Source organism: Cajanus cajan, chromosome 11, assembly GCF_000230855.2.
Source record: "Cajanus cajan strain Asha chromosome 11, NIPB_CcT2T_4, whole genome shotgun sequence".
Taxonomy (NCBI): Eukaryota; Viridiplantae; Streptophyta; class Magnoliopsida; order Fabales; family Fabaceae; genus Cajanus; species Cajanus cajan.
Genome location: NC_138527.1, coordinates 33,185,172 through 33,257,260, shown reverse-complemented (window position 1 = coordinate 33,257,260; position 72,089 = coordinate 33,185,172). Strand labels below are relative to the sequence as shown.

At 33.8% G+C, this 72,089-nt stretch overlaps 6 protein-coding genes across 6 annotated transcripts; 3 read left to right on the top strand and 3 right to left on the bottom strand.

Annotated features, from left to right (window-relative positions):
- The first annotated feature begins 4,138 nt into the window (after nt 1-4,138).
- LOC109801388 (cinnamoyl-CoA reductase-like SNL6) lies at nt 4,139-6,963 on the top strand. The gene is made up of 5 exons (XM_020362444.3): nt 4,139-4,449; nt 4,535-4,692; nt 5,924-6,115; nt 6,218-6,555; nt 6,654-6,963. Exons 1-5 carry the CDS (start codon nt 4,320-4,322, stop codon nt 6,736-6,738), a joined length of 903 nt encoding a protein of 300 aa, XP_020218033.1. The 5' UTR covers nt 4,139-4,319; the 3' UTR covers nt 6,739-6,963.
- An 11,879-nt stretch (nt 6,964-18,842) lies between these two features.
- On the bottom strand, nt 18,843-19,499 carry LOC145953514 (uncharacterized). The gene has a single exon (XM_083067484.1). It carries the CDS (start codon nt 19,497-19,499, stop codon nt 18,843-18,845), a length of 657 nt encoding a protein of 218 aa, XP_082923610.1.
- Nucleotides 19,500-36,143: 16,644 nt separating this feature from the next.
- LOC109800443 (RING-H2 finger protein ATL29) lies at nt 36,144-37,317 on the top strand. Its single transcript, XM_020361223.3, has one exon. The coding sequence runs from the start codon at nt 36,254-36,256 to the stop codon at nt 37,268-37,270; it is 1,017 nt and encodes a 338-aa protein (XP_020216812.2). The 5' UTR covers nt 36,144-36,253; the 3' UTR covers nt 37,271-37,317.
- Nucleotides 37,318-46,193: 8,876 nt separating this feature from the next.
- LOC109801063 (E3 ubiquitin-protein ligase Os04g0590900) lies at nt 46,194-48,526 on the bottom strand. Its single transcript, XM_020362042.3, has one exon. The coding sequence runs from the start codon at nt 47,534-47,536 to the stop codon at nt 46,475-46,477; it is 1,062 nt and encodes a 353-aa protein (XP_020217631.1). The 5' UTR covers nt 47,537-48,526; the 3' UTR covers nt 46,194-46,474.
- A 2,744-nt stretch (nt 48,527-51,270) lies between these two features.
- On the bottom strand, nt 51,271-55,110 carry LOC109799786 (RNA-binding (RRM/RBD/RNP motifs) family protein). Its single transcript, XM_020360409.3, has 4 exons — nt 54,755-55,110; nt 54,123-54,221; nt 52,885-53,181; nt 51,271-51,618 (listed from the first exon to the last, which is right to left on the bottom strand). Exons 1-4 carry the CDS (start codon nt 55,037-55,039, stop codon nt 51,475-51,477), a joined length of 825 nt encoding a protein of 274 aa, XP_020215998.1. The 5' UTR covers nt 55,040-55,110; the 3' UTR covers nt 51,271-51,474.
- A 5,940-nt stretch (nt 55,111-61,050) lies between these two features.
- TRN2 (Tetraspanin family protein) lies at nt 61,051-62,867 on the top strand. The gene is made up of 2 exons (XM_020362370.3): nt 61,051-61,725; nt 62,096-62,867. The coding sequence occupies exons 1-2, from the start codon at nt 61,228-61,230 to the stop codon at nt 62,405-62,407; spliced, it is 810 nt and encodes a 269-aa protein (XP_020217959.1). The 5' UTR covers nt 61,051-61,227; the 3' UTR covers nt 62,408-62,867.
- The last annotated feature ends 9,222 nt before the right edge of the window (nt 62,868-72,089 follow it).

Genomic DNA, 72,089 nt, shown 5'->3' with positions numbered 1-72,089 from the left:
GTCTCAATTTGGTTCCCAATAAATTAAATCATTGCAATTTGGGACTTCCGTCTAAATAATTTAAACAGAGTTAACTGAGGTGAATGCCACGTAAGTGGATCACAAAATACTGGAATACACCTGGAACTAGAACGGCCCGTTCTGAAACCAGAACGGCCCGTTCTGTTGGTGTGTTAATGTTGTACCTGGAATGGGTCGTTCCAGGTGCAAAATTAACACACCAACAGTGTAACCAGAACGGGCCGTTTTGGTTCCAGAATTTAATCTTTAATTTTTATTTTATTTTTGCTAATCTAATAAAAAAAATTCAATAAAATCCAAGTTATCGAAAATAAAAATTATCACGGGCGAATATTTACTAAAGTACAAATCATTTCAAACACTAGATTTGGTAATATTGTTAATGGGATTGATAATTTCAATTTCAAAACATTTGGGCTATATAGTGTATCATTAAGGACGATGCAGTGTATCACTAAGGACAATGGTAACAAGTTTTATTTCATTGTTAGTCAAACTGGAGTGAACCACTTACTACTAAATTGACACTATACAGTCAAGGATGAAACGAAATGGTGTTTTCCCTTGAAATCATTGACGATGTACCCCAACAATAACAACATGTTCTTGAGGAGGTACAACTTGAATTTTTGTGATTTAGGGTTTTCTTTCAACGTTATCCAGATGATTTCCTTTCTCAATAATTTCTTTGAACTTTTTTAGTATATGTTATGTTCTGAATTTTTGTTTTCAATTTCTGAATCATGTTTCTGTCTTTGAATTTATGATATATTATGAATTTTTATTTTCAATTTTTGAATCAAATTGTGGCATTTTAGTCAAGATTTTGAACTGGATAAGTTCAAATCAAAGAAGGATTTTAGAAGATCTTAATTTGATTTTTTTTAGTTTTATTCATAAATGAATATTAATTTATTGTATTTTTTATTTATTATATTTTTATTAATATAGATATAATAAAAAATATATAATTAAAAACATGAATTTGGCGTTCTGGAACGGGCCGTTCTGAATTCAAAACGGTCCGTTCTAAAAGCACCACGGCCCGTTCTAGAAGCAGAACGGCCTGTTCTGGTTTCAGGACGGCCCGTTCTGCTACACTCATGTTGTGTTAAATTTGCCTTTGGAACAGCCCGTTCCGGTTGCAAAATTAACACACCAATAGTGCATCCAGAACGGGCCGTTCTGGTTTCAGAACGGACCGTTCTGGTTCCAGGTGTATCCATGCAATTTGGCGTCTACGTACACATCCACGTGACATCTACGTGGCCAACAGTTAACCCCGTTTAAATCATTTGGAAGGAAGTCCCAAATTGTAATGATTTTAATTATTGGGGACCAAATTGAAACCAAAAATTAAAGTGAGACTAAATTAAAACAAAAAAATATTATAAGGGACGAAAATAGGTATTTAACCTTCATATAATAATAAAAGAGAGGTGAAAATAAATAATAAATATTAATGAATGAATAATATAATATAGAGATGTCTATATGTCATCATTCTTAAAATAATACATATTATGTAAATATTTTAAGGCAGATTACTATTCTTTATTTTTAAAACAATATTATCTTTGTATTAAAGGTAAATATTTTAAGGCAAATTATTATTTTTCCAATTATTTTGCTAAAATATTTCTTTTGTTAAAATAATCAATAAACACACGTTTTATTACAATTTTATATCTTTATGTAATTCATGGTTAAAATAAATTTAATATGATTGTAATTTTTTTTTACATTATATTCTCATTTACATAATAATTTTTTATTCACTTGGGTTAGCATGAATAGTGAGAAATTCACATCGTTTAATTAAGTAACTATAGATTGAATTCTAACTCTTGTGAATGCAAAAAAAAAAAAAAAAACTCAAGTTTGAAGGAAATATTTATCTATTTGGTGTTTGTCACACCCTCAAAGGAGATTTTCCCTGTGTTGGAATACTCTTTGGTAATTAACTAAAAAAGTATTATTATTTTTTTGTTTATCTGACCAAATTATTTTTATTTTCATGTAATTGAACTATTTAAATTAATTTAAATATTAGTATGTTATAAGGGCCCATAAGAGATTTAACTATTCATTTCAAGAATCAACTTCTTAAAAAAGGTTTTCAATAACTGGGCTCATAGAGCAACACAATATAATATCTTTACAATGGGATATCAAGCTTTTTAAAACATCTCCTTTAGTCTTAAGTCATTCAACACGACACAACTTAATGCCTTAAGCATCCTCAATATCACCGCCTCGAACATTTTAACATACAACTCTCAATAGTTAAATCTACAATATACATTATCCCAGATCAATGTATAAAAAACTAGCACCATATATCAACATACAATATGTAATGAATTCAACTAACATATACATATTCAACTCTTATTCAAGAAAACTAACATGTTTTCCTTAGGCAACTAACATCGAAAGACATTCTCCTCACACCTAGCATGAAATGAGACAAAGAGTCTTTGGTTCATCCACGTTTGACGCTAATATACTTGCGCTAGATGTGAATGAGGCAAAACTTCCTTGTGACAATCATGCTTAGCGTGGTTAACACCCACTTCTAGATTTGTTCAAACAGAAAGCCTCTACCTAACTCACACCTAATGTTACTACACGAGCATCCAACATCATTTAGGCAAAGAGCTTATGTCTTGATTATGCTGACATCACTCAACTAGGATCTGACATGACTAAGTCGAAGAGCATCCACACTTGATGTCCCTTAACCCACGTCTGATGTGACCAAGTCATAGAGCTGTCCTTTAACTCACGCCCAATGCTACCAACCTCACGCTCAACGAGAGTGAGGTGAATAGTCTCTAACCTACATCATGTCCAATGCGATGATAAATTTTACATTTGGTAGATTCACGTTTTGGTCAAAACCACCTAAAACTCAAAAGAATCCAAGCATGTAGAGGCATAAATAAACTTTACACATCATAAGCAATTCATTTCTCACCTAAACAACTACATGCACCAAGAATCGACCATTATTCACCCAAAATCTCCCTAAACATATTTAAAACTCTCAAAATCCCATAACACAAGGAATTTATCACTTAGTCATCAACACAACCACAATTTTGATATAATCCTGCAACATACAAGTTCAACAATCAACAAAACTTTAGGTTCTAGCTTCCTTTAACTCCTGTTCAAAGAGAAAAGAGGAGAACGAAGAAGAAAATGAGCTTCTCTAAGGAAACTCTACATGACACGACAAGCTCTGATTTTTGGCTCCACTAGCCTAAATCAACAACACAACTACTCAAGATCTTTAAGGAAGGATTTTACATCATCAACATACTCAAAAGAGGGAAAAAAATCTCTATAGCTCCATAACTGCTCTATTTAACTCATCTTTAACTTTCTTAAGAAACTGAACTTATGAAGTCCAATTTTTAAGAAAGGCCTTATATACCTTTTCTTTATTGGTTACTTAAACCTCTACCCCAAAAACTCTTAATGACTAAAACTTATCAAAAGTTTATAAATTCTCAAAATTTCTCAACAATTAAACAGTAACTCACCACAACACATAAATCAATAAAATAAAAAATAATTAATAAAAATGCAGTGTTACATTACCAAAATAATTTTTTATTATTATGACCATAACCAATTATTCATTTATCTGATTATTGTAATAATTTAATTTTCACATAATTTTTCTAAAAAAATCTAATAATCTGGAAAATAAATAAATAAATAAATAATGAGAGAGATTGAAAAATTAAATATTTAAAATAATAAGAATATAATTTGAATTCATTCATGTTAATAGTAATTTAAGAAAGAAGATGTAAATACAAGAAAAAATAACTAATTTATTAAAAAGGTTTTAGAATACTCCTAAAATGTTTCTAAATTTATGAGTTATTCATAATAATAATAGCTATTTAGTTAAAAAAAAGAAGAAAAAAAGAGTCCTAAAAAGTCAATAAAAATAAAATTGGGAATATTATTATTTTGGTATGAAAAAAGAGTTTGGGTAGTTTTTGACCAATGAGGCTGACCTATCTATCTTTGTTAGGGGTGCGCGTGCGAGTCCATCTATCAAACGCCACGGCAACGCAACTACCTCCTTCCTACTCATCTACCCCCACACTCTTTCAATGCTAGCCGCCCTTCCTATTTCCTATTTATAAATATAAATCCTACACTCTCTTCTCTTCTTACTCTTATTTCCCTTTCCATAACTCAACAACACAATATTATTATTATTAATAACAATTATAACATACACTTCCTTCTACTCATTTCTCGCATCGATTTCCATGGCCCCTTCCTTCGACACAACCTCTCACACAGTATGCGTCATGGACGCTTCCAGTCATTTCGGCCTCACCCTCGTCCAGACACTCCTCCAAAGGGGCTACACCGTTCACGCCTCCGTTCAAAAATACGGTAATTCTTAATTAATTATACCTTCTTTTTTCCCTCTTTAATCATCTCTTTATGCTTCTTAATTTCCTTTACTTCAATTTCTCAGGGGAAGAAAACATCTTCAAAGGGGTTTCCGCCAATCCCGATAAGCTCAAGCTTTTTCGATCTGACCCATTTGATTACCATAGCATAGTCGATGCACTACGAGGTTGCTCTGGTTTGTTCTACACCTTCGAACCTCCCCTTGACCAGCCAAATTATGATGTAAGCACCATTTTCTTTTTTGCTTCCCATTATTTCCTGTCTTTTTCCCGTTACTTCCGAATAATCATTTTATATTATATTATCTTATACGCTGTTCAAATATGTTACAATACTCTCCTCTAAACAATTCATTTCAAACCAATAATTTTGTTTTTTTATATTTATATTAAAAAGAACCAAACCATCTAGCCTCGCAATATTTCTTTTATGAGGAAAACAGTTCATCCGTGTTTTTTGCCTTTTTGGGTGAGAAATTACGGAGTTTTTTTTACGTTAAACTAACGTAAGAAACTCGATTTATTGGTGTATGTGGTGGGCACGATTTTCCCGATCGAGTTTCTCACTTACTTACTTGTTAGCTGCTTCTGGATGGGTTACTCAACCCCCTTCGTTTCCACAAATTAAGTCCGTGACAGAGAAGTAAATTAATGTAGTTGTTGTTTTGAACTGGCTAACCTTCTTAATAACTCGTAAATAATAGCACTATAGTGGTAGCTTTGGGCCGGTTAACCTTCGTAGTCAATTCTTAATTATTTCATTCATATGTCCTAATCACTTGCGCTGGTTTAATTTTGAACCATGTGCTTGTTTGCTTATTTCATTCATTGTACGGTTATATTATTATTATTATGTTTAAATACTCAAATATGGACAATCATGTAATATTGGAAGATTTAAAAGCAAGATGAAACGCATATACAATGGATTAAATTATTATGTTAACCACTTGAGAATAATATAAATTTAACTTTTTCCACTCATTGCAGCGGTATGATTAGTTATTTTTTAGTGAATTGCAATCAAACTATGCACAAGTTTTATGCGGATGAGCATATATATTTGTTATTTTCTAAAGAACATTTTATTACGTATAGTTGCATTACTTATCAGAATCTTCTTGAGTTCTTGTACATAGATTGATATAAAATAAAAGTTAAGTACTCCATAATTTTTTTGTAGGACATCTCTTAAAAAACCTGACTGGAAGTTTTTTGTCCCATGTGTTTAATTTATGGCAAGCATTTTTGACAGTCTGTTTGACCAAAAACCAAACGTTTGGTAGAAAAGTTATTGGTACGGTTTAATTGTTACCAGAGTTGAGAAAACGCGTTAAAATAGATGTTTATAATTAAGTTTATAAATGAAATAAAAATATGTATGAGTGTTGATATATAGTAGTAATATGTTTTGGAAAGCAGCGTGTGATTAATGATTATTTGTGTTGGTACAGGAATACATGGCAGACGTGGAAGTAAGAGCTGCACACAATGTGTTGGAAGCATGTGGTCAAACGGAAACAATAGATAAAGTGGTTTTCACATCCTCAGCAACAGCAGTGGTGTGGAGAGAGGATCGCAAGAGCATGGAGGCGGATCTAGATGAGAGACACTGGAGTGATGTGAATTTCTGTCGCAAATTTAAGGTATAGTAAAGACATGCGACAAATACCCATAAATAATTTACATGAGGATGAGGGTATGTTGTGAAATGTGAATATATAATAATAAATGAGCTGTGCAAACAGTTATGGCATGGGGTGTCAAAAACAATGGCTGAGAAGAGCGCGTGGGCCTTGGCGATGGACAGAGGAGTGAATATGGTGTCCATCAACGCAGGATTATTGATGGCTGATGATCTATCTCTCAAACATCCTTACATGAGAGGAGCCGCTGAGATGTACGAGGACGGGGTTTTCGTCACAGTTGATTTGAGTTTCTTGGTCGATGCCCACATCTGCGTCTACGAGGATGTCTCATCCTACGGTCGTTATTTGTGCTTCAATCACATCATTAACACCCACCAAGACGCCCTTCACCTCGCACGCAAGTTGGCGCCTTCTGCCTCTTCTTCCTTGCCACAAAGGTCAGAGCCCCCCCCTTTTTTTTTAGTCATTTTGACCTTTCTCTTTGACTCTTCATATGTTCAACTCACATTTTTTTTATTTTTTTATTTATTTGCAGTGGCGACTGCGGTAAGAGTTTTATCGAACAGAGAATTAGCAACAAGAAGTTGAACAAATTGATGGTGGATTTCGAGGAGGCTTGAATTCAATTCGTTGGTCATCTTTTTGGACGGTGATAAGAGCGATGAATCACCCAAGCTGTTTTTCTGCGGGAAAGCATTCGTGTGACAAATGATTGTTAGAAAAAGATTTGTACCTATGCTCCCATATTATAATAATATGTTACGCATTAATGTATTTTTCATCAAATAATCATTTCTTCATTTATTTGAATAATAGATAATACAAAATAATTGTTTATTTTTAAAGTATCATTACACCCGAACATGAATCCGATCTTTTTCTCCGGTGATGTTTACATTATAATTCATTTTTACGCGTGTTTTGCAGTTTGCTTGGCCGTTTAAGGAAGTTAAACATCGTGTAATGCTAGGTAGAGGTGTTCAAATTTACTAAGCGAATTGAGTTGGTCAAATTCAAAAATTTATATAGCTTGAGAAAAAAAATAAATCAATTTGATTTGACCTGACAAATTATGCGGTTATTTTATTAGTATTTGTGTGAGGGGATATTTTATGCGTGTTATTTTTTATAAGATTATTACACAAACATACTTCGTAATAATGAGATATTGTCCGTTTTGGGACTTAGCCTTCACGATTTTATTTTTAGTCATCATCCAAAAAGTCTTTCAATCATTGAAGTATGTTTGTATTATATAAGTTATTATTTTTTGTCTTATTTTATCTTTATGGTATTTGTTTGTATTCCAACATGCACAAAATATAAGTTATTCGTAAGATATTTGATTCAAAACAGTTTAATTTACTTATAAATATTGACTCGTGAAATAGTAAGACTTAATTAAGTGATATATAAATATATAATCTCATTTTAAAAATAAATTGCTTTCATAAACTATATTTCATTACAACTTAACATCGAGAATGAAAAGATAACTGAATACATAATATCAATTAATAGAAAAATATGTTGAGAGTGACATTAGATAAGATGAATATAGTTGTTAATTATTTATATTTGAAATCAACGTTGATGTTTTTTTTCCCGTATATTTCATAGGAAAAAAAAAAAGAAACAACCCTTTTAGCTACAAAAGTCATGATAACTTGGCCCAAGAAAATTAATCAAAGTTTGAGAGGATACACTTCCAACCGTAACTCTCAAGACCAAAAGGCTAAAATATTGAAATCTACTTGACAAAATAATATGGATGATACATAGCCTTCCAATCTTAAGTTTAGTAAGACAAAAACTAAACTCTACTTAATTCGAAAGTATTGAACGGATACACAACTCCCAACCACGCGTCAAAGGCAAAAGGCTAAAGACCAAACTCTGTTTAGGTAAATAATTGAGAGGTACACTACTAGTGATGGTGATAAAGAGAATTTATTCTTTTCTTACTCCCGCTTGTGAATAAAAGAAAAGGGAAATGGTGGTGGTTTATGACTCACATTTATTTTTCAGGTAACATATTCTTAAATAATGAATGATACAATTGATTAAGTCTTTTTATTCATATTAATTAAGATTTGGAATCAATTTTTTTTCTTAATGTTTTGTATCTTGGTTTTAACATGAAGTTTTGTTTTACCTTAATCTAGTTTTTCTTTTTAAATTGTACCTGTCTGAGGACACATTTGTAATTTTCTGGGGGGAAGGGTCGAACGGGAGCTTCAGGTGGATTCTTCAGAGGGGAGATGTACCTGCAAAAGGCACTCCGACGCTCAAGTTAGGACAAACACAATTTTCTAGGATAATGATTGAATAGTGACATACCTCGTTACGTGTGATCTATTTATAATACCTGTCATGGGCCTGAGCATGGTGGGCCTTCTATGACATTTACCAAATTAGGTAATACGATGTTAATCGGCTGATTATGTCTTAATCATGTGCTTGTCCTTGCTAATTGTGATCATTGCCGTAATCTTTGCTTTATCCTTCGGTTCATTACCGAGCAGAAAGGTAAATGCTTGGGTTGCTGGGTGTCCTCGGCCGCTGGCCGGGCCGACAGGCATTTGTTCGGTTATCCAAACTCTATCGGCATTCGGCCGAGCCAATACGTAGCATATGGAGACGCATTGGTTATTCTTATCGGTCATCAGCCGGGCCGAAGTTGCTAGCGAACTCTTCTCTGCGTTCGGCCGTATGCCGAGCCGATGTTAACGTGGAGGTTCATGGGGGTGGTTGTTCAGTCTGCGTGGGTGTCTAACGGAACGGCACGTGTTGGTCCACGTGATTGATAGGATCCTTCCGGTACACAAGCCCCCCAGCCTTGAAGAGTAGAACGACACTAAGGGTAAATATGATGTGTCAGTTGAGGGAATTGCTTGAACATGGGGTGTTTCTTGGCGATACAACTGGTGGGCATTGATGACGCGTGCAAAGGGTTACAACTGTTGGTGGAATGCCAAGGGTTGTAACCGTTAGGCATTGATGACGCGTGCGAGAGGTTACAACTGTTGGTGGAATGCCAAGGGTTGTAACTGTTGGGCATTGATGACGTGTGCGAGAGGTTACAACTGCTCGTGGAATGCCAAGGGTTGTAACCGTTGGGCATTGATGATGCATACGAAGGGTTGCGCGCTTTAGACCGTTGGATCAAGTTGATCCAACGGTGTTCAAGGGGGTGTGGCGTTTGAAATGATTGCAAGGTAGGCCTATAAATAGGCGTGGTGGTGGGGAACCTAATGTGTGTAATCTGTGTGTACTCCGAGCTGAGATCAACTGAGTTGCAACGTTCGAGTAGCTTTCAACGAAGACCGGTTGCGTTCTACATTTAGGTACGTAATGGTAGATGTTAATGTTGTTCATATCGGCTCCTCTGGGGATACAAGTGACTCTGCCGGCGCCGTGTCAAGAGCATCACCGGACCGACACCATGTATCGGCATTGGCTTCCAACGGGTCAGACGATGCGGGATCCGCTTCGGGGTCGGGGCACACAGCAAGTGAGGGTGACTCCTCATCTGTTGTAGCTTCAGATGACCGGCCGGCTACGGCCTCCAGGCAGTTTGTGCCTATCGAGACTCCTAGTTATACATGGGTGCATGGGGAGGTGGGTAGTGTTCACTCTCGGTATACCGACAAGAACTCTATTACGCTCTTCGTTTCGGCTGTGAAGTGTCTAACCTTCCCCGAAGAAGAGGAGCCTTCTCCGATTTTCTTTCAGCCGTGCTGAGGCGATGGCGGGCCGAATCCGGACTTCGTCTTCTTGGATCGAGGGAATTGTAAATATCATTTCTTTTATGTATATGACTATATGTTTCGCGATCTGAATGTAACGCTGCCGTTTGACGAGTATTTTGCTGGTATACTACGGTTGTTAAACGTGGCTCCTACCCAACTCCATCCAAATACTTGGGTCGCGATGCAAGGGTTCAGACAGTTGTGTTTGGCTCTCGGCATCAGGCCCACTCCCCACCTATTCTTATACTTCTATTCGTCTCGGCCTACCAAGAAGGTTAAGTGGTTGTCTCTAGTCCGGCACGCAGACTATTTGTTACAGCCGTTTACCACTTCCTATAAGAAATTCAAGGTAGGGTTCATCAAGGTAATGATTCGACCAACGACGGGAAATAAATATTTTTTTGATGCTGAGGAGAGGCCGATGTTCCTTCTATACTGGACCCGGAAACCGTGCAAATACGATACGGTGTCGAAGTCTCGATTGTCCCCGGAGGAGCGGTATAGCTTGAATTTTTTGGAGAAGCTTCCTCGGCCTTTGTCGTGCCGACCGTTGGTTTGACTGTTTGAGTCGGCTAACGCGACAGAAGAGTTAATCGGTATAGTAGCTTTCTTACTTATTTTGAATTCTTACGTTATCATTGATTTTTACTAATGATGTGCAGGTATCATGGCAAATTATGGAGAGGACGACCTGGACATCCGTACGCTGATCGGGAACCAAGTGGCGGCGGCCACAACGAGTAAGACCCCGACCGGCGTGCACGTCGCTGGGAATCAATCGAATCCTCAAGGTGGTGGGGTGGGACCAACGGCCAAACCAAGGAAGGGGGGCAAGGGTCCCATTCGGCCCCAAAGGGAAAAAAGATAGCCTGAGGACTCGAGGGCCGAGGAAGAGAGCCATCGGGCCAAGCAACAACGCTTGGCCAATTCGTCTGTTCCACAAGGCTTGGTCGGACCAAGCTTCTTGGCTAACAATGTTATCGCTTAGGATTTTCTGAGCCAAGACTTGACCTCCGAATCGGGTCAAGGAATTCTAAGTCGCATGACCTCGGCTCAGAAATGGAGCTTCTTTTGTGAGTTCCAAGTGCGTGCTGTGGCCTTGTCACAAAGCATTGTGATGGAGCTAAACGGCGAGGCCGACGGGCTTCGTCGGCAATTAGCTGAGCAGGAGAAGTCTCTTCAAGAGACGTTGACGACGCTTACTGATGCCCAAATAGTCAACAACAAGTTTCAGGCCGAGCTGGACCGCCGGGGGCGAACTGCTGACGACCTGTCACTGAAGGTTCATCGTCTTGAGTTGGCCTTGAAGAATGAGACGGAGAAGGGTGCTATCTTGGCCAAAGAGTTGGAAGCTGAGAAGCTTGCTTTTGGTGCCTATAGAGAGAAGGCACGCAACAAGGTCCTCTCTCAGCATCAGGCCAGGTTTGCCGAGGCGGCTCGGCAGGCATCCTACTTGGCTGATAGTGCTCTGTTAATGAATTTGGAGTTTCCTTGTTGTCGTATATTGATGTAAAATTATTGTTTTTTTCGGGATGAAAACTTGTAAAAATTAATGTAAGCGGCATCCTTGGCCGAGAGAGATCTCGGGAGGGAAGACTTTAAAAATTAATGTAAGCCGCATCCTTGGCCGAGAGAGGTCTCGGGAGGGAAGACTTGTAGAAATTAATGTAAGCCGCATCCTTGGCCGAGAGAGGTCTCGGGAGGGAAGACTTATAAATAATGTAAGCCGCATCCTTGGCCGAGAGAGATCTCGGGAGGGAAGACTTGTAAAAATTAATGTAAGCCGCATCCTTGGCCGAGAGAGATCTCGGGAGGGAAGACTTGTAAATAACGTAAGCCACATCCTTGGCCGAGAGAGATCTCGGGAGGGAAGACTTTAAAAATTAATGTAAGCCGCATCCTTGGCCGAGAGAGATCTCGGGAGGGAAGACTTGTAAAAATTAATGTAAGCCGCATCCTTGGCCGAGAGATCTCGGGAGGGAAGACTTGTAAAAATTAATGTAAGCCGCATCCTTGGCCGAGAGAGATCTCGGGAGGGAAGACTTGTAAATAACGTAAGCCATATCCTTGGCCGAGAGAGATCTCGGGAGGGAAGACTTTAAAAATTAATGTAAGCCGCATCCTTGGCCGAGAGAGATCTCAGGAGGGAAGACTTGTAAATAACGTAAGCCACATCCTTGGCCGAGAGAGATCTCGGGAGGGAAGACTTTAAAAATTAAAACTGAAAAGTGGTGAGAATCTTGGGTACTTGGAATGTATTTGCATTAATGAATTGATGTCTTGTTAAAAACCTTGCCGACCAAAAACCCCTTTTCACAATTTTATAAGAGGAAAAAAGAACGGTTCAAGGAAAAGAGTGCACCATTTTACACAGACTTGAAATGTAAATACAACATGATCGTAGTTCAACTGTAGTATGTCTTTAGATGGGTGGAGTTCCAAGTTCTCGGGATGATCTTGCCGGACAGTTCCTCTAACTTGTACGCTCCATTGTGGAGAGCGTGCTGTACCCGGAACGGGCCGTCCCAGTTGGCCGAGAGCTTTCCTTCAGAGGAGTTGCGTCTTGCTGACCTGGTTGCTCTCTAGACGAGATCACCTTCAAGAAACGTTCTTGGCTTTAAGTTGGAATTAATGCGTCGGGTCATCCGTTGCTTACATGCTTCGGCGACGACCTGTGTCTTCTCTCGCACTTCGTCCAGAACATCAAGCTCGGCTCGGAGTGAATTGTCGTTGGACTTTTCATGGAAGTGCTGCCGCCGGAATGATGGTTCCCCTATCTCGACCGGGATCATCGCATCCGTGCCATATGTTAGGCGAAAAGGTGTCTCTCTGGTAGTCGATTGCGGTGTGCATCAGTACGCCCAGAGGACTTCCGGTAACTCATCGACCCATGCTCCTTTTGCCGAACCTAGCCGCTTCTTTAGCTCTGTCAGTATGACCTTGTTGGCCGCTTCGGCCTGCCCGTTTGACTGAGGATGCTCAACTGACGTGAACCGGTGCCGAATGCCAAGGCCTTCAAGGAAAGAGTTTAACTTTTTGTCCGTGAACTGAAGGCCGTTGTCCGAGACGATGGCGTATGGTATGCCGAAACGGGTAACCATGTTCTTCCAGACGAACTTCCAGACGTTGGCGGCAGAGATGTAGACGAGCAGTTCGGCCTCTATCCACTTCGTGAAGTAATCCACCGCAACGAGGAGAAACTTGACCTGCCCGTTTGCCACAGGGAATGGTCCAAGTACGTCTATGCCCCATAAGGCGAACGGCCATGGGGAGCTGATACTGTGCAACTCGGCGTCCGAAGCGTGGATGAGGTTCCCATGCTTTTGACATTCCACACATTTTTTAACGAACTCGGCACAATCTCCCTTCAGGGTTGGCAAATAGTAGCCGGTTCGCAAGACTTTAGCCGCCAAGGTTCGTCCTCCCGAGTGGGAGCCGCAGATACCCTCGTGGATTTCTCTCATTACATAGTCAGCTTGGTGATTGTCGATGTATTTGAGCAGCGGGGTGGAGAATCCTCGCCTGTAGAGCTCGTCGACCACCATGGAGTACCGAGCCGCTTGTGTTCGTAATTTCCTCACCTCCACCAGGTCGGTTGGCAACTCCCCTCGGACAATAAAGTTCCGGATGGCGGTCATCCAGGTCGACGTTTCGGTACTGGTTGTCATACACTCCAGTGTTACACTAGGGGAAGGAATCTCAAGGTGAATGGTTGTGCGCAAATGTTCTGGCTTCCGGCTGCTGGCTGTTAAGTCTCAATTTTACCTCTTTTTGGATGAGACTTATTGAACAAATTCCACTCATCCTTTGAACCATTGCAATATAATTGTTCTCTTTTTGGTTCATTTTGTGTGCAGATATAACTAACCCAAATTCATCTAACAATACCTTAATCCACCTCATTTTTTGTGCAGGTATTGAGGAAGAGTGGAAAGTTGAAGACTCTTAGGATTGGAAATCTAAGAAGCTAAGGAGCAGAGAAGAGGTTCTGCGCCGGGCGCAAGGTGATCCGCGCCAGGCGAGCAAAACAGAGTATCTCACCTCTGGGAGCCATTGCGCCGGGCGTAATGTGAATTGCGCCGGGCTTGTCCTAAGGCAGAGAGTATCTGGAAGGCCCCGCGCCGGGCGCGAAGACTTATGCGCCGGGCGCGAAACCCTAATCTGACTCCCCAAGCTCGTATTTGAAGCCATTTTCGGGGGAGAAACCCCCATTCTCACATTGGGCACCTCCAGGAGCTGCGGAAGGGATTCCCAGGGCTTGGGATCGTCCGTGTGCGGATCTTTCCTTCGGTTCTTCACTTCCTCTTCCATCTCTATTTTGTATTTGCCCTCTTTGTTGAGTGGTTTCACCCATTTTGTGGGGTTAGATGTAGCCAACATACTCTATTGTAATCCTTACGTTTTCAATGATATATATATTTGTTGTTTCATTCATTGTTGTGTTTGTTTCTTTGCTTAATGCTTGCTTTGGATTGATCACCCTTTGCATGATTTAAGGTTCCATTGAGTATTGGGAAATACCTTTGAAATTAGTTCTGGAACATATGCCTAGTGGAGATTGTATCTAGGGATAGAGCTTGACCCATTAGTAGTCTTAAACCCTAGCCCGTAATGCGGGTGTAGGTATTGGGTACTCAAGGGATTGATATTCAATATCCGCACCTAGGCTCTTGCTCTAAGGGATTAGGTTTGAGTAAACTATTGGGTTGACTAAGCAATGAATTTAACAAGAGATTAATGATACATTAGTGTTACATTCGGTGAAATCTGACCCCCACAACCTCACAATACCACAATACCATTCCTTACCTTTTCCACTCACAAAACAATATTTATTTACAGCTTTCATTCCAATAGTCACAACTTTGAATTCACTGCACAAACTATGAAATTGGAATTATTCTTTAGTCACGAATAGTCAATAAATGCTTATATTACCTTCTAATCCCTGTGGATACGATATTTTTACTACTTGAACGGCCGGTATACTTGCCGTGTTTGAGACCGTTGATAGAATTAAACGAATTTACAAATATTAACAAAAGTGTTTCAACGGAAATCTCAACAAGTTTTTGGCGCCGTTGCCGGGGATTAGAATGGCAATTTAGTATTTATAGCTATTTGTGATTTAATCCTTTACTGTTTTTGTTATTCTTTGTTAGTAATGAATTGTTGGAGCTAACCTGTGTACTCTAGTCTTCAGCTTTCTCTTGTATGCAAGGTACTGCTCAAATTGGATTCACCAATCCTTCTGAGTCATTTGTTGAGCAATCATGAGATTGCACACGGGGCAAAAAGGAACAAGAGCAACAAGAGGAGAAGGAGAATCAGAGCACTTCAAGTTGGTCACCGTCAGGCTCGGGACAGTAAACAAGCGCTTCCTGGGAGGCAACCCAGAGATCTGACTTTGTTTATGTGTTTGTCCTTTCATTCTGTTGTAGATTTTAGTGTTAATGTTTGTTATGCATGATTGTTTTGTGTACACGTTGTTTGTGTTATATGTTGGTTTGTGGTATGTATTATTTTGTGTTAGATGTTGATTGTTAGAATCATGCTTGAGTGGGTAAATATAGGGTACATCTTGTTGGGAGTGTGAGGAAGAGGTAACTCTGTATCTAGGTGGAAATCAGGCCTTATCTCAAAGTAAATTTAGGCAAAACTGACCATATCAGGGTTATGCGCCCGGCGCGCTTCACCTCGCGCCCAGCACAAGACTCGAATTGTGGTCTCTGGAACCCACCACGCCGGGCGCGTTTAACGCACGCCCGGCGCGATATCAGATTTTGAAACCTCGTTGATTTTTACTGATATTAAGCCCGACGCATCTGTGTTAAGCCCGGCGCACCACATTCCTGACAGCCCATATTTATCTGTTTCCAATCATGTTTCTTTATGTTCTGTTGTATGTTGTATGTTTGTGTGCTTTATGTTGCATTGTTATAGTTCATTTTCGTGTGCATGCATGTTGTGCTTAATTTTGGTCTAAGGATATTCTCCATTTTTGCTATATTTGCTTGGTCATCACTGTGTAAAATTTTTGTGCTCACCATGTTCTTTCATGAGTACACTCTGCAATCACTTCTGGTTACCAGGACTTTCAGGCGTATACTGGTTGGCCTGGGGACCAGGCTCCTAAGTTTGGGGGAGTGGAGCTGCTGAGGTTGATGGAGTTGATGATGGTGGAGCAGCTCTTGGAGATGATGATGACCAGACCCCATAGATGGAAGCAGACGGAGCCTACCTTAGTTTACCTTTGTTATTGCAATTTACTTTTCTGTCTTTTATTTTCAGTATTTAACTGTTTTTATATATAGTCTTTTGGTGATTACTCTGTTGGTTCTTTTTGTGAATAGTCTGCCTTAGCATGGTTTTTAATCTTGTTGATACTTGTTTTGCTTGTGGTCGATTCTGGATTATAGTTTGCTTGATGTTTATGTTGTGTGTACCTTAGACATTTTCAAGTCACATTAGATCTTTAGTTCATGACTAGTTGCATACGGGTTTCAATGTTGATCATAGAACTGAGCTGAGTTCGATAATTTATGGATGCATAGCCGGGTGAGGTTTGAGCCTAAAACACTTATGAGTGAACTACGCTTAAGTTGCATGATAGACTTTGCTTGAGTTTCCCTGGTGGTTTGCTTATGTTGTGCACTTATATGATCAAGGCATTCATACTCCTCTATTTTGTAACCATCTAAGCCAAAAAGCCATCTCCACTCTTCACTTGACCCATACCTAAACACCACACCTTCCACTTGCCCCAAACCATGAAAAATTAACCATAACCCTTGCTTTGGTTAAGAGAGCAAACTGATGACATCAAATAAGTTTGGGGGAGTTGAAGAATGGGGAATTTTGGGAAGAAGAAAGTATGTGGTCAGCCATTACAAAAAAAAAAAAAAAAAAAAAAAAGAAAAACAAAGCAAAACAAAAACAAAAATATTAAGATGCAAAAATATAAATATGCATCTCATAAAGGCTAATGGCTTGGATCAGGTAAAGGGCATGTGCCAAATTGTTGTAATGGGGTATGGAGAGGGACATCATTGTAAAATCTTATTTGCTCTCTTAAGCTATAGCACCTTTAATCCTTGAAAAACCATAAAACTACTACCGCTTGACCCTGCTTGACCCAGATTGCCCTAATAAAGACCTTGTGATAAGTGTCTGCATTTGTTTTACCACTGGTTTCATTTGGAAACGAAGAGCAAAGTTGAATTATGTGGCGTGAGTAGTAGACTAGAGAGAAACACTCACCCTGATACACTAGTGTGCATAGAGAGAAACATTTTCCTAGTGAGGATGCATACACAGATAGTCATTACTCTTCTCAGCTCTTTGATCTCTTTTGAAACCTTTGTTTGCACCTTGTCATGTTCTATTGCAATAATTGTGATTGGAAATTCATCTGAGGTTCATGCTTGCGAAAAGAAGATACAAGTGAACTAGGATGTAGAAATTGACTCACTTGCATTGTTTGTTATCTGCTAGATTAATTACCTTTTGCTTGAGGACAAGCAAGGTTCTAAGTTTGGGGGAGTTGTTAAGTCTCAATTTTACCTCTTTTTGGATGAGACTTATTGAACAAATTCCACTCATCCTTTGAACCATTGCAATATAATTGTTCTCTTTTTGGTTCATTTTGTGTGCAGATATAACTAACCCAAATTCATCTAACAATACCTTAATCCACCTCATTTTTTGTGCAGGTATTGAGGAAGAGTGGAAAGTTGAAGACTCTTAGGATTGGAAATCTAAGAAGCTAAGGAGCAGAGAAGAGGTTCTGCGCCGGGCGCAAGGTGATCCGCGCCAGGCGAGCAAAACAGAGTATCTCACCTCTGGGAGCCATTGCGCCGGGCGTAATGTGAATTGCGCCGGGCTTGTCCTAAGGCAGAGAGTATCTGGAAGGCCCCGCGCCGAGCGCGAAGACTTATGCGCCGGGCGCGAAACCCTAATCTGACTCCCCAAGCTCGTATTTGAAGCCATTTTCGGGGGAGAAACCCCCATTCTCACATTGGGCACCTCCAGGAGCTGCGGAAGGGATTCCCAGGGCTTGGGATCGTCCGTGTGCAGATCTTTCCTTCGGTTCTTCACTTCCTCTTCCATCTCTATTTTGTATTTGCCCTCTTTGTTGAGTGGTTTCACCCATTTTGTGGGGTTAGATGTAGCCAACATACTCTATTGTAATCCTTACGTTTTCAATGATATATATATTTGTTGTTTCATTCATTGTTGTGTTTGTTTCTTTGCTTAATGCTTGCTTTGGATTGATCACCCTTTGCATGATTTAAGGTTCCATTGAGTATTGGGAAATACCTTTGAAATTAGTTCTGGAACATATGCCTAGTGGAGATTGTATCTAGGGATAGAGCTTGACCCATTAGTAGTCTTAAACCCTAGCCCGTAATGCGGGTGTAGGTATTGGGTACTCAAGGGATTGATATTCAATATCCGCACCTAGGCTCTTGCTCTAAGGGATTAGGTTTGAGTAAACTATTGGGTTGACTAAGCAATGAATTTAACAAGAGATTAAGGATACATTAGTGTTACGTTCGGTGAAATCTGACCCCCACAACCTCACAATACCACAATACCATTCCTTACCTTTTCCACTCACAAAACAATATTTATTTACAGCTTTCATTCCAATAGTCACAACTTTGAATTCACTGCACAAACTATGAAATTGGAATTATTCTTTAGTCACGAATAGTCAATAAATGCTTATATTACCTTCTAATCCCTGTGGATACGATATTTTTACTACTTGAACGGCCGGTATACTTGCCGTGTTTGAGACCGTTGATAGAATTAAACGAATTTACAAATATTAACAAAAGTGTTTCAACGGAAATCTCAACACTGGCGAGCCGAGCTAACTGATTGGGGCGTTCGTTGTTGTTACGCAAGATCTGTCGTACCTGAACTTCAGTGAAATCGTCCTTGAGCTTTTGAAACAGGTGGTAGTACTACAACAGGTTGGGGTCCTTGACCTGAAAGTTATCATTGACTTGTTCGGTCATGATTTTAGAATCAGTCCAACATACGATTTTCTTGATGCCCATCTCGGTTGCTAATCTCATTCGTGCTATCAAGGCTTCGTACTCTGCCTGATTATTGGATGCGCGGAAGCCGAACCGAAGGAACTGTTCGACTGTGATACCTGAGGGGCTAGCAAGGATGATGCCGGCACCGCTACCTTGGGCATTAGAGGATCCATCAACGTGCATGGTCCATGGCTCGTCTTCAAAACATCCGGGGGGAGTTAATTCGTTGACAAAATCAGCCAAGTGTTGCGATTTGATGGGGCCTCTCGGCTCGAAAGAGACATCAAACTTCGAGAGCTCGACCGACCATGCCATCATTCGGCCGACAATCTCTGGTTTCTGGAGGACTTTTGCAATTAGGCAATCAGTTCGGACAACTACTTTGTGACTTTGGAAATACTGCCTGTGTCGGCGAACGGTATAGATGAGCCCTAAGGCTACTTTTTCTAACAATTGGTAGCGCCGCTCGACATCCTGTAGCGTCCGGCTGATGAAATATACAGGGTGTTGTTCGTCTTGGTTCTCTTGTATCAGGACGACACTTATTGAACTGCTTGATACCGCCAAGAAGACAATCATGTCTAGGCCACCGACTGACTATATAGTATCGGAGGCGTGCTAAGCCGCTCCTTAAACTGCTGAATAGATCCTTCGCATTCCTGGGTCCACTTGAACCGCTCCGTCTTCTTGAGCAGAAGTAGGATCGGCTTGGCTATCTCGGCTAAACGAGGGAGGAACCGGGATAGCGAGGTAAGCCGACCGGCTAGCTTCTGGACTTCCTTCAAGGTGGTTGGGCTTTTCATATCCAGGATGGCTTGAAATTTGTCTGGGTTTGCCTCAATACCTCGGCTGGATAACATGAATCCCAAAAACTTGCCGCCTAAGACCCCGAACACGCATTTCTCGGGGTTGAGCCTCATTTGGTGTCGCCGAAGCGCCTGGAATATATCGGTCAAGTCGCGCGCATGTGCCGATATATCGCTCGAATTTACAACCATATCATCAACATATACCTCCATGCTCCGGCAGATCTGGTTACTAAAAGTTTTGTTCATTAGACGCTGATAGGTGGCCCCAGCGTTCTTTAATCTGAACGGCATCACCCGGTAACAATAGTTAGCCGTTTCGGTGATGAATGCAGTTTTTTCTTCATCTTGGGGGTGCATCCGGATCTGGTTGTACCCAGAGTATGCGTCGAGGAAAGACAAGAATTTGTGACCGGATGCCCCATCAACGAGCCGGTCAATGTTTGGTAACGGGTAAGCGTCCTTCGGACAAGCTTTGTTCAAGTAAGTGTAGTCGGTGCACATGCGCCACTTTCCGTTTGGTTTTCTAACCATGACCACGTTGGCCAGCCAGGTTGTATAATGCAATTCTCGAATGAACCGAGCGTCCAATAACTTGCCTACTTCAACTTCGATTGCTGCTTTCCTTTCTTCCCCGGCCTTCCGGCGCCGCTGAGCGATCGACCTTGCCTCCTTGCTTATGGAGAGTTTATGGCAAAGAAAATTAGGGTCGATGCCAGGCATGTCGGACGGGTGCCAAGCGAATAAATCACTGTTGTCAAGGACCACTTGCTTAATAGCCATCCGTTCTTGCTCGGACAGGTTGGTTCCTAGGTAAGTGACTTGAAACTCGGACGCTCCCACTTGGATTGGTTGTTTGTATTCTATGGGCTCGACCCTCTCATCTTGATTTATCCGGGGGTCGAGGTCCATGGTCGATTGTTGTGATACCGAGTACACACCTCTCGGCTCTTTTGGAGTTTCAATGTTCATCTTTGGCAACCGCAAGCTAGCAAAATAGCATTCTCGCGCAATCTTTTGATAAGCATGGACAGTGATTATTCGTCCTGAGTTGGTTGGGAACTTCATAGCTAAGTGTGGAGTGGAGACGATTGCACCGAGTCGATTCAAGGATGGCCGGCCGAGCAAAATTTTGTAGGACGTGTTGGCGTGAACCACCACATACTTAACCGAAACGTCCCGGTATTCGGCTCCTTCACACCCAAACCGGGTCGACAGCCTGATGTAACCCTTCGTCTTGACTCTCTCACCCGAGAATCCCACCAAAGGCTCGTCGTAAGGAACTAGTTCAGTTTCCGGGATGCCCAACTACTTGAACGTGTTCCAATAAAGGATGTCAGCTGAACTCCCCTGGTCAACCAGAGTCTTACGCACAATACAGTTGTGAATCTCCACGCTAATTACCATCGGATCATCTTGGTCCGGGTCGATACCTTTGAAATCTTCCTCGGTAAAGGTTATGCTAGGCAACCAGCGATGGGCCTTCTCCACTGCATGTATGTGCCAAACGGCTCGCAAGTGCCTCCGTTGTGCCGACGAGGAGGAACTGCCACCAGCGAATCCACCACCTATGGTGTTGATGACTCGCCGAGGTTGTGTTGAAGGTTCCTCCTCTCTTAGATCTCTTGACCGACTGCGTTCCCTGTATGAGCGTGTTTCTGTCCTCCTTTGTTCGGGCTGATAATGTCGGCGGGACCGATTGGCGTATCAGGATGAGCTCTGCCGGTTCAGAAAACCTTGCAGCTGGCCTTGCTCGATTAAATCTTCAATCTTATCCCTCAGAGCCGAGCACTCCTCTGTTGAATGTCCCCGATTGCGGCGGTATCTGCAGGATTTGGTCATATCGGCCTTGGGAGGGGTCAAAGCTCTTTTCAGGACGGCTAGCACCTCTGAGGCGAGTGCTTGCTCTAGTATGGCTGATCTACTAGTATTGAGGGGTGTATACTGCGAGTACCTTGGCTCGCGAGGGGGCTTCTCGCGGGGACCAGTTCTTTCGGACAGCTCCGAAAACTACTCTCGGCCGGCTTTTCAGGTTTGACCACCACGTCCGCCCTATCCTGGTTACGGAACTCCGCTAGTTACTCCATTTGCATGTATTTGTCGGCTCGCCGACGCATATCGTCCATGTCGGTGGGTGATTTCTTGCAAATGCTGTTGGCAAAGGGCCCTAGTTTCAAGGCGGTGGTGAGATGGTGCACAGCCACAGCAAGATTCAGGTCCCGAATTTCGAGCGCCGCTTTGTTGAATCGGCTCATAAACGTCCGAAGGGATTCCTTTTTCTCCTGACGGATGCTGATGAATGCCAAAGAGGTCAACTGATGGGGTCGGCTCGTAGCAAATTGGATAGTGAACTGGGAGGCCAACGTGTTGAACGAGTCGATCGAGTTAGCAGGGAGCCGAGTGAACCAGCTCAGCGCACGTCCTTTTAGCGATGTCGGGAAGATTCGGCAGAGTGCCGCATCATCAGTGGTGCTGAGAGTGACTTGGATCAAGAACACGTCCACGTGCTCGTCTGGGTCAGTTGTACCATCGTACTTGTCGAGAGGCAGGGACTTCCAATGGTCAAGAAGTGAAGACTGCATGTTGTTTGGGGTAAAAGGGTGTCGGTGTGCCCCGGCTGGGACGGTATGAACGGCTCGGCCAGGTACCTGCACCGAAGTGTGGTTGCCTACGACTGCGACAGAAGTGTGTGGGCTAGAGGTGTGATGACCGAGTGAGTGAAACGACCCCTGAGTATGGGTCATCTCCAAGGGTTTCCACGTGGGATCATTGTGCTGATTTTTGAGGGCGGCGTTCTCTTTTCTCAGCTCGGCCATCTCACGAGCATCTTTCTCCCACTGCTGCTTCATGGCGACCATTTCTTCTCTCATCTGATGGACCATCTCGGTCAGGTTCGTCTCATCGTCTGTCTCGGCATTGTATGCCCTAGACTGGCGCTCATCTTCGGACTGGTGGTCTTCAACGTTAGTTCTCCTTGTCTTTGCCATTCGTAGTGCTCAATTTGTCTTTGAAAAGCTATCGGTTTGGCCCCACGGTGGGCGCCAAAATGTACTTGTCTGAGGGCACACTCGTAATCTTCTGGGGGGAAGAGCCGAACGGGAGCTTCAGGTGGATTCTTCAGAGGGGGAATGTACCTGCAAAAGGCACTCCGACGCTCAAGTTAGGACAAGCACGATTTTCTAGGATAATGATTGAACAGTAACATACCTCGTTACGTGTGATCTATTTATAATACCTGTCATGGGCCTGAGCATGGTGGGCCTTCTCTGACATTTACCAAATTAGGTAATACGATGTTAATCGGCTGATTATGTCTTAATCATGTGCTTGTCCTTGCTAATTGTGATCATTGCCGTAATCTTTGCTTTATCCTTCGGTTCATTACCGAGTCGACAGGTAAATGCTTGGGTTGCTGGGTGTCCTCGACCGCTGGCCGGGCCGACAGGCATTTGTTCGGTTATCCAAACTCTATCGGCATTCGGCCGAGCCGATACGTAGCGTATGGAGACGCATTGGTTATTCTTATCAGTCATCAGCCGGGCCGAAGTTGCTAGCGAACTCTTCTCTGCCTTCGGCTGTATGCCGAGCCGATGTTAACGTGGAGGTTCATGGGAGTGGTTGTTCAGTCCGCGTGGGTGTTTAACGGAACGGCACGTGTTGGTCCACGTGATCGATAGGATCCTTCCGGTACATAAATAAAATAAAATAATGAGTGGCACACGAGAGAAAGTGTGTTTCAGCAGGAGTTAAGAAGCCAAAATGGTAGGCTGGAAAGTAACTGTTAACAGGATTGGACCAACAAATGCTTGGCTGGAAAAAAACTATAAATTGAAGTCGGTGGGCAGAGATAGACGGAGGAATACGCAGGAGCGTTAAGAGTTTTCTTGTTTAGAATAAAGATAGCAAGAAGCAACAAGAAAGCTAAACCTATGGTTGCATAAATGCAATGAAATACATGGCTGATACAAAACCATTTCACATTTATTGAATAACCTGTTTTTTCTGTTTTGGGCACCTACAAGAAATGCCTTTCTGAACACACCCTTTAAATTTAATTTAGAAAATAGCGATACGTAGTACTTCCAAGTGGACTTTGAGCTGTGTTATCCACTGACCACAGCCCAAGTACATTTTATCCTTTCATTAAATTAAGGTCTGCCTCAACCGTTTTGATGTTGATGATAGGTTTTCCATATCATTTCATGTAAACTTCAACCATGGAAAAGTATTTTCTTAAAACAATGGAGTTTTGCCTCTTTTTCTCCCCCTCTTCTTTTTTTAAGTATGATTTGTTCATTGATCCGTGTAGATATATAATCTGCTTTCTCTTTCATCTTCCTTAAAATTAATGTTATGACATTTGGGAAAAAAAAAATCATTTGAACGACGGCTATAATGACTCTTCATGATGTTGCTTTCAATCATTTAATTAATGAACGAATCCAGCTTATATGCTTATCATCAATCAACCTATACGATGTGTATGTGTTATTAAGAGGAGGATACTTAACAATATACACTACTCTCTAGTATTTATTTCAATATTTTATATTATTATTTAAAATTATTAAAAACTGCAAATTATGAATGAGTTACATTAAATAAAGAGACTTTTATGGTAGAGATTTTTTTTACTTGGGAGAACTCCAAGTAAAAATTTATATGGAAAGACATTATTCTTGCGTTGCTATGTTGTGTTTGTAATATTTTCTTACTACATCTCTCTAAGCCCTGTATTTCTGGCTTTTGAATAATAATTCTTTGGCTTAAATATGTTTTTAGTCCCTTAAATTTAAGATAAATTTAATTTTGGTCCCTCAAATTTAAAACTGTTATTTTTAGTCCTTGTAATTTTTAAAAATCTTATTTTAGTCCATTAGCTCACCAATAACATATTTGAAAGTGACTAATTAAGAAAGTTATGCAATATCAACCATATTTAATGTAATATTTTCACTAATAGGAACACCAATAGGTAGATTTTATGCAATAATGTTTGATAAATTTTTTAACAAAATTTGAATATAAGAACTAAATTAAAATTTTTTGAAATTACGTGAACTAAAAACAATAATTTTAAAATTGAGAGAATAAAGATAGATTTACCCTTTAATTGGTGGTGGAGAATTAACAGAAACCACGGAAGATTGTACTCTTGATGTTGTAGGAGTACTTAGACGAATGATCTAGTTCTCTTTCTGAGTCATTTGAAAAGAATTTAGATTTGACACCTTCACTTATCTTTTAAGAAATCCCACGTTTAGAATGATTCTCAAACTATTTTTGTTTTTCCCGGTTCTTCCCCCCTAAACATAACCAGTCTATATGAGTCCAATGATTTGAACGATTTTTTAATTTCCAAATAGTTTTCATGCAATTATATTTGGAATAGATTCATATAGAAAATGACTAGCTAGATCGGGAAAGCATAAAGATGAGAATAAGAAACTTTTTAGAACTTGTAGGAGCAATTTCTTTGGTTGCTAAGTGTTTCCAGCTAGGCTATCATAAATTCACAATTTAATATTTCAATTCAAGAGTTGCTAATTGTTAATTATATCATCATAATTTGATAATTCATTAAATGTGAACAGAAAACAATAAATGCATGACAACTCTAAGTATTATTACTACTACCTTTTTAATTTTATGCTAATTACCACCAGTATATCTTTTAGACAAATGAATACTCGATCCTAATATATACCAGAATAATGAATGCTCTGAAGTAGGACGAAAATAATGAATACTCGATCCTAATATATACCAGAATAACTCAATCCCAAACATATTTACCAGATGTTTCAATAAAGGGAATTTACTATGAATATTGTCCAAAACGGATTGAGTTTGAAATGCCCTAACACGAAAAAATTACCAGATGTTTCAATATATAAAATAAATACTAAAAATTATAAAGTACATAAAATAATATTAACGAAACATAGTGTCACATCATTATAATACTAACAACTAAAAATAAAATACTATTTTATATACTTTTAATATTCATGAATAAACACGAAAGTCCATGTCAAATGTACCATAATATTTCTATCTATGTTTCAACTTTACACAACAATGTTTATTAGAAATAATAAGTTCACATTTTGAATTAAGGTCATAAAATGATATATATTTTAAGTTAATTTTTTAATTTTAAATTAAAAACTAAAAATTTGTCTTATTAAACATTTTTTACTAACTCATATGATGTTGTACAAAATTGTTATACATGTATCATTACACTTTTAACTTATGCCTCATTTATTTTTAAATTATGAGACAAACTTAATTTATTTTATTTTTTCATTTCCTTCTGATATAAGCATTTGTTTAGAAATTTATACGAAGTGACCCTTTAGTTAATTTTGATTTTAATATCAGTAACTAATTTGTTACCTAAACCGAAAATTATATTGATAGTCATGGAAGTTGAAAATTATTATTTTTTCTATGTAAATTAATTATTAAATTAAGTAATGATGATAAAAATAAAAATATTGTACCGGGAGGAACAAGTCGATTATATGACATGGCATGTGACACACCATCTTGGCTATCGAGACGGCGGAGACAGACTGCATTATCAGGGCACAATGATCTCAAACATGTCGGCCACCGACATGTTCGAGATCATTACACAACCAAAACACGAGGACTTCTGTATTACTTGTTGAACCACTACTCTCAGACGCGTCGGCAGTCGAGATGGCTGAAACTACAAGGCCCCTTGCGCCCAAGACTTCATGACCCCGACCATACTAGTAACCTAGCCAATCGGACTAATAACAAGAGTGTCTCGGCTCAGTTAGGGGCTGAGATCCGAAGGCGCGACCTTGTACAGACGTCCATGCTTAGGTCGCCCCACACTCCTCGGCTTGGCCATTGGTCGAGAGAGCTAAATACCATGAATAGAACGATGATCATGATTAATAAGGACAAACACATGATTAAGGCATAATCAACCATTGAGCACTGTATTACCTAATTTGGTAAATGTCAGAGGAGACCCACCATATGCAGGGCCCATTATAACTAGTATAAATAAGTCACAAAATGAGATATGGCTACTGTTCATTTATTATTATCGATATTCGTGCTTATCCTAACTTGGGCATCGGAGTGTCTTTTGCAGGTACCTCTCCCACCGGAATATTCGATCGGAATTCTCGTTCGGTCTTCAGACTACGTGAAAATTATTAGTGTGCCCTCAAACAAGTACAAATATTGAATCTATTTTTATATTAAAAACTAAGTTATTCACTTAAATAAAATTAATAAACTAAATTGAAGATTTACTCAAACTTAAAATGGTAAATACTAGTGATATAATCTTTAACATTCTTAAGTATACTTTTTGTCATATAATTTTTCTTAATTTTGATAATTAATATAAAAATATTTAAAATCAAAAATGAAAAATTATTTCAACTCCATTTTTACCAAAATATATTTTATTTTATAAATTGAATTGAAAAATTAAGAACAAAAAAACTTACAACCATCCTAAAAGCATTAACTAATAATAATGTGTTAAAAATGTAGTCACGAATGTTTTATTTTGACTCATGAATTGTTTTATATATATACTAAAAGTTCATGAATTGCTTAAGACGAATGATTATATTATTGACAAATTTTATGGTGGTCTAGCTTTTCAAATGGTTTATGATGGACTCTAATATTTATTAGACTTTTTTTTCTCTCATTGTTATGTATGCACATTGTACATTGTATCTCTTCCTTTATTCATCATCCTAATTGCTGGATTTGTTCATCATTTTGATTGCTTTCGTTGTTACCGTTTTGAACACTTGATTTGCTTTCGAAGAAGATGAATGCCCATCGTTTTACAAACTTCACACATGCCTTTCATTTATCTTGTCTCCCATATTTCCTAAAGATGATACATAAATTAAAGCCAACTTTTCAAGTTTTCTATGTGGAGGAGGAGAGTAATTTCAATTCCAGATTTTAAGAAAGGGTGAAGGGAGAGGGGGCGAGACGAAGATAGAGGAAACAGAGGGTGAAAGACAATGAAAAAGGTGAGGAAAACATGGTTAAAGAGGAGGCTTGATGGTGGAGATCATCAGTGATGACACTGGAATGAAACAATAACGCCGAAAATCACTTCCAATTGCAGTGCTCAATGGTGGGTGATTGAAAACAAGGGTAAAGTCAGAAATTTGGCTTGACAGGAGCTAAGATTTTTATTTTTTATTTTTTTATAACACATATATAAATAGTTTAACATCATAAATAGTTTTTTTTTATTATTATTATTATTATTATTATTATTATTATTATTATTATATATATATATATATAAATAGTTTATTATTATTATTAGGTTTAATTTCATTTTTGATCCCTCAAGTATTGTAATTGTGTAATTTTGATCTTTAAGATTTTAATTAGGTAATTTTAGTTCCTAAAAGATTGTAATTGTGCAATTTTAGTCCTTCAATTTTCAATTGAACAATTTTAGTCCCTCAAATATCATAATTATGCGATTTTAGTTTTTTCCATTAAAAATTTAATAATTTTAATATAAATATATATATATATATATACAATATTTTAAAATTATACAATTATTTTTCTATTCAAGTTAACGTATATTATAATTTTCATTAATGTATCAAATGATATATATTTTTTATTACTAAATAAATAAATTTTATATATTATTATTTTATAATATTATTGATAAATTAATATTAATAATATTATTAGTATATTTATAGATAAACTAATAATTTGATATATATAACTTATTATATATTAATATACTTTTATAAAAATATAATTATATTAATTAGAAATATACATATCTTATCTAATATATTGATATTTTTGTAAAAGTATATTAATATATACTAAGGTATATTTATCAAATTATTAGTTTATCTATAAATATACTAAAAATATTATTGATATTAATTTATTAGCAATATTAAAATATTAATAATATATAAATTTTATTTATTTAGTAATAATAAATATATATCATTTGCTACATTAATAAAAAATATAATATACGTTAACTTAAATAAGCAAATAATTGTATAATTTTAAAATATTATATAATGAGAGAGATTAAAATCGCACAATTATGATATTTAAGGGACTAAACTTGTTTAATTAAAAATTAAAGGACTAAAAATGCACAATTGCAATCTTTTAAGGACTAAAATTACCTAATTAAAACTTTAGGGATCAAAATTGCACAATTATAATACTTGAAGGATCAAAACTGCAATTAAACCTTATTATTATATATATATATATATATATATATATATATATATATATATATATATAAAGAGAAAAGAATTATAATAACACCAGAGCTTTTACTAAGTATTACCGCACTTAATAAAAATAAAGTATCAAATCATTTTGAATTAATATAAAATTTTGTATATATGATCTAACAATAAAGAACTTTCACTCTAACAGTTGCATTTACAAAATTCACATTTATTATAAAATTATTGAGCGATATAATACTTAATAAAAATTAGACTGATATTATTATAGCCAACCTCCTTATATATATATATATATTATCTCTCTATCACATTAATTATATATCAATTTTACATATATTTTTTTTATAGTATAAATTAATATAATAATTTTTATTTATCAATTTATAATATTTTAATATTTTGGGAGGAATCATTACCCTTTCAAGTCCCCTTCCTCCACCTTTAATTGGAAAGGAAAAGAGTTAAACTTATTATGATGTGAAAAAATATATCATAATAGTTAAAAATTAATTTGATCTAAAGGTCATTATTATTGGTGTGCATCATACACCACAGGAAGTGAATATTATTAGGGTCGGTGGGTGAAGAGAAGCAATTAGGAGCATAGAAAGAATAGGCATTTACCTTATCCAAGCTGGAGAGTCACTCAAGTCAGGTGTTCCTTTAGGTTTAGGGCAGAAGGACATAAATTCATGTGCAGGAAGTCCGATGCACGGAGTGGTTGCGACAAGGGCTAAGGTCCACAACACATGCAAAGATTGAATAAGAATTACAAAGGTTCAAAGCCCCACCTCAACCCAATGGCCCATTAACCCAATGTCACCCGAACAATAAGTGGTGTAGCTTTATAGTATATCTCACCATTTTTCTTTTTATTTTTAATTTGTAAACAATATTTAAATGGAAACATTTCACGTGAAGACGTTTTTAGAAATTATTCTTTAATGGGATGTTTTTAAGATTTTTTTCTAACTTATCAAATTTAATTTTTTATTTATCATATTTATTTATAAATTATAATTTAGTATTTTAAAATAAATTATTAATAATTAATTTTATATATTTAACATAAAACATTCCATTTTTAAATATTTTTAGGAGCTATTCCTTGACAAAAGTGATTTTAGGATTCTTTTAATTTTTTTTTATTTATATTTATTCATAGATTAAATTTTAATATTTTAAATATAAATTATCAATAATTAAAAATAATTTTTTTGTGATAATATAAACTATTTATCTTAAATCTAAAATATAATTGATAAAAAAAGTCTAAAATATGATTTATATTTTAAAAATATTTATTAATGATAATTTTAAATAATTTATATATTATAATATAATATTTATTTGTACATATAATTTATTATGAATTTTAATTATATATAATTAATATTTATATATAATTAATATTTAGTCTGTGAAGTAAAGAGACTAAAACATTAGTTATTTTTAAAACATCATGAGTTATTATAATTAAAAAAAAGTTTGCGTAAAATTTTCAAAATGAATCTCATTAAAGAGGATCAATTAAAAAAAAATTATATTTAAGGATACATATTATTGAAACATATATTCTTAATAAATTTAAATTAATCGAATTAATTTGATTCATTTTTTTTTTACTTTAAATCTGAATCAAATAAATTATAATTGATTTGATTTGTAAGTTTATCGTTTTTTAATCTGAACCTATTCAATAAGTCAATCATATTTTAACTTTTATATTAATAAATATTAGATTTTAATACTTAAATTTTTATTTTACTTTTTTGTCTTTTTCTTTCTTTTTCATTCATTACGAGCTTCTTACATTTTTTTTAAAATTTTTTACTATATTTTGTATAAAGAAATTAATGAGATATGCAGAATGATAATATTATCGAAATATTAAATATCAAACAAAATATTTATTATTAAAAATAAAGAATATTTTACTTTGTATTAACATAAAATTTTAAAAAGCTATATACAATAGATAAAAAGTAGTAAAATTATTGGAAAAAATATAATTATTTATTTATTTTTTATAATTTAATAAATCAAGCCAATATTCTACCAACAAAGTCTGTTCCATTTCGTAGAGAGTTCAATTAAATTTTGAACCAAAGAAATTTCTAAGCCAAAACCAAACCAACCCAATTTAATATGGTTAATTCAATTTAATTTTACCAAAAACGCAAAAAGTTTTATTAAATTTTACTAATTTAATATATGTTCTGTACTTTTCAACAAAGGTATTGATTTCGGCGTATCTTTGTTAATGTGGCCCAATATCATAACTAATTAAACCTAATCTTGTGCCATTTTAAAGGAATTATGTTATTTAACTTTTTTATTATGAAAGTAATAAAAAAATTATGTAAAAAAAATAATACTAACGTTTAAAATTATTATATTTTGGATAATTAACCACAATTACTCAAACACTACCGCAACATATATAGAAGAAAAGTGAATTATATTGAACATCATTAAATCCAATATGTGTTAATCAATTCACATAAAATATTTTAGTTAAACAAATAATCGCAATTTTAAGGTTTAGATATGCAGTTGTATTAATTATTTAGAGAGAAAATTTACCCTCTATAACTATTCTCACTTGAATGCTCAAGAGAAACTTTTATATTATGTTTGGATCAACTTATTTTAGGCTTAAAAACTATTTTAAAGTTTCAGTTAAAAATAAGGGCTTAAGTAAAATAATATAAATTATTTGGTAAATTTTATTTTATTAGTTTTAAGCTAAAAATTGTTTGGTAAAAAAATTAATTTATGACTTATTTTAATTAGATGATAAGTATAAATAATATTAATCAGATAAAATTAAATCTAAGTTACAAATTATAAATATTTAAAACCTTCTATGTTATTTTTAAGTAGAGTTTTTAGATGATAAAAATACCTTTTAAATATAAATTAATTTAAAGAATTCAATTTATTTAGAAAGTAATTTCACAATTCAAAAATCTTAACTATAAATAAATAATTTTTAGAAACAAATTAAAACAATACAAGGAATAAGTATAATGTAAAATAAAGTAATAATGTAACAATTATTTCATAGAAAACCCGCAATTTACAAAAATATAAAAATAGTGAAAAATTAAAAATATGATTTTTTTGGAACTAAAAAATAAAACTAAATAAATAAGTTTCCTTAAGCTGTAAAAACACTTTTTTTTCCTTCTAACTTAACAAAAGTTACTTTTTCAAAATTTTTTCTATAAAAATAAGTAACTCAATTTATTTTAGAACTTTTCATTAAAAAAAAAGTATTTGACGCGACTTTTTCTTCTCAGAAAAGAATTAAACTGAAAAACACTTGTGGAAAATTTTGGCACCTTTAATTATGCGTAGGATGGTAAAAATACTTGTATATGTGAGTATTTGTATATAAAATCTACTATAAACAATAAATGAATCTATTATAAATAATAAATGAGTAATTTAAATAAATACTCATTTATACTCGTTCAATAATATTATTAAATATTTATATTTTTATATTATTTTTAATATTTTAAAAGATTATTATTAATTATAAGTTCAAAAATTAATATTAATTATTTATTTTTAATATTTCAATATATTTAACATTAAATATGAATTTAAAGTTATTTATAATATTTTTTAAATTTTAAAAATAATTCACAAATATTCATAATATCTATAAATATCCGTGAGTATTTATAAAATTTGCAAGTATTCACTAAACAAATAACCATGTGAGTATAGGACAAATGTAGGATGGATTTTTATCCGAAACAAGATGAATACAACTATCCTATTATTCACCTGCACGGACCCATTGTCATTATGTGGTTTGTTGAGTTCACACAAACGCCAAGAGGTTAGATAGGGTATAAAATTTGAGTTAATCACTTCTATATATATTACTAATATAAAGTTTTTTTCACGCTAGTAATTAATTATATCTTTTAATTATATCATGTCATTGTTAAAAATAAATATATTAATAATGACATGAAAAACTTAAAAAATATAATTGGTTGTCAGTGTAAATTTTTTTTAGGGTTTAGGGTTTAGGGTTTAGGATTTAGGGTTTAGGGTTTAGGGTTTAGGGTTTAGGGTTTTTGTAATATTACAAATAATCCTATTGACAATGTATAAATGATTAACTCATAAAATTTTGTAATATTACAAATAATCCTAATCAAACTAAACGTATACTCTCAGTTACTATAATAACCTCATATAAATAATTAAGCAATAATGACACTATTTAGGACCGTGTAACTGTACTTTTGAAAAAAAGTATTTTTAAAAATAAAATATATTTTAAAATAATTTATTGTAACTTGATAAAATTTTGTGACAATTGTTTCATACATTGTGGAAGCGACCTTTCCAGAATGAAAATATCATTAGAAAGTTTCTTGAATCTTCTCTAAATATGATTTTAATATTGAAAATTTTTAGTTTCAATTTTTAAAAGAGAAGAGTTTTCATTAATGTGTTAATATTAGGGCTGTCAAAATGGACCAACCCAGTCCATGTGAGCTGGCCCACCTTGATCCACTTTAAAAATAAGCTAACCCAATCTGGCCTACTTTTGATTTTTTCAAAAAAATTTGGCCCGGCCTAACCCATCATGGGTTGGTGGGTTATACGGGCCAGCCCACCAGCCCACCAAAAATTAAAAAAAAATTATCAACAAAATTCAAAATTTTAAATTAATTATAAATTAACATAATAGTCATAAAATTAGCATCATCAATAGTCATAAGTCATAACTCATCATACAAAATTAAATACAAATCATGATAAAAGTCTAAAATAAAAATTTTCAATATCCCATCATACAAAATTAATTACAAATCATACTTAAATTTTTATTGCAAAAAAAATGGTGGGTTGGTGGGCTACCCGACCCACCACGGGTTCAGTCCGGGTGGGCCGAGTTGAGATATACCCACCTACTTTAAAACTTCAATTTTTTTTTGGCCCGGCACGACCCATTTTCAAGGTGGGCCGGGTTGGCCCACGGGTCCCGGCCTACTTTGACGGCTCTAACCAATATGTGTGTTAGAGTTTCAACAAAAACAAGATTAATCAGAAGGCTACAAGATTTGATATTTTCTTGAGTAAAAGAAGAAATTCACAAGATATCCTAAGAAGAGATTCACAAGGCATTCTTTTAATAACCTAAAAGAAGACTCAATATTTGTCAAGAGTTGTTGATTAACGCATAGGTAACAAAGTCTATCCCACACAAGTATATGAGTATCTCAAGTTGCTGATCATAAACTTCAACTAAAACATTTCAGTAATATTGGGGTCATGCCGAGTCATAGGTACATAGTATTTGGAAGCTAATTGGCAAGCTAATTCTATATATGCATGCTAAGACTATGGTAAACTCACATCCAAATTGTTTTACGTTAACAGTAATACTAGACTTTCCTATAGTTTAAATGAAAAAATCTAAGAAATTAGTTTTAAGTTGTTTACCAGGTGCACATAGAGGTCTGAAGTTGTATTTACTTGACCTGGTTACAATAGGTCAAATGTAGTGAGTTGGATGGCATGGTTGTGTGGTGGATGACCATGTTGGAGATGACCTGTTTTGGAGTACATATTATGATGTAGTATAGTTGTATAGAGATTCTTGATCAACAATATGATTATTTTGTATTCAACCGTGTATATTGATATATATTGTATATATGTACATGAATTATATATAATCCAATAAAGGGCTTTATGTTTTTAGTTATATTAACACAAATTATTTTATGTTTTCTACACCCTTTACATATATCTATTACATGAATATCCTGGTATTGTTGTGTGATAACCTTAATGGACTAGATAACTTTATTTTTTTTGTTGCATTGTAACTGTATATATTAAGTGTAATAACATATTGAATAATTAGAATACCATAATAGATATTGTCTTTATGATTACTAATGTCACTATTGTCAACATCATTGTCAATGATGGTGACAATAGTAATGATGATGATAGTAATACTGGTAATAATGGTTACAATGATAATATTGACAATAATAATGATAAAAATAATTGTGACGAAAGTAACATCTGATATCTTTATTTGTAATTTTTAATCAAAGGCATATTTTAATTTAAAAGTTACACTAAACATTCTCATTTTGATCAAATCAGTCTTTATATAAATAAAGTAGTATCTCTAATTCTTTTTTTATGCACAAAAATTATTTAACTTTAAATCCTAACCCCTTAATTGAACTCAAAAACAGTTTTTGGAAATTAAACATGAAACCTTGTGAAAGAGATAATATACAAAGTTAATTATCCATACACTACCAGTATAAAATTTTTTACACTAGCAACCAATCAAATTTTTTAAATTATTTTATTCTATTTTTATTTTATTAAATAAACAATTGACATGACACTATTAAAATATATGATTTGTTGCCAGTATAATTTTTTTTTTACACTGACAGTATATATATGATTAACTCATATATATATATATATATATATATATATATATATATATATATATATATATATATATATATATATATATAACATGATATGTGGTAATGGAAAGAGAAATAATGACAATTGTTTAACAAAATTTATTAGGTAGTCAATAACACAATCTCTGACTAATTCCTGCATAACAAATAATCAAATGTATTAAATAATAATATAAATGGAAAGAGAAATAATGACAATTGTTCAACAAAATTTATTAGGTAATCAATAACACAATCTCTGACTACTTTCTGCATAACAAATAATGAAATGCATGTATTAACTAATTTTTACATGAATATAATAAAATGTAATTAATTTATTTGTAAACTAAAATTTAAATACATGTTATGAAAAAATTCACAAAGACCACTAACATTTTGATAGTCTATTCCTTGTGATAATTTTTCGTTGTTTAGAAAAATCAGAATGTTGAAAAATCGTTACTCTATTGTATAATTTCTTGATTAATTTAATTATGCAGGGTGACATGGATCAATTAACCTTTTAAATAACATAATCGATCAAGAACTTAAGATGTTTATACACACACAACATGGTAGAAACCTTCGATTGATTCAGATTTATCGTAGAGAGTGTTCGGACATAAGCCCCTGTCCCTCTCATAAGGACTCGTTCAATGCGAATGAAACCAACCCTCCACATCACCAACATCCCATAATAAGCCAACACACTATCTACCGCTAAAAACACATTCACTTGTTTTTCCTTCTACACTCATCCACGTTCCATGCGTAGGAAAGAACCTCAAAACCAAAGAATAAGAAAAAACCAAAAGAAAATTCGAAAAAAAACGACATCAATATTCTCTCCTGCTTCCACACTGCGCGCGCTTAGGCTTCTCTCATCCATGCAAACGCCCACCAATGTCTTCGCTAAACTCAAACCGGAGAACTCCCAAACGCTACCGCCACCGCCACCGGCGCCGCATATCACCCCGTCGGCGCTCATCGTCTTCACCGTCGCCGTCGTCGTCTTCTGCTTCGTGGGGTTCAGCTTCCTCTTCTTCTGCAGGTGTTGCTTCGTCAACATCTCAGCGTCAAACACGCTCCTTCGTCTCTCTCCCAATGCTTCTCCTTATAGGGGGCTCGACCCTTCTCTTCTGCAAGCGTTTCCCACGTTCCTCTACGCCGCCGTGAAGGATCTCCGCAAGGAGAAGAAGTACTCGTTGGAATGCGCCATTTGTTTGTTGGAGTTCGACGAAGATAGCATGCTGAGACTCTTAAACGTTTGCTACCACGTTTTCCACCAAGAGTGCATTGACCTATGGCTCCGTTCTCACAAGACTTGCCCCGTTTGTCGCACGGATCTTGAGCTACAAACCAACGAATTGCAGAAGCCTCAGGAACACGACGGGGAGAATCTCCACCGTGCAGAAGAAGAGCACGTGGATCACGTGTGCATTGACGTGAAAGAAGGTGATGCGGATGGGACACGTAGCGGTGGTGATGACGTCGAGGATGTGAACATGCAGCAGCAGAAGTTTGCACGGTCGCACTCGACGGGGCATTCCATTGTTATGGTTAGAGAAGGAGATGAAGGAAGAGACGGTGGTGATGATGATGATAAATACACGTTGAGATTGCAGGAGCATGTGGAGTTGAAAATTTTAAAGGGAGGGCACGGTTACTCCAAGAGTTGTTCTAGTTACAGAGATATGGCGAGGCTTGCTGCGCCTTGCAGTAATTGTGGTTATGTTCAAACTGTATTTGATAGCTCTTCGCTTAATGGGATTAAAAATATTTAACTTTCTTCTTCCTTTTCTATTCTAATTTCTAGGGGTTATTTTTTTATTTTCATCTTTTTTCTGCTACAATCTTTTTTATCTTTTGCTGTTCAAAATGTGCTTTAAGATTACTCATAGTTTTTTAAGAAAGTAGATTAGAGTTTTTCCTTTTATTATAGTATTTGTAAGAGTATTTATTGATTTTGTTAGACTTTTTTTTAGATTTTGATTATATTAAGATTAGTTTTTTTTACATCATTTTTTTTATCAAATTCAAAATTTAAATTTGATATTAGTGGATTAAAATCTAACTCAATTTTATAAAATTAATTTATAAGATAAAAATTTTCTGGCTTACATACATTGTTATCATTTTATTACTAGTAAATGGAAAATCTCGGATATAGTTAGGTATATTAGGCTTAATTACTCTCTTAATGTTGGTATATAATATTAGTAGTGAAGCAATGGTAAGAAAAATCAAATCTATCCTTGCAACATATAAATTAAAATTGAGACATGCACAAGCACATGAGATGTCAACTAATTTCTTGAATTTTTTTTCATTTTTTGTTTGAAACCAATATATTTTCCTTATTAGGAAACTAAATTTATTATTCGATACCTTAATTATGTCTAATATAAAAATAACTATAATTGATATAAAATTATATTTATAATCATGAAATATCTTCTTAAAAGAAAATAAGTGATGTGATGATAGTATAGAGTAATTTTATATATTGTCTTCGTTTATTAGTCAAGTCATCGAATTTACCGGATCAATTTGATTCAACTTGGGCTCAATGATTTCAGCACCTGTATGATTGAAAGCATGTTTGTCTTAGAAATGTTATATTTTAATAATTAATTTAGATTAAAATTATAAAATAATTATATTATTTATTTATCATTAGTGAGCTTTATTTTATTTAGTGAAATTAAGTGAGTCCATTAGAATATTAAATTAGGTGAGACGAATTTAAACAAGTATATGTCAATATTGACCTATTAGGAGATAATTAGAATCTTTTTAAATTAACACACTATAAAAACATTATATATGATCCCAGTATACCGTATCACAACTTTACTCCTTTTCTATTTGAAGAGACACTAAGGTTCCATTAGGGGACTCAAGAGATTCAATTGAGGAAGAATTATAAGATCATAGTCTCCCTTTACTCATGATCACAAATTAATTGTCATAATTAAGGTTTCTACAATAGTATAGAGTAAAGAATGTTTAGGTAAGGAATTGTATTTATCTTATATCTTAATAAAAAAATATGTTCTAGATGCTTGGACCTTTAGCGAATTTTTTTAATATATAAACCTTTTGCTTATGAAGAATAAAGAATGTGAAAATTATAAGGATTAAAATTTTTTCTAACAATTTGATCTAATGACTTTACCAAACCTGTTAGAGGTTTGGCTTTCTATCAAACTAGCTAGTTGGTTTAGTTGGACCGGTCTGAGTATGATAAAACTGGAAAATAGGATTTAAATGACAACGAAGATGAGGTGCATCTTTTATTTTTTTTTTATTTTAAAAAAAGAACAAAGAAAGAAAAGGCAAAAAAAAAAATCAATGAAAAGTAACCAGTTATAAAGTAACAATCGAAGAAAGGAGTAGAAGAAGAGATTTCAAATGAGCATAAAAGAATTTTTTTAGAAAGAAAATTCATTTTTAAAAGAAATAAATTACGAAGGTAATTATGATTTTTTTAAAAAACGACAGAAACATATACTTATTAATAGCTTAACAAGGAAAAGTATAAATATCATTTGTCTTCCTGTTAAGGCTTTAAGCCGACATGTGCATCCTTAAATAACCTAATAGGTTATAGGGTGATGAACCCATATCCATACTATAAAGACTAGCGAATTCAGAAGCAAACAGATCCAGATCTATCAGTAAACCTAGGCTTATGGCTTAATATGCTTATCACACTGAAAATGCTCACAAATTAAAGCATATTTATTTTTATATATATATCAAAAGAGAAAAAAAGTTATATATGTATAGACAAGAAAATCTTTTTATATTATAATTTATAGAGTAAATCTATCTAGATTTATTTCGTTTAATAACTCATGTTTTATATCAAATTTTAACGATTTAATTGCTGAATTTTTTAAAACAGATATGATAAATTATTTTGATAATAATTATGCTTAAAGTTATATCAAAATTGGATTTTAATTAATTGACAGTTAATTAATTACGTATTAAAATAGCTCAAGCAATAACATATGTTTAGTTGAAAAATATGATAGAATACTTGACAATTCTAATAGACTTTTCGAAAAGTCCACAAGGGCCAGAACTTGACATTATCACCTAAAAAGGAAAATCTATGTACGACATTTTTTACTAAATAGGCTGTGATGTCATAAAAAAACTAAATAGGCTATGACAAGTTTTACCTTAAATGAATACTCTTTTTTATATTATTATTATTATTATTATTATTATTATTATTATTATTATTATTATTACAATTAATGAATACTTTTAGTTTGTATGCCTGAAATTGTTCACCTTACAATAAAAAATTGAGTCATGTCATATCCTCCTATTTAATGCATTTAAAAAAATATAAATATTATTATTAATCATTAGAATAATATAATGTATTAGGGAAGTTATTACTTTACATAATATTATACGTACATATAATTAGAAGCTTATGTTATACGTATAAAAAATTAATTGGACCCTTTGCCAGAAAACTAAATTGTATTAGAAAATTATATATTGTAGTCCATGCACAATAGTTGACTTAACTCTATAAAAATATCTATGAGCGTACCAAATTAATTAAACTGACAATTATATGCTTAAGGTGTATTTTAGTTCCTTGTTAATGATCATAAAACCAAACATTATATAGGTTTTGCAATTTGGTATGACGTGGTTTGCATTCATTCGATGGTAGCCTACTTTTCCTTGTTTCAGAAACCGAAAGTATGGGTACGAATATCATTGGTAGAAATATGTCTAAATATTTTTAAATTTCGTTCTTCACTATTTTTAACACTTTTTCAAAATAAAAAATGACACCCATTTTCATACACCGCTACTCAAAGTGTTTGCCATGAAAAATAGATAAGTTGATAGGAAATGCCCTATAAGAACCACTCATGATTCACTTTCCCATGCAAGAAAGTAGAAGTATCAACACATGGATAGTAAAAACTCACATAAGAAAGAGTTTTCCTAACATTAGAACACCTTACAACTTAATAAGTTTCACACACATCACTCATAGGTCCCTCACAATCAACAAGCTCTTGACACCAATTTGTTGGGATGATACACACAAAAATTCACATACTCAGAGATCATAGAATGAAAATTAAGTAGAAAAAAAACTTTATTCTCATATTTATATATTACACATGACTACTCATTTATCTTATTAATGAATAATAATACAAACATTATTTATAGAATACATGGACAAATGATACAAACATATAAACTTGACAGATCAAGGTATATATATGATACTTACAAACTATACTATCAGATGATACCATCAGATAATACATATACCATATACGACTAAATGTATAAACTATACATATAAACAATATATATTGATAATACATTTGAACTATAATACTCAAGAATTGTTTGTCATTAATTGTGGCAAGCGCACAACAGATTCGTGTTTGATGGTAAAGTACACATTTGGTTTGTAGCGTGGGGTGCTAAATTGCTAATGTTATCGCTGGCTGAGTTATTACGTGGTTGGGGGTCCAATTTTCAGTATCAAGATTATCACCTAAAGTGGGAATCTCCACCAACAGGATGAATCAAAGCCAATATCAATGGTTGTGTTGTGTTCAACAAGAATCATGTATGGGGTTTTTGGATCTTACATGGTGAGTGGATGATGGGGTTCATCAGGAATTTAGGCTCATCAAATGTGATCATGTCAGCTTTGCATCGGAAATTGCTTTCTGCTCTTGAAGTGGCATGAAATGCTGCCACATCTTCCATTGGAATGCGATTCTAAAATTATTGTGCACTTTTGTCATAAAGGAGTAGGTAATTTTATCCATAGCATACAAATCCATGTTACACATGCAATAAGATCTTAGGAAGATTAGAGTGTCACGTGTGTAAATGGAGGCAAATGTAGTGACTGATTATTTACAGCATGTTTGGTTTTATGGTATTAATTTAGTTTTTCACGTTAAATCAAAAAGTAGTTTGAAATTGTTTTTACGTCCTTTATTTTTAATGTGGAAAAAGAGCATAAACATACACGTTTTAAATGGAGTTCCAAATTTAAGAAAATATAGTTCCAAATAAGCACTTAGTCTCCTTCACTCGTAACAAAACCTTGGTTTTGCACTAATTTCTAGAGCATTTTCAATAATAAACTCATTTTGAGCTTTTAATATATTTTTTTAGTCCTTGAATGTCATTTAGAATTTTTTTCTGTTTTTTAATGGAAAAATATAGCTTGAAATCTTAATTTACTTTATGAACTCCACATTTTTTTTAATAAAAAGTGAGAATATTAAAGTATTTTTTATTAATAAAAATCAACTTTTGAGAGTTCTTATGTAAGAATGATTCTTGCATCTATTATCTATGTCAACATGTTCCAATAAGAAAATATATTAATAAATAATTTTTATGTTTAAGAACTTAGATAAGAATCTTTATTGAAGATGATCTTAAATCACTAGCCCTTAGGAGATGTGTTCTAATAAATTCTCAATTTCATTTCTAAAGTATTATTTTTTGTTTTAAGTGATCTCTAGAGTTAGAAAATTGTATAAGTAATCTTTTAAACACCATAAATTATAATAAATAGTCTTTAAAGTATTAAAAAATTTATTAAGTTGTTTTTTTAATTAGAATATTAAGTTGATTCTTATATGTTAAATAAATATATCAACTTAGAGACTTTTTTTCAATAATGTAAGATAAAATAAAAGGAAACAAAATAGAAATTACAAGCGTATATATGTAGGACATCTCATGGTGTTGCACAATAGGAGGAACATCCAACTCTTGCAACCATAGTTTTAAAAACCGGACCGGTCATCGAATCGGTTAAGGTACTGGGTCAGTGGGTCAAAGGTTGAATCGGTGCGTCACTAGTTGAACCGCATGATTCGATTTTTATTAAAAAATATTTATATTAAATATATTTTATACTTATAAATTTTAATAAATTCATATCTTATTTTAAATTTTAATTTTTCTATCTTATTTAAAATTATTTTTATTTTTATTTTGTAAAAAAATACATAAAAAAATTACATGTTAAACGGTATATTAATACAAATTAAAAATATAAATAATATGTACATATATAATATGCTTTCAATTAATATCACAAAATAATATATGTAATATTTACATAGATATTGCATTATTAAATATATAATTTAAAATTAATAATATACTATAAAAGTTATTTAAGTTATATATATTGCAAACAAATATATTAGAACAAGTAGTCATTGTTATATTTAATAAGACTCTTTGCTTTTTTATTAAGAGATTCAATTATTATTATTATTTTTGTGATTTATGGTCCCTTAAAAAAATTTAAAAAAAAATAAGAAAAAAAAGTGATTGAACCGGTTTGATCCACCGGTTCACCGGTTGAACCGGAAAGTTGACCGGTTCAATCCGGTTTGAAACGGGTCGACTGCATAACCGATCCAACTTCAGATTCGAACTGGCTGAACCACCAGTTCCCGGTCCAACCAGTCCGACCGGCCGGGTCGGTCCGGGTTTTAAAACACTGCTTGCAACACATTACTAGAGTTCAAACCTAGTTTAGCTGCACAACTATTACTGTCTCTAAGAGTATGTTTGAGGGTAATATTCCAAAACTTCTTCAAATACAATAGATAATGGTTGCATATCTATGAAAATGTTGCCTAAACTTTGTTAGTAACGATAGGACATGAGTAGAGTATGAACAACAAACAAAATGAATAAATTATTGTCTCCAAGCAATTTCAAAATCCCATTGTAGAGCAAGAAGCCCAGGTTGAGTATTATTTACTATGCAAATGTCACCAATAAAACCTCTTATCCATCTCCCCTCCGCGTATCAACTTAGAGACTAGATTAATAGATGATCAATATTAAAAAAAATTACTTAAATATTTTTACTTTAAGAGACTATATAAGAGAGGGAGTAATATTTTGGAAACTAAATTGATAAAATATTTATTCTTTTTATCCTTAAAGAAAAAAAAAACTGGAAGGCTTCAATGTTGTCATTTCACACTCTTGAAAATGTAATAAATTAATAATATTGTAACAAATATAAAAGAGCATGGCATGAATTCGAAATTAATTTAAAATTTAGTATATAGTTTGTTGTGCTCAAAATTGTTTTCTTTAATTAATTTTGTCTTCTTGTGTTGCGTCAATTATGTTGTATGGTTCCAAAATAGAGAGAACAAATTGTACAGATCTGAATCCAACGGCATCGTCAAGTTCTTTAAACATATTGCATAACAAAGTTTCATATTTAAAATGATCAAAATAAGGGTATTATTATAATAAATATACAATTAAAATATTTTTTTAATACTTATAATTTCACTTATTTTATCAATCATTTTTAATTTTTATAAGTTAAGATAAATCTTTTTAGTCTTATACTTGTAATTTTGTAATCTTTTTAGTCCCATCATTAATTTTTTCATAATGTTCTTTTGTTTTATATTAACATAGTAGAAATTTTCAACTTTATAAAAGTAAAAAAAATGATGTCTCAACAATGAACGTCACACATAAAAATATAAAATAGGCGCGAAACATGGATAAATCTAATTTAGAGAAACTCCAACAAAATAAATTCGATATCAAATATATATAGTTGAATTAATACTTTTTTATGACAACAAGAAAGAGAGAATGTTACAAAAAAATTAATAATAAAGACTAAAAATAATTTAAAATATATATAAATAGAGACTAAAAAATCTATCTTAAAAATTGTTGAGACTAAAAAGAATTGAAAAAGATAAATACAAACACTAAAAGAGTCTATTTTAAATTATAAGACTAAAAAGTAAAGTAAATCAAACTATATAAATTCTTAAAAAAAAGTATTTTAACATAAATTTATTTTAAAAAATCTTGTTTGCGGAGAACTTACTGAATTCCCGGTTGCTGGGAATTGGGCAATGGGTTCAAAAGCAAACATAATTACTGATTTTGTTCGTCTCTATGAAGTGTGTTGACATATGATGTAACACTCGATATACACTGTCCTACGAAAATAATTTTTCCGTTGTCATTGCCAAAAATAAATAAGAGTTTAAAGATGGTAATTTTTTTCACTGAAATTTGAGTCTTATAAATGAATTATATTATTTTTTATGAAGGGGCAATATTTGGAAATATTTTATCCTTTACGGAACTAAATGATTCTATATTTGACTATTTATATATATATATTTTTTGTCAACATAAATGAATTCATCTAGTTTAACAGTCCAGATTTAATATGAATGTAATTACTCAAAATGTGATGTTTTAAATAATAAAAAAAATGCCCCTAAAATTTCCTTTTTGGGCATGAAGAAGGCCAAGTATCCAAGTTGAGGTGTCAAAAGACCTTCATAGAACAAATCTATCAACCACATATGCTGAGTGTTGCTTTGTTGATTGCTATTTTGTTAGCTGGTAGTTAATTAATTGCTATTCTCTTAGTGTTGCTAAAGTGTGCTTGTGTACGTCTAATCTTTCTTAAGAGAGTAGTACATGTATTACTTTGTGCTATCATCTTATTTATTTCAGTATCAATAGCATTCTTATATATCTCTATTTCAAACTGTTAACATATTTGGCCTCATAAGTTATTCTCAAATATCCGAAATCATTCGAATCTGTGATTGTCACTATTATGATCCTGATCATTCTTTGAAATTCCTCACAAATTGACTCAGGATTCGTTAAATATTCATCAAACTGACTCAGGAATAATAGCATGGTAGTTGGTAGTGTGAATTTGAGGATAAGTGTCACTGTGTCAGGGGATGAACATGCATGATTCAAGTCTTTTCATAGTGTATGAGAAAGAGTGTAAGATTTGATTTCAAATCGCAGCTTTTTTGACTCTGAATCTAGGATAAAGGGTTCAAAATGACTTCATTTCTTTTCATAATTGGTTGAAAAATGAATAAATATGGCTTTAAGAAAAATATGAATGGTTGAATGGAATTTGAATGTTCTCCCCTGGCCCAATTACTGTGACAACAGGACACAATTATTTAAGGGTGCGTTTTCCAACCCGCTAATAATGGAGTGGGTTACGGTCCCTGATACCAATTCTGTCACTATTGATTTGACACCTTATGGTACATCAAAAATCAGTGTCACACACAGTTACGGTCCAGTAATTGAATTGCAGAAGCAGATGATGAAAACGATAAATATGGTTTTGCACAATCATAAAGCATACATCATTTTCACGTGAATCGTGAATGTACTAATTTGCACATTATTTAGTTAGAATAATACTGTTAAGTGTACTTAGTTCAAGAATTAGAAGCGATTTTTAATAAAATTTTCATAATTTTTAACCAGTTAAGACACTTTATAGATATTTAGAAATTAAATCAGTTAAACATTTTGAAAAAACATCAATGTAAAAAGTTAAAATGATGAACAGGCAGTGTGCTAACTTGGGTACACAAGTAGTATCATCCTTTATACATTGCATGTAGGAACCATTGTGTCGTTTGATATAATGAATTGACAGATTGAGGTAAGATTTTAGTATTAAAATTGAACTTAAGTGGATTAATTACGTGAAAGTATTATTAGAAAGAAAGTATGCATAAATAATCCATGATGGTGTAACAGTTTGATGCAGAGCTAGCGGTAGAGATGCATTACATATGGCTTCCAAGTTCACATGTTAAAAAAAAGAGGAGTTTGAGGTGCTCATAAAACCTTCCAGTTAATAACACAAGGGAGACAGCACTTGATCTTTACCAAAATGTTAACTCACTGATCAAAATACAAACCCAAAAAAGATATACATGAAAAAAAAAAAGTTGTTTTTCAGCTACTACTGATATCACACTGGTTAATATGCCATATAAAGATTCATTCATATTTAAGATCTTCACTCAAAAATTTGGTCAACCTCTTGATCTTCATCAACATAAGTAAGAGGACAAAAATAAGGTAAAGAAAAGACATTTAAGGCATTCCATTCCTCAGACAGGCAAAATCCCTTGCCTTCCTCTGCCACTTCTGCTAAGTGAGAATCTTCCACTTGAAAATGATCTCTTCATTGCAATTGGACTCAAAACACAATGCAAAACCCTTCTTCTATAGCTAGACTTGCTACTTTCACCTCTTGAATTTGATCCCTTTGATGGCTCTTGATGCACATGCAGAACATCACCAACTGAAAGACCAGTACCACTTTGAAACGAATGATCCATAGAAACCGTCCTTCTAATGGAATCATACCCTCCATCTCTAATCTCAATCACACTATGCCTTCCTCTCAAATTCCCTAGATCACTCAAAGCACGCAATGCAGTCTTAGGAACTTCTCCACCACGTGACACTTCTTCCACAGCATCATCCAATTCACTCTGCCTTGTTGCCACGTTTTCATCTGCATGTTGGTTTTGTGAAGAAGTTTCGCTCCTTGAAGGAAGCTCCATGACGGGGGCAGCAACATGAAGTGCTGCAGCGTTGAAGGTGAATATGCTAGCACGGCATAGAGGGCAACTAGAGTGAGATTTGAGCCACGTGTCAATGCACGGAAGATGAAAAGCGTGACTGCATTTAGGTAAGAGTCTAACACTTTCATCATCTTGAAACTCGCTGAGACAAACGGGGCAATCTGTTACCTCAACCAACCCTTCACCTTTCTTGTACTTGCAAACTGTTATGGACTTGATCAAGGCCTCATCTAAGCCAATAGTGGGAGCATGCCAAGGCTCGTGGAGTGAAGGGTTGTGATCCTCTTCCAATTCAACGTTTTCTTCGTGGTCTTCGCTTTGTGAAGATTCTCTGCTGCCACAGAACTTGGATATTATGGTGTAGTAACTCACCAGGAGAAAAGCACTGGCCAAGACCCCGATTACTGCAATAACTAGAGGGGAGAAATTTGGACTTGAATCATCGTTAGGAAATTCAAAGGGAGGAGGAGGAGGGTAGATAACATAACACCACTGTGGACAATACAAGCTACAAAATCCTTGAGAACAGTCTTTGTTGTCCATGTATGGAACCCAACTTTTTGGGTTGCCTAGAGAAGCCATGGTGGGAAAACCTTATGAATTAGGACTTAGGACTTTGGAGCAGTTTATTATATATACTTAGACATAAGTAAATATTATGAACATGTTTTTCTATTTTCTCCTTCTATGGCATGTAACTTTTATAGAATAAAAATAGGTTATGATTCTATGAATAATAGAATGTTACTTACCACTGACAACAAAAGAATTGAACCATCAGACAAACGTAGAAACAAGCAAAGAAGTTACAAAACCATAACTGGAGCATCTACATCAAGCAAACTTAGAGAAATAAATGGGCGAGATTGTGAGAATCTCTATCTCATAAACAATGATTAGTAACATACAAGCAAGAAAAGGGTAATGGTCTTATAGATTTATCCGTGCAAGGGAAAGGGCAAGAAGAAAGAGAGAGTAGCTAGGATTTAAGTTTGTGTCAAGGGAAAAGATAACGTGGAAAAGGGGCCAAAGGGCTTAGATGGAAAGCAGGGAAAAGACAAAGAAAATGGGGTGCTGATGAGCGTACTTTAACTTTTTTCATTCACCTTCTTTTTCTTTTTCTCTGTCCATTCTCCATAGCTTTCTCTGTCTTCTAGTTTCTTTTTCTTGGCTACAATGATTTGTAGACCAAAGAGGTGGTGGTGAACCGGTGATGTTGGTTGAGAATTTATAAAAATTGAATGCTTTTTCTCTTTTAGTTGTTTTAACATGTTCACTACTTAAGTAACAGGACGATTTAGTCCGTGTAAAGTGTCATCCAAATTAGCTCAATAACTTCATTAATGTGTGCCTACCTATGTGTGGAGCCAATGGCCGTAAAATAGCTGTATCTATAACAGAACTGGATATGTTTGAAATTTCTTCCTTTTTGCTTTCAATGTATCACCTAGACAAGGCTACTGTGCACTAATAAAAATTCAAAAGAAAAATGTCCTAAAAACTTGTGTGTCATGTAGAGAAGAATGCTTGAGTAGAAACAAGTTACAAAATTCTTTAGTCTCGACAAAACAAAGAGGCCTTAAGAATACCAGTGAATTTTTATGTGTTGGAAACACCAGGACTTAATTGTTATTCGTTGAATATTGTGCTTAATTGTCTCCCTTATGAATCATATCTCCTTGACTTCTATTCTACTTTGCATATATTCTCCGCATGATCCCAACAGTAAATATCTTTCTCCCACAAATCATGGCCAACTGTGGTGTATGTTTATATTTCATATCCCAACAGTAAATATCTCTCTACTCTGCATATATTTCATGTACTAACTTTGCTATGAAACTCACTCTATGTTTATATTTTGAGGCCAAAAGAATGACCTAGCACTAGCACATACCAATAATTAAGTTTAACTCCATAATGGTAACTATAATCTTCTGAAATTATAATTTATATGTAATCATTGATGATATCCCATGTTACACGACAACAATGATCTTTACACATGATAACCTAAATAAATTGCTAGTCAACTTGATTTTGAGAATATATTCTTGTGGGAATAAAGGTGCAATAGAAAGATAGAGTATGTGTTTGTTTAAAAGCAAGTTACAGTCAAATATAGTTGTGACTTTTCATCCAACACCCAACCAACCATTTGCTCAAACCTTGGGCCATCTCCTCTTCTATTTTCAACTTCATTTGCTGGATGTACGATTTCCTTCTTTATGAAGCCAAGCAATTTTGTTAGATTTGTACCTACGTACAAAGTTCCAAATTATCTGATACCCTGAATTTGCGCACAACATAGGGATATATAAGTAAAATAATTGAACCTGTGGGTCTAGCCATCTTGAGCACAACAAGCAAAGAAATGTGGGCTTATTTTATTTCTCCTCCCTTGTAATGCACTTAAATTTTCAACGATTCCTTAGCATTTAACAAATATCATACTTCAAGTGGTTTCAGATCACATTCGACTTCATCAAACACGCAGATATAGATGTTGCTTTCTTCGGATAAGTGGGGAATATTTAATAAGATAATGAAAATTAATGTAAGTAAACATGTTTGGCATTTTATTATTCATCTGCGTAAGCCTTACCATAAAAAACTTTAGTTTAAAGAAAAACAATAGCAGAAATATCAATAATTAACGAAGTTGCTAATTGTGAGTCCGTTTTGTGCCCAACTGTCTTCATGACCTAAAACTACATTGAACAATAATAAAGCTACACCCCATTTTGGGGTATACAGGTAAAAAAAAAAAAGGAGATAATAATAACAACAAATTGGTGAAATTGACTACAAAAATTCAGCTTGATTAACAGAAATTGTCCTCAGTGATTCAAGAGATATATGAGTTTTATGTTGGTCGTCAAAAATAATGAGAGTATATGTAGAATATTTTCCAAGTATGGGAAGCTTTTATGATACCATTCAAATTTTTACTTTTATAACATTTTCCTTCTGTTTTTTCTGCTGACATAAATTGCTGAAATGATTCACTTTATGATGTGCGTCAATATCAAATGCTCTCACTCGGGGATTTTTTTTCAATTGTTGTGGAGACATAATGATATGCACAGAAGCCGAGACACTCCTGATCCAAACCCTTTTGAGTCTTTTGACAACAGCAAAACTAAAGAGGACCATCATTTTTAAACCTTCAAGTCCCTTTTAATTTTTTTTTTCTGACGTCACTGAGTCTCTTTAATCTCCTTTTAATTTTTTTTTCTGCACAATTTTAATTTTTGGTATTCATAAAGAACAAAATAGAACAGTTGAGTGTTGGTTTCAAGGTAATTGTAAAATTGTTAAATTAATATGAATTTGCTTATAGAAGTTTTAACATGATTTCACAGTATAACACAAAGAAGAATGAGCTTTTAATTGTGGTCAAAAGCAGATATCACAATAATTAGTTCAACATGCGAGACGCAGCAAATAACATAATAATAGTCAAATTATATGTACTTAGTTACTGTTCACGTTCCAACTTTCCTCCTCGGATTTCACTTTTTAGGGAATACCAGTTCCGAAAATCTTTTAAAGGACTTCATAAAGTGTGAAATTCTTGCAATCCCATTTGAGTTCTACAAAGTTCTACGTGCATTTCATGAGCCACCACATGAAATTATTTTCTGCATGTACCGAAAAGAAGATGCTCTACATTGCACAAGATGCATGACAAGGCCACGACAAAGAATTATTTTTTTAGCCCAACCTCAAACGTTATCTCCTAAATCATAATCATAATGGTGTCTCGTCCCTTCAAATTCTCAAAATCAGCTAGTTTAGATTTAGCACCTCAGGGCATCACCTAAACATGATAGTGTAGCCCAAATCGTCGTCAACGGACAACCCACATCAAACTCAAGAAGAGATGCATCAACCGGGATGTATTCACTCTTCATTTGCTTCATACATTCAAGCCAGAAAGAATTTAGTAGATGGTTTAAATGCAGATCATCATATGTTTACATAAAGTGTTTTGTTACCTTAGGTAGCAATTTATGCATTTTAACTTGATATGTGCTAGCCAAGTATCACATTCAAATTTTTTGGTACATAGATTCACAGTGAATTGTGATAATGGAAGCTAGAACCTCAATATATTCAAAGGGTTTCAAAAAAGTTCAGACTTTTGAATCATAGAATACAAGCTGCCAAGATGCAGATCTATGGTTCCAAATATAATGAATTGAACTTATTAGTCTCAACATACATGTGCAACACTTAATTGCCAAGATTTTAGAGTTTTAACACCCGTAAAGTATCTTTAAAAATTGGGGTGATAATATTCAGAGACAAGATTTATAAGAAAAATTATATGGAAATGTTTCCTAAATTTTCAGCCACGTTTTAAAGCTATAGTAAAGTCGATCATAGTCAAAAATATTGTGAATGCAAAAAATCATCCATCAGAGTTTTTTATACATGCGGTATAATTCCAGCTCGTATAGATTTCCTCTCAATCCCATACCACGAACAAAGATCAGTAAATGAACATCTAAAACTTATGATTCTTCCGGTTGAGCATCAGAACCTTGGCTTTCATCTTCACTTCCAGCATCATTAACTTTGTCTTCATCTTTTTCATTTCCAGCTTCTTTATCTTTCTTTTCACTGAATTTTAGGCGAAGCGGTCGTCCCATTAACTCCTGAAAAAGGATAGGCAAAGGATAAATAAGTTTCCTTCAGCAGGAATTATATGAAAATGCAGTTGGAGTTAGTGACTTAAGAACAAATAAGGTAGAGGAAACTTGGAAATATAGTTCTATGGACAAAAGTCACGCTTAGGTTGTGAGGAACCAAACATGGAAAAGTTAAATAAAGAATCACAAACAAACTAGTGATCTCACTCAGATAGAAACACCCAGATGCTCCTAATCCAAGACATGAAATTCAGGAAACTTCACAGCTTTAGATCTGATAAACAGCAGGAAAATTTTATTAACTTAATAATTACTTACTAGTCCCCACATGTATGCATCTTCTTGTTTATTTTGTTTAAGATATCCAGTTTATTCCAACTTCCAAGTTGTCATAAATTGTCTCACTCAGTCAACTTATTTCCGCTACATGATTGTATTAATTAGCAGTTCTACAAACAAGATTAAAACAATTGACACAATCAGACTTGAACATTACCTAAAAGCCTGACAAAAACTCTGCATCTAACTCTAGAATCAATGTAATATAGCATCATTTTCCAAAGGTACTTTCATACTTAATATTTCCTAGTTTAAAACAAAAGCACCATTGGGAATCACAACCCAGATCCAACATTTGGCAAGTAATATAATACTCGCTATTGGTAGAAAAACAATTTGGGCAATAACCGTCGTTGCCTGGCAACTAATGAGTTCAATGGCCAAAACCCAAATAAGGGGGACAAGTCTAGAAGCAAAATTGGTGTTAAAAAATCTAGAAAAGTAAAGGAGGTCAAAAGTGAAAAATTAGCAGGTGGTGGAAGTTTACAGGCAGTATCATATGTCAGTAGAAGCGACCATATATAGCCTAGTAATCTTGACAATGGCAATAAGATACAATACTGTTTCTATTAAACTCGGCCTATATTCCTCCAACCATATATCCAGTCACTCAATCTTTCAATAACCTAAATACAACTATAAGCTAGATACTCAAATATACTTTAGGCATCCAGTTCCAAACAATACTTTTGAGTTCTGAGTCTCCTTTAGGTAGTTTGTTGTTTTGTATCAAAGAAAGCTATTGGATAGTTCTCTTGAACTTAAAAAGCACACCTAAAGTGATAAGCGAAATAATTTTGATTAAAAATTATTTTCTACAAGCATAGCTATTCAAAGCCATTATAATGATACTGCCTATTGAAGATGAACACAAATAAATTATCCTAGTCTTTAAATAGAAGAGCAAGTAACCAACAATAAGGTAATGGTTACCTTCCCGTCCACAGTAGAAATGGCAGCCTCTGCATCCTCTTTGGTAAGAAAAGAAACAAATCCATACCCAGCAGATCGACCAGTAGGGCTGTCAAATACAACCCTGGCTGAAACTGGTGTTTTGAAATTTTCAGTGAAGACTTGTCTGAGATGGGTAGATCTTGCTTTCCATGCAAGGTTGGATGCATAAACTATATGGCGCGTCTCTCCAGTACGGGGACCTGGAGGAGGCGGAGGAGGAGGAGGTTTCTTGAATCTCTTTGCAAGCTCTACCCTTATTATCCGTCCTGATAATTCCTGAATTACACAAATTGAAGTAAACAAACCTGTCACCATAATGAAGTTCACCAAGATATTCAAAGCAATATTTATAGATTAATTTTTCATGTAGTTAAAATATGTCTAAGCATCACCCCTAAAGTTTACCTTCTTAGGACGTTGGAAGTCCTTTGTCAGAGATAAAACATTTAAAACAAAATTGCTATAGATAATTAAAATTGTATCGTATTTATAAGGAGATCCTATTATGTGCCACTATCCTTTTTAGGTAAAGGCACCATTTTTGGTTGGATACTCTATTTTCTGGGCATGAAAAACATTCAATCACGTCACACTTCTGAGAGAGCAAAAAGGCATTGAAGAAATTGTGGTTCAAACTCAAACTCTTAGGCTTTAGCAATAATCTGCAGAGTCCCAACCAAATTAAGACTGTAAGACGAGTTTTTGCATGTCACGTTCAATTGGACCTCAAATAACTGAATTGCATAGTCTCTTGTGATGTAAGCACTAGACCATGCAACAAACAAATGTGGAAAATAAGAGGTAGAGTGGCATAAATGGATTGAGAATGAAAGGAACTGGTTATTGCAGGTTTGAAGGGCGAGCAATCATGCATTTAATCTGCATTTTATTGTGACTTATAAATTTTATGGGCTATATTTACATAACTTGGATGTTCCAACTCACCAAAAAAGATGTGATTCCCTGGTTTACTACACTAAAGAATTCTTTCATTTCAGCTATTGTGTACTATTAAGAAAATTCATAATTTTAGAGTCACCATTCAGAAGATAATTATCTGAGCAATTCACCAAAACACAGACCAAATATTAGGAAAGTGGAAGCAGCAAACACCCAATTTAAATAAGCACTACATAAGCTTGATCCAATATAATCTGCAGACCAAACAGAATACATGGGGTAAATATATGTATTGAACATAAATGGAAGCAACTTACATAAGAGTCAAATTTATCAACAGCAGCCTGAGCCTCTTCCCCGGAAGCCATAGTAACGAAGGCATAGCCCTTGCTCCTCCCATCTTTGTTCTTTATTATCTACTATAATAAAAACCCATTTCTCCATGTTATACAATAATAAATAAAAATAAGACAACATTGTTCCTCTACTGGAGAACATTCCAGTACCTAAGCAAAAGGAAATGGGCAAAAGTTATATACAGTTCTATAGGAGTTGTTTGTGCTATTCTCGAATCAAAATTGAAATTTTACTTCCGTAATTCCCATACTAAAGATTTACATTTGAGAATAATGCAGATCATTGACGAATGAAGAACAGGACAAACAGCACGTAAGGAACCATACACAAGTTTTTGTCTAAAGGAAATATCAATATTGTATCATTATGTATAAAAGAAGCTTAGAATACAAAACTAATCTAAAATACAATAACTCAATTCTACGGAAATAAATAAATAATAAGCGAACCAATTTATTTTCATGTGGTAGAAGTGGGAGACAAGTGTGAATGTCTGAGCCCAACCAGAAGATTAGCTGCAATGCAATTTTAGGCATATGTATGCAGGTAGTGAAGTAATTGATGAAGAAAAGTGAAAAGCAAGGGCGTGAACCTCGACGTCGGTTACGGTTCCGCATTGGGCAAAGAGGTCCTTGATGTCTGGTGCGGAGAGAGACCAAGATAAGTTAACGACGTAGAGCTTCTTGACGTTGTCTGTGGGTTGAAGGGTTGGTGTGGGCAGCTCTTGCAAAGCGGAGCATAAGTGGAAGCGTAGTGTTGGGGTTCTGAAAGAGGGGTTGGAAGAGAAGAGAAGGGAGGTGGGTGCATGCGCTGCTTTCGCAAGGAAACCATATCGGTGAGGCGTGAACAGGCTCAGAGCTGATTCTAACGTTGCCATTCGTAATTTCGTGGCATCGCATAAACACAACACTCTGGAGTCTGGATAAATAAAGAGATAAGACCAACGGCTCCACTTTTCTTTCTTATTTTTTGTGTTGTTCAAGTATGGTTGGTCTTGAAAGAAAACAAAACAAAAAAATATCTCTTGTTCCAAAAACCTTGATATGATTCCGTTTCACCGGTTAGAATTGTATATTTTTTTACTTCCAATTTTTGTCGGTTTTTTTTAATAGTTGGATTTTTTTATTTATTTTAGATTAAAATTATTTTTTATTTTTTATTTTAGTCTTAAAGTTTTTTCTGGTTAATATTTTGCTTCTTGAGGTCAATATATTTGTTCAAAATTGACAAAAGTTCATAATCTAAAACCATTTCTAATCCAACTTGTTATTATATCACAATCAAATTACTTTTTAAGTAATAAATATATTTTTACTTTGTTAATTTTAAGATATATTGTTTTGCCCCTAAAAATTAAAATTGATTTTCTATTTTTCTTAGTCTCTATAATTTCAAAAACTTTATTTTAATTTTTCAAAACAGCCAAAAATATAATTAACAATGACAAATTACAACACATACGAAACATAAATGAGCTTTAATGTAATATTTTAATAATAAGATACTAATAAGTAAATTTTGTTTGACAAATTTAATAATAAGTGAGTTTTATTTAACAAATTTACTAATAACATTTGAGCAAAGGATTTGTAAAGACTAAAAAGTGAATTTTAAATTTGAGAAATAAATTAAAATAAGTTAATCTCATATTTAAACGATAAAATATATATTTAAGTATCTTTTTAATTATCAAACTCCACCTTACTTATCATTCTTTAAGTATATAAATAGGGTATAAGCTTAAATGTGTTTTTAGTCTCTCAAATTTAAGATAAATTTGTTTTTAATTCTTCAAATTTAAAATCAATTTTTTCAGTCCCTATAATTTAAAAAAAAAAATCTTTAATCCTTATTGTGACACGGTAACTATTGGGTCAATTCCCCTTTCCTAAATGGGTTTTATGTTATGAGAGTAAGTAGATATTATAGTGGTTGGAGATATATGTTGAGGCGTGGATGTTGAGAATGTTGTAAACATTAAAACATGTTGATTGGTTTAAGACTACAGAAGAGTGTGTTATTTGAAAGTTGAAGATCTCCTATAGGGAATATTGTTTGGCACTTTGGAAGGCCTATTGTGAAAACCTTCATTGAGTAGATGTGAAACTCTTGAAATGAATTTTGTCGAGTTTTCTCTAGATCCTCAGTCAATGTAGAGTAAATAAGAAGTCAAAGGTTATAACTTTTAACCGATTATTGAAAAGGTTGTGTAATTTCCTATAAATAATTAGTGAACTAACTTCACATGTGACTTGATAATGCATGTCAAGCTCGTGGTACGCTTATACTTTACTATATTATTATTGACGGTGGAATCAGACTTTTTTAGTGTAAGTTGCGACACTTGAGAAATCAAAAGTTAAGGATCGGTATCTCATTTTAACTATGATTGAGCAGCTGCATTTTGACGTGAAAAATGATTGTATTGGTTGAGTAGAATTAAGTCACTTAGATTACTCAAGTGTATAGGAGATATTTATAGGTGAATGCATGATGATGTATTTGTTGTGGTGTTTGCATATAATGTGATGTGAATTGATTATGTTCATATACAAGGCCTGAATATCTTATTGTGTGGAATGATTGTGGTGATTGTTTGATTGATGTGGTGTTTTAGCTTTCAAACATACATGATTTAAGTGAATAATTTAATTGTATAACTAAATCATTTTTTTAGAGCATTAAATATGCATATTAAAATCAAATTCTAATTTTAAATTTAATATTAAGTTTTTAACTAATAGCAATAAGGCACATAATTTACTATTTTTTTTTAAATAAATATCAATATTAACTCCTCTGTTTTTCACTTATTTTTTGTTGTACCATGATCTTGATTGTGAAAATCATAAATTTCCATTAATTCATAATGTCTTGATTTCATATTCATAACGAAATATCTGTTAAGCAATACAAGATCATTGACCCTCTTTAATTATTTAAAAAATTACATTATAATCTCTTTTTAGGTAAATTGTTGTAAATGATAAAAACAAAACAACAAGCGTATAATTTCATGAAACTTTAGAATATGTAATTTACTGTATCATTTAATATCTATATCTAATTTGTTACTTTTATTTTACCTAAGTAAATTAAAGAAAAATCATCTTTCAATTGGTCTTATAATTTCTAATTCACTATTTAACTTTTTTTTTTTATTATGCTTATTAGTCTCCAATTTTTAAAATTAAGTAATTTTATCTTGTTGTTAGGTGTTAAATAGTTGAATTAAGCAATTTATGCTTGACATTACGCAATAAATCCAACTTTTTAAGTTATATGCAACAAGATTAAAATTACGAAATGAGTCCTATCATTACAAAAAATGCTAACACAAATTCTATAAGCAGACTCTTCTGGGTTTTTTGACCAAAGTGGGGTCGTTGACCAAGTTATTTACGTAAATGGGGTTGTTTTGAATTTATTTACGCCTTTGGGACTGCTTATAACGGTGTCGCTATAGCCCATAGCGACACCGGTGACACGTGGCATTTTTTTCACTTCAGGGAAGCCATGAAAGCCATATAGATAAAGTCGCTATAACTCATAGCGCCACTAAACGGCTTAAATAAAGTCGCTATAGCCCATAGCGCCACCAAACGGCTTAAAAAAAATAAATTCAAATGTAAAAAATAAATTAAGTTAATAATTTAAAAAAAAAAATTAGTGGCGCTATGGCCTATAGCGACACTGTGTCGCTATAGGCCATAGCGCCACTTTTATAAATATTTAAATAGATAAAAAAGAAAAAAAATGTATAAAATAAAGAAATTATAGAAATAATAAATTTATAAATATATATTTATATGAAATTGATAATATAAATTAAAATTTGGAAAAAGAAATTAAGTTAATAATTATTGGAATTAAGTAAATTTTTGTAAAATAATTTACTAGAATATTGAGTATATAATAATTTTTAACAGATATATTTTACTTAAAAATTGTATATAGTGCATAATAAAAAATGAAAATTTTTTTTTTCTAGGGACAGAATGTATTTATATAAATGGAGATAATAAAAAATACAAAAAAAATGAGTTACAAAATAATTTTTAGAAAAAAAACTAGTACAATAAATCTGGAGAAAAAAAAAAACCCAATAACCAAAAAAAACGAAAATTTTGAAAAAAAAAAAAAAAGGCTAGTGTCGCTGTGTCGCTATGGCCCACAGCGACACTAGCCTTCTTTTTTTTAAAAAAAAAATCATTTTTTTCCTACTTAAAATCGCTATGACTCATAGACCAACCTTTTTTTTTTTTTTTTTAGTTTTTTGTTTTTTTTACCTCAGTTTTTTTTTTAAATTTTTGCTTTTTTTGTTATTGGGTCATTTTTTCTCCAGATTTATTCTACTAGTTTTTTTTTAAAATTTATTTTGTAATTCATTTTTTTTGTGTTTTTCTACATTTTTTCCCTTCACTTATTTTTTGCCCAGTTTTTTTAAAATTTACATATAAAAAATTTATTAATACACTTAAATAATAAATTTTCTTTAAACTACACAATTAATTATTTTTAATTAAATTTATTAACAAATTACTGAAACTATATTTTTAATTATATTAAACAAAATACTTAAAATATAAATTTAATTAACATATTATAATATAATTTTGTTTTAATTATTTCATTTATGTACTTTTAAATATAAATATAAAAACGTAAAATTAAAAATAACTCACTTTTATAAATAATTAAATAAATATTTTTAAAATTACGTTTTTAAACAATTTATTTTTATTTTTATAAATATATAATAAATATAACTCAGTTTATTATTTTATAAATATATAATAATTTAAAATAAAAAAATATATATAAAGAAAAGAAATTAGAGAAAAAATAAGTTTATAAATACAAAATAATATTTAACTGCTAATATAAAATAAAGAAATTTTTAAACAAAATAAGTTAATAATTTAAAAAAAAAAATTTAATTAGTGGCGCTGTGGGCCACAGCGACACTAAGAGTCGCTATAGGCTACAGCGCCTATTTTAAAATTATTTAAAGTACAAAAATATATATACAAAAACAATATAAATTACAGAAAAATAAACTTTATAATTACAAATTAATATTTAAGTGCTAAATATAAATTAAACAAATTTCCAAACAAAATAAGTTAATAACTATAAATAATAAAAAATTAATTAGTGGCGCTGTGGGCCACAGCGACTCTGTGTCGCTATAGGCCACAACACCACTTACATAAATAATTAAATCTATTTTTTAAAATTACGTTTTTAAATAAATATTTTTTTTTCTTATAAATATATAATAAATATACTCAGTTGATTATTTTAAGGTTACATTTAAATTATTTTAGTTTTTTTTGTTTTTTTTCTTAAATGGTGTTGCTATGGGCTACACCATCTTTGTTGGCTCACAAACTGTGTTGGTCCAGCTCATAACGACACTGTTGTGGCTCATTCCAGCCATCCTTACGCCAAAAAAAAAAAAGCCACGTGACATGGGTGACGCTATGGACTATAGCGACACCGTTGTAAACAGCCCCAAAGGCGTAAATAAATTCAAAACAGCCTCATTTACGTAAATAACTTGATCAACGACCCCACTTTGATCAAAAAAACCGACTATTCTGTCTTATATCTAAGGAGAATTTTGCATCCTTGTCACTTGTGACTTTCCAGTCTAGGATAAATATAAAAATTAGTTGAAGGTAAGAGAATCTAATTAAACGATCTGTTCCATGGTCATCTATCTACCTCCACTTAAATACTGTCTCCTACTGTGGATGGAGGGAATCTCTTTTCCATGACCATAATAAAATACTGTCTATTTATTAAAAAAAATATATATATAACAGACAACATTAGCGGAATGGATTAAGCAGAGCGATGAATGTTAGAATTCAGAGGTGGATGATGCTTACTTCCAGATAGTATAGTATGAGTGAATCAGTGATAAAGATTCCCTAAACTTTGAAAAATTAACGTATATTTTTAATTGATGTGGCTTAATTTCAGTGGAGAAGTTGAGGTGACTTTCATCGAAATCATGGCCTGACACATCATTGGTAACTATTAATCCGACATATACTAAGGAACAAGGTCCAGAATAGCGTTTCTGCAAGCAGGCCTGTCCTTAAAACATTCTGGCCCATAATCTCCACAACCATTGCTGATTAGCCTTTTGTTTAGAGAAATATTAACCCAAAAAACATGACCCTTTTGAAAGAAAAGCATGTGAACATGAGGGTTCAAAGTCAAGCTCGATGCAGAAAAAGGCATCAGGAGTCATGACCTACGCTGTACCATAGATTGCTGGCAACCACTTTTTTTCCCTTCTTGTCTCCATGTCTACTGTACAAGGCACCACTTTTTTCAAAATCTTGTCCTTCTGGAGCAATGGAGTACTACCTTATTTCCAGATAAATTAATTATACTTTATCTTAAAAGACGTACTATTAATGTGATGTTATCATGTTTGAATGGATTTAATTTTTTGAAAAATATATTCTATTTGTAGAATCAGTTTTTATAACATTTAATTGTATAATAGAGATTAAAATAGAAAAGATAAAAAAAGAATGTTTTATGAGATAGAAATAATAAAAAATATTGTATAATGTGATAGGTTGAGTTGAATAGATGTACTATGAATAATAAATTTTTTCATCAAATATTAATTAACGTAAGTATATATTCAAATTTTGAATTCAAAAACTTTAATTAAGCTAGCTGAACTTTAATTTAAAAGTGTGACCAACCAGGTACGAGGATTATCATGAACGAAGGGATCAATAAGAAAAATGGAGAAGATATTAGCTCACCTCCAACAACATTATCTAAATAATAATAATATAAGATAACCGAAGGATCAAAGTCCAAAGATTTATAATATTGATTCACTGTAGCAGCTAGCTTTTAGGTATCCAAGGAAATGAAGAAATTAAAATTGAATGGGTGAGAGGGATAACAAAGAGCACTCCATATCTATGTATCAAAAGTTGACACTTCTTTATGCACTGTCCAAACCCTCACTCATTTCGTTTTTCATCAACTAGTCTTTCTTAGGACCGAACATCAGAGGAGACCAAGATGGCAATGAGCAACAGTGTGATCGGAGCCATAAACTTCGTGGCAGTGATCCTCTCGATCCCAATCATCGGTGCCGGAATCTGGCTAATAAACGGCCAAGCCGATTCCTGCGTCCAGTTTCTACAATGGCCAGTGATCATCCTGGGAGTTCTCATCCTGGTTGTGTCTCTCGCAGGTTTCATTGGAGCCTTTTGGAGAATCTCTTGGCTCCTCATAATCTACCTCATTGCCATGCTCGTGCTTGTAATACTGCTAGTGTGTTTGGTGGTGTTCGTCTACATGGTCACTCTTCGAGGCCATGGCACCATTGAACCAAACCGTGCTTACTTGGAGTACCGCATGGATGATTTCTCGGGCTACCTTCGTCGAAGGGTGAGAAGCTCTTTCAAGTGGGATCGTATCAGAAGCTGTCTTAGCCAAACCAACATGTGTGCTGAGCTCAACCAGAGTTACCGAATGGCTCAGGACTTCTTTAACGCACGTCTAACCCCCATGCAGGTCAAAACTTAAACCCATCTTAGCTTCTTTTAAACCCTTTCTATACATCATCTTTCTTCTTGCTTACATGCTTAAAGACGTGTGTTTAAACTTTTCAAAACTTACGTCATTATTTCTCTTGAGAAAATATTTAGTTAATACTACAAGTACAAGGCATTATTTTGAAAAAAGAATTCAAAAGCCTTCTTAAATGTGATTTTCTTTTTATAATATATTTCTCAGACGAGCACTTACTCTAATGCTCAAACCAGCTCAAGTCACCAACAACTTTGATAAATCTCTGGTTGGTTTGTATAGAAAAGTATTTGTTAGAAAGAGTTAACCCTTTAGAGAGAATTTATTAATTAACCTTAATTTTTATTATATGCAGTCAGGGTGCTGCAAGCCACCGACGCAGTGTGCTTACACGTTTGTGAACCCAACTTATTGGATAAGCCCGATTAACACAGCAGCAGATATGGATTGCCTGCAGTGGAGCAACGACCAAACACAACTTTGCTACAACTGTGACTCGTGCAAGGCCGGTTTATTGGCAAATCTTAGGAAGGAGTGGAGAAGGGCCAATGTCATATTAATCATCACTGTCATTGTTTTAATAATCGTCTATTTGATAGGGTGTTGTGCCTTTAGAAACGCCAAAACTGAGGACCTCTTCCGCAAATACAAACAAGGCTATACTTAAGGTTCAATGTGTTTTCTAATGTATGTTACTACTTGCCAGTAAAAGTTTCATAGTGGTGATGAAATTGTATCAGTTTGTTTAACTTGATTATTATTATTAGACTATATATGTTTTTAGAAAAACATAAAATCCTTGTATCATCGAATTTGTCTCTTCCACTACGGAAGAAAAGATGCTTGGTTTTTTATGGGTAGTAGTATTGAAAGTTGAAACTTGTTGTAAAGATTTTGAAAACTCAGCGTGATTCGTGGAGGCCACCGAAAGCTGATTTCTCGACTCACGAGGTACCCCATAATATTATACTGTCCATGTCTGATATATGGAAGCACAATGTTGCTTTAATAGACGATTTTCGGGCTTCTTATAAGAAAATGTCTCAATTTCCTTTTCTCTACATTTCTTTTTATTTTTAATTTTTTTAAAAAACAATAAAATAAAATTGATGTATATTTTAAGATAAGTTACATTTGTAATTTTAAAACTTTAGTTATAGAAGAAATAAAAAGAAAGGAAAATGGAAAGGATCTTATAACCGTATCCACCTTTTATGGGAATTTGGCACATATATATTAAATTCAAATAAAATAAATTATATTAATTCGAACACCCATCTGCTTTAGGTTAGTTAATTAAGAATGAAAAGGTACGCGAATTGTAACAAAATTTTTAATATCGAGATAGATTATAAGAAGTTAAGAAAATCTAAATTTTTTTTTTTATACATGTACCATCCCGGAATTATGTCGAGATGAGTTACTGATGGATATTTGGCTGAGATGAATGCCAAGATGAAAGGCCGATAAGAAATACTAGGAGACCAAGGAATGGACTTGCATTACCATCAAGATGAAAGGCCGATAAGAAATACTAGGGGACCAAGGAATGGACTTGCATTACCATCTTAGGTGCCCTCTCGGTTGATTTCCGATATAGACTTACCAAGGGACTTAAAGATAAGAACTTTAACTTAGCATGCACCATATCAAGAATAAAATCTCACTAATAATAATCAAATATTCGAAACGTAAAAAACGGCTAAGAATCACGAAACCGACGAGATTACAAGGCCACAATGAGTAGCTATAAAACCTAAAACCCTAAACCTAATGCAGACACCTTACACACTTGAATGTTCTGACTTGGGAAGGTTGACCTAGGAGAAAAATTCTAGATGCCCCCTTGGCCGGAACAATACATGTAAAAGCTTTCCTTTTGTGTGACCTAGCTTTGTATATACTACAAATGGAAAACAAAAATTTCCACTCCTATCTAATCTAATGGTAATTTGAAGAATGGCTTAAAGAATGTGACTAAAAACCGTAAGGATGCTATTGCCCACATTGTTTGGTAACCAAAAACCACGAGAAATTTGGGTAATTAGACTCGATAGTGTTTAAATGAAAAAAAAAAGAATTTAATGATTATATACCAACAATGTAAAATAATTCTTCACTGTCAATTAATTAAATATCACTATTCAAATGACTTTTAAATAAAAGTCATCAATTTATCATAAATAATGTATATCACCTATTTTCTCAAAGCTAACTAAATAATAGCCTTTGGGGATTATAAATGTGAGATATTTTAGTCTTTCACTTATTTCTACTATATATTTTAAAGAAACAATTTAGATTAGTGATATTTTTTCAGAATTTAATTGATATATTAACTTGTCTAGAGATTAGTAAATAAAACAGAAATAACTGAATGACTATAGTGTCTCATATTTATAATCTGGAAACTTTTTTTTTTTTCTCTAAGCCTTCAAATAAATTGAATTGTTTTTCTAAAGACAAAATCGAGGTTTACTTAAAAAAAAAAAAAAAAAAAAAAAAAGGCCCACTCCTACGTGATCCTCTCCATCTTATAGCAAGTTGAAGGAATGCCCATATAACGTGACAGATAATCGATGGATTGAAAGGAGGTTATATGTTGGCTGGTGATAAACACACCTCCACTCTCATATAAACACACCCCTTTTTAAAAAAAATATATATAAAATATCTAAATTACCCTTTAAAAAAATGAAATTCTTAAATTTACACCTCCCTTCCCCACCCTCCTTCCCCGCACCCCACACACTCCACAGCCATCTTCTTCCCAAAGCCTCTTTCCACTCAATGTTATTAAGCAATATACTTTTACAGTCATTCTGAATAGAAAAAAAAGACTAGCCTCCACCATAACCAGCATAAGAAAGGTTCTTTTACAGTCATTAGCATTTCGAAAAGTACTTTTACAGTCATTAGCATTCCGGAAAGTACTTTCCGGAATAGTAAAATTATTGTTCATATAATTCCGGAAAGAACTTTCCGTAATAGTAACTTTAATATTATGGAAAGTACTTTCCGGAATTATGTAACAAAACATTTCCGGAAAATACTTTCCGGAATAAGAATTTAATATTATGGAAAGTATTTTTCGGAACATTTTTATATAATTCTGGAAAGAACTTTCCGTAACAGTAAGAAGAAGAAGAAGAGGAGTGTCGGAAAGAGAAAGAAGAGGGGTGTGCGAGGTGCGGGAAAAAAAAAAGAAGAAGAGGAGTGTCAGAAAGAGAAAGAAGAGGGGTGCGCAATGTCAGCAGGTGGTCTTGTAAGAGAAAGACTCTTACTTATTCTATGGAAAAAAAGATTAGTACAAAAATAACTTTTAAAATCAGGGTTTTAAACTCAGTCATAAGGTAGCCATTTTAAAAGTGACGCGGTGACTTGTACTGCAACAGAACGGCCCCAGAACGGGCCGTACTGCTTGCAAAACGGTCGTACTGCAAGCAGTACGGTCCGTTTTGCTGCAGAACGACCCGCACTGCAAACAGAACGGGCCGCATTGCAAGCAGAACGTTGCAGTACGGGCCGTTCTGCTTGCAGTACGGCCCGTTCTACTTGCGGGGAAGGGGGGTGTGGGGTGAGGGGAAGGGGGTGCGAGGAAGGGAGTGTAAACTTAGGAATTTTATTTTTTTTAAGGGTAATTTAGACATTTTATATATATTTTTTTAAAAAGGAGGTGTGTTTACAAGGGAGTGGAGGTGTGTTTATCATGAGCCTTATCTGTTTTTAACTGAACTGAGGACCAAACATAATGGAAGTTATCTCCGATATTTTCCCTTTAAACGGGCTTAACTGAGATCCACGAAGCTCGTTAAGTTATGAAGCCTTTTTGTTTGTAACATGTGATCCTAAATCAGGGATGTCACCTTATTTGTTAGTGGTAATATGGGCTATTGGGCTTCCCCTTGCAACGACCAACGTCATGTAGGCAGGCTTCCAATAGATGGAGCAGAAAGGACTCATTTGTTAAAAAAATAAGTGAATTATTGTTTTAAAACTTTATATTTATTTTTGGCTTAAGAAAAAAAAGGGAATATTAATATTAATTTGCAGGTTATTTAGTAAAACAAAAAAAAAATCTTTTCTTTTTTCTATTTAACTGTGTAAATTTACATAAATATTCATAATAAAAAAATATAATTTGTAGTCTTTTCGATGTAAAAACTAAAAACCCACCTTTCCCTTCTCATTTCATCCATTTTGAACAGGTAAAAATGTAGTGAGTTCCACGTATTTTTTTAAGCAACCTTCCCTTGTCAGACCATACCAAATAGCGGGTGAAAAACTTATATACATAACTATTTTATTTTGTTTTATTAACAATGTGTTTGAATACCTAATACGCTTTCAAAACTGAAACAACTAGCTTTTAGCTTATGCATTTTTTAGCAGTGTATGTGATAAACTTCTTTAACAAAGAAGTTCATATAAATGTTTGACTGCGTACCTAAAAACATTAATTGAAAAAAAAGAATACTTGTAAAAAAAAAAAAAGAAATTTGATCTCTGAAAAATAACCCAATAAATACCTCATAACATGAAAAGTAGCATCTAACGTTGACTGTTTTAAAGGGTTATGAGAAAATTAACTAGAGCCTTAGGCTGAGATATTTCTTTGGAAACCCACCCGATTCCGAACATGGCACTCGTGAAAATAATGTGTAGTTGTTGTGTCAGGCATCATGATTGGTGGGCTACAATTTCAAAAGTCCCTATACCTAGACCGTACTTCCTATTGCAATTTGCTGTACAATACAAATTCATTCACAAGATCATTGTTTATAACGTCACACATCACATCTAATGGGGCCACAACACAATTTCAAAATCCCTATACTGCACTACCAATTACGAACTCTCAAAATCACATGACTCTATCGACCCAAAAAAATAATTTGAGAGACTGGTCATAGCCTGAAACATAGCATTTGGACCACGATCAGTAGTGAGATGTTTGGTTTAAGTTCTAATATGCCTCAACTCGTGTGAAATAAACTTTTGCATTGTAAATTATAAGTGTTTTGAATCCAAAGAAAACACAATGTAGGACAAGTGATTTTCTGACAAATAAGCATGAGATTTCCCACCCACTGCGCGTGTCAGAAGTCGATCACCACTTGGCCATTGATCCGATACGCACAAGATACTCCGTTTCTTTTACTTAACAACATTGCCCTACCAAACTAAGTCCAAATTATTAATTATATGGATTGGAACAAAAACACCCCTCATTCAACTCTACCCCATTTCTTTCCCATGTCGAAGCATTACAAATTCAATTATTTGGCTCGCTTAGAAATGGTAAACTAAGCTACATAAACTTATAGAATAGTAGTCCTATACTTTTAAGAGTATGAGGATAGCAAGTTACAGGGACAAAGACAATTTCCAAATTTGAGGCACACTTCCATCAAGGGACCCTTTCAGAATTCAAGCGTGTCTCCTGGAGTAGTTGGGCGTTAGTGCCTTAGAAAAAGCCTAGTCTAAGTGGTCCTGTATATCGCATTTATGGTTGCTGTCTAGCTTGCACGCTTGGAACACTAACGCGTAGAATTATAAACCAATGGGGTATTCATGAGTTCTACTAGAAAACAATTTTTTGCCGATAATTATTTGCAATAATACATAATATATGTATAATAATTTGAGTCAGGAAAATAAGTTTGTCGCCTTTAGAGATGAGTAAAATATTCTAGTTCATACTTTAATTCATCCATCTATGAACTTGACTCTTTTCGGTAAAATAGTCCAGGGGGCGTGAACTAACTCAATTCTACTTAATTTCATGCTTTGATGCATGTCTGGTTTTACTCTTCAGTGCATTGAACCGTGAGAGACTGAGAGTAATATATAAAGAAATTATTGGCAACAGATATTAGATAATGACCCTAGCAGAATTTCATTTTGGACTGCTTAATTTTGGGGCAGATTATTAATTGTAACAATCCTAATAACATTTCATCTATATATAGAACTAGCTATTTTTTACGTGTCATTACTATTTAGGGAAGATTGCAAATGAAAGAAAATTATAGTGTACCGAAGCTGTGAGATCGATCCAGGTGATAATTTCTGGCAAATATACATGTCCGATGTGGTCGCTAAAATTAAATTAATTAAAAATTAAGCTTGAATTTATTGAAAGCCCTTGCCAGTTTAAGGGTAAATGTGTCAGTTTGTGGCTCTACAGAATTGGGTCATCATATTGTTCTTAACGCGTAGTTGGTTACGGGGTTGCTTAACCCATTATTATAGATGGATCCATTAGTGTTGGCTCAGATTTAAACAATCTTGTTCATATAGTGAAATTTTTTTCCCCTTATTTAATCAAATCCCTATTGAATATGGAATTTCCTATTTATAAAAGTCATGAATTTTACCCTCAGCTTAATTTGGTTCTTCAACCATTTGTAAAATGGAAATGAACTCCGATACCCTCACCAGAGAAATACTTGGGAAGCCTTTAGGCTTAAAATCATAACGCTTTTGCTAACACAGGCTTGACTTTATTTAAGCCAACTAATAGTCGATTTAGAACTATGATTCCGTGAGAAAATGTCAGGATTGATTGGAGTCTGAGTACCATGGGAGCTAGTAAATGAAATATCAATGCAAAGTATGCAACACGGCAATAAAAAATGGTTCATTCAATGATGGAGTTGACTTTTAGACATGGCCTAACTTCTTCTATTTCACGTAAACACTACATTAGGTTAGAATAATTGGGGAGATGTGACTTTGTGCCACTTATTAAATGAAAATAAAATATGAAGAAGTGACTCTATCGTTGCCTTAGAAGGCATTCGACAAGCATATCTCTCATTTCTGTAACAGTCAGATGATTACAAGTTTAGTATTTAAAAGGCAGGGATATTTTTGGGTTTCACATAGATATGTCTAATATTAAATCAGTGAAGTTAAATTAAAGGAGTGCCTTGGTAATGTACACATGGAAAGAGTGACATGTTTGCCTCAGCAATAACATAATATTCAGATTTTATGTATATAGTCCTCCCGAACCACGCCAGCAAATTAAAGATGTAATCTTCATAGGCATTACCTACCAACGATATTGTTTTCTTTGTTGATGTGTGATTCATATACTACCAAAGTAAGACACATTATTTCTCAAAGTGTTACGTTTTATTAGTACAGAAGGAGCAAATTTAGATAGAGAAAATAGAATAGTCTCGATAGTGGAAAATAACGTGGTTGCTATCAATTGTCTCAAAGCAAATAATGGAGCAAGGCAAGATCATCATCTGTCTCCACTCCCCTTTCCCTTAAAACCCTCCCAATCAAACACAAAGCAGCTGTGACAGTGATGATAATCAAAGGTTCGACCTGTAGTTCTTTTCTTTATATATGTATTAAATAAAAATAGATTCTGTTAAAGGGCTTAGTTCAAATTTGTGGCTTCTAATCATTAAATATAATATTTAATTAATTTGAAATAGCAGACAGGTAAATAGGTCCACCAGTAATGAACCACATGCAGGATGCTTGTATCCTCGAGTATAACGAGAATATTTTTGGAAAATTAAAAACGTAGATAGAAATAGATACATAGATATATACAGAGAGAGAGAGGAGATTGCTTTAATTTAAGTCTTACTCCATTATTTAAAGATTGGAAGTAAGCTAGGATACTTCAATTCATGTTTCACAGTTTTAATTTAAACAAACAATATATTAACCGCATATTATAATTACTGTAGTGAATGATAAAAGGATTAATTTGTTTTACATTCTGCAGCTCCGGCTGGGAACTGTATATGAATGAAACATTAAGATTAATTTTTATTAGAAAATATACGATCATCCAATTGGATAAGATTGTACAGATCTTCTTCTTGATATGTTTTGCAAGCACCAATACCGAAACAAATCCAAATATTTATGTACCAACCTAGGTGAAATGGTGACCGAGTTCGCCAACTTGGCCTGCCCAAGCTTGAATCACAATATCAAGTAGTTAATTTAACGGTAATAATGACGGTTACATAGAGAAGGAAAACGGACAACAGCAGGTAAAAATATATACATTTCATTGGACAATCTCAGATAACTAACTTGATCGTCGGAGTCTTTTTTCAAGTACATTCGAGACGCTTGGAGAAGGGCGACCAATCTCAAAGACCAATCTCTCATGATCTCTAGAGAGACCAAGATAGAGAAGATGATAAATCTGACTTGAAGGACCGACCTGATTCTGGTAAGAACAATTTATAAATACGCCCTCGGAGGAAAATATAGTTATCGTTGATCTTAATAAATATAATATTTTAGAATAATGGGCCAATCTGAAGGGTACTAATTCAAGTATAAAAGCATTATCATGAGTAGGTGTTTCAACTTGCTCTTCACGAAGACATATATTTCAATATTGCAAAGTGAAAATTGAGAAATGCGACCCCATCCCACAACAGTCATGGGCGTGAGGTAGAGAATTAGAAACGATCGACAACGAAGCCTTCTAGGTTCTAGCTAGCCTCACAACTTAACAATTCACACTTAAAATTTTTTTGGGTTCATTAATTCATTTTCGATTCATATATGAAAGTTTTTGATTGTTCTCTTGTAATCACCACCTGATTCATATATGAATATGTACTCTAATAAGTACACTTTGGGTGTGCGAGTGTATTTTAAGATTTGAACCAATAAAAATATATATCATAATTGTGCAATGTATTAAGTGGATCGTGTAAAAGTCAAGATCCAAAATATAAACCATGGTTATTAAAATTTGGCTAATTGAAAATTTAGGGTGTTTGATAACCCATTTGTATTAATTCAAACGAAAATTTATACATTCGTACCAAATTGAGAGGTAAGAATTTTTATTAATTCTATTCAATTGCAAATATATTTTATTTGCCGTTCAAAAATATCAGTTAAATTAGGAATCATTCTGGGTAGCATCTGGTTTAGAGAAATCACAAAACCATTGATATAATAAAAATATGAATAAAAAAACACTAAAATGAACCTTAATTCGGACAAACCGATGAAATCCAATGGATTGCCCGTATAACTGGTTTTGTCAAATAGAAATACCACAGGCTGATGATAAACCTTTTATTTTATAGCATGGTACTAGTTCACTTGTACTCACTGAACAATCCGTTGCATGATTTAATAAGAATAAGACATAGCCACGTAATTCTTCTCTTTCAGTTCCATTACTTTTGCGTCAAAGTAGGAATTAAAGACAATTAGGGAACAAAATAACAAAAGGATAAATTAAAAAGTCCTTTATTTGAAAATTTTTAAATAGGATTTTAATACTCTTTTTTTAGTATCGAGACTTATTTGAAATTTTTTAAATAGTTCATAAACCTACTTAGTGACTTAATCTAATAAAAAATTGAAAAAGACTAAAATAGAAACATTCCTGTATTATAATGACTAAAAAGTAATTTGAACCAATATGAATTTATAAAACTTATTTAACACTCAAATAATCGTAAGGCTTCTCTTTATATAGCTAGAGGGAATGAGAATAAAAGGAACTCGTTTTCTTAGTGCGAGTCTTTTCAACTGAGTAAAATATATTTTTTTTCCAATTATAATTAGTATAAAGTATTCATCTATAATTTTGTTGATAATTAATTTCATTAAAAATCATAAATAACTGTTTTTAATGGAATCCCCTTTCATAACCCATACTCTTTTTAAATTTTATCCTCTTTTCAATTTCTTTACACTTTTACATACTCTATATTATTAGTGGAAGTATATGTATAATTCATTAAAAAAGATGAAATATCACTAAAATTGATTATTATTATTATTATATAATTCCTATCGATTAAAAAAACTTTTAAAGGAAATAAAAGTTAGATAATCGGTAATCGGTAATCGGTAATTGGTATGGTGTAAATGGGATTATGAACATGAAAGGGGTATTCTTTCGCTTTAACAATCATATCATCATCCTATTTTAGGAGTTAGTAAGTCGGTGGCATCATGGCTTAAGCAATTTGATTAGGTGGGACCCCGTCACCTGAAGCTAAGGAAATTAAAAACAAGTTATTATGACTCTCTTTCAGTGAAGGGTGCACGTTTGATGAGCATTAGTGATGGGGAAATGCGACTTCTGTTCCCATAAAGTCTTTTTCTTCAAAGAAAATATGGAAAGAAAAACTAAACAAAGTTTACACTTTAGAGGGAATTATAAATAAGTTATGTAAAGTTGGGGAACATTTTGGGAGAGAAGTTTGGGTTATGAGCCAGTCATACAAAAAAAGAAGCTAATCCACACTAGGAAAAGTAGAAGGAGGTGAGTTAGATGAACATATATTTACCCACTACACTTTCGGAGTCTAATAGTGTGCTCTTACATG

Coding starts and splice junctions, on each gene's coding strand:
- LOC109801388 (XM_020362444.3), top strand. CDS start 4,320: ATGGCCCCTTCCTTCGACACAACCTCTCACACAGTATGCGTCATGGAC. Junction 4,450..4,534: donor CGCCTCCGTTCAAAAATACG/GTAATTCTTAAT, acceptor TCAATTTCTCAG/GGGAAGAAAACATCTTCAAA. Junction 6,116..6,217: donor ATTTCTGTCGCAAATTTAAG/GTATAGTAAAGA, acceptor CTGTGCAAACAG/TTATGGCATGGGGTGTCAAA.
- LOC145953514 (XM_083067484.1), bottom strand. CDS start 19,499: ATGATTGTCTTCTTGGCGGTATCAAGCAGTTCAATAAGTGTCGTCCTG.
- LOC109800443 (XM_020361223.3), top strand. CDS start 36,254: ATGCGTAGGAAAGAACCTCAAAACCAAAGAATAAGAAAAAACCAAAAG.
- LOC109801063 (XM_020362042.3), bottom strand. CDS start 47,536: ATGGCTTCTCTAGGCAACCCAAAAAGTTGGGTTCCATACATGGACAAC.
- LOC109799786 (XM_020360409.3), bottom strand. CDS start 55,039: ATGGCAACGTTAGAATCAGCTCTGAGCCTGTTCACGCCTCACCGATAT. Junction 54,222..54,754: donor GAACCGTAACCGACGTCGAG/GTTCACGCCCTT, acceptor TTATTATAGTAG/ATAATAAAGAACAAAGATGG. Junction 51,619..52,884: donor TTTCTACTGTGGACGGGAAG/GTAACCATTACC, acceptor ATCCTTTTTCAG/GAGTTAATGGGACGACCGCT.
- TRN2 (XM_020362370.3), top strand. CDS start 61,228: ATGGCAATGAGCAACAGTGTGATCGGAGCCATAAACTTCGTGGCAGTG. Junction 61,726..62,095: donor CACGTCTAACCCCCATGCAG/GTCAAAACTTAA, acceptor TATTATATGCAG/TCAGGGTGCTGCAAGCCACC.